The sequence below is a fragment of the Castanea sativa genome, chromosome 8 (genome assembly GCF_040712315.1).
Source record: "Castanea sativa cultivar Marrone di Chiusa Pesio chromosome 8, ASM4071231v1".
NCBI classification, from domain to species: domain Eukaryota; kingdom Viridiplantae; phylum Streptophyta; class Magnoliopsida; order Fagales; family Fagaceae; genus Castanea; species Castanea sativa.
In genome coordinates this window covers 35,503,918-35,576,006 of record NC_134020.1, presented here as the reverse complement: position 1 = coordinate 35,576,006, position 72,089 = coordinate 35,503,918, and the positions used below count along the sequence as shown (strand labels likewise).

Genomic DNA, 72,089 nt, shown 5'->3' with positions numbered 1-72,089 from the left:
TTTGAATCTGAATATTTTTGCTCGAAATACCAAAAAATAATAACTAGTTAAGCTAGAAAACTTAATTTTTACTACCTATTTAGTTTCTTTAGGGACAAAAAATGACCCTTGATCAGTTGTTTTGCAGAAAAACTGAAGATGCTTTCTATTGAAAATAAAATGGGGTTTAAAGAAAATCATTCTTTTAATTGATTTCATTCATAGATTATTGCAATGGTTGGTGGTGCCCGTGGTTCTCGTTAAATCTCCTTGTGATTTACAGAAATAACAATTGCAAGTGGTAGTACTATCGGTTTCCTAAAGAACAGTACATTCATCCTAAAATTAAATAGACGTGTAAGATAATTGCTACCACTTCCAAACACAAAATTGTCAAAAATTGTAGCACCCCTTAACATTAGTTATGTTACTTATGTATGCAAGTACAAAAAAGCAAAGTGAGTGGACAAAACTTAAGTATAATTTTATAGGTTTTGCACATTTAAAATTTTCAACTAAATTTAACAATAAGACCATTTTCCCACACGACAAAAAAAAAAAAAAAACTACGAGACTGTATTAATGATTACAACCGATCTTTTTTGTAAAAGAAATTATATTCAACCAAATGATTTATTGTTTTTTATTTTTGGAGAAACATAAAATATAATACTACCTAAGTTTGATCCCATCAGCTTGATTGAATTTTTTTTTTTTTTTTGCTTAAAGATAGAAGAAGCCAAATGCAGATGACATCAATTCCGTATGACAATAGAAAACCGTCGGCCATCAAAGTTATAACTTTGATTCAAAAGAGTCAATTTTTGAAGGACCACTTGTTAAAAGCAAGGACAAGCCAACAATTAATCCACCATTTAAGACCCTATTCATGGGGTTCTTTGGCTTCGCAATGGGGCGGCAAGGGGGACCTTTTCGTTTTGATTGAAATGCATATATAGTTAGTTTGGACATAGCCTTAAGATAAGAATGGTTAGGAAAACCCTACCTACATATACATTAGATGCTTGGTTGCATTGAATATAATATTGCAGCAGGGACATGTCTGAAATGGCTCCATGTTGTATGTCGGTATCAATGTTGATTCTTAACCAACCAATCTCAATCTTTTCCCTAAGGCTTAGCTTGCAGTATATAAAAGCATGCTTAAGGGGGTCCCTTTCTATTTTCACAATAATGGTAATCTAGCTCTTTGAATTGTCCATTTGGCTTGATGTTGTTTGTCAATGTTGATGAGAGAGGTACGTAGCTTCACCAAAAGCTTCAAGCTTCTCCTTTATGAGCTTGCCCCCCGCAGTTTATAAAGGGTTGGTTCAAGGGCCTCTTTCTTTTTAATTAGCTTGGTAGCTTTAATGGGATTCTCTGAAACTGTCAAATACTTTTTCTTCTATAATGTTGACGCTTGACAGATTGTTATAGACTTATAGTCCCAAATATGCAATGTTTCTAGTTGACTCTATAACTAAAGTTTTTGCTTTCACTTTAAGCCTTGTTAATTCCAAATAGTATGCAGTTGGAAAGTTTCCAGAAATTACAGATGTCATGCATCCATAATTGGAAGCTTTGGAAACTGTGACAGATTTATTTAAACTTTTTTAAGTATTTGACTATACATTTGGAGAAATGATATGTCCACAACAATTTTACAACATTTTTACAACAAATCTTAAGTGGCAGGTTATTACTGGTTGTTATTGTTGGGGCAAAAAAGTAATCTTAGTGTTAAGTTCAAATTTGAACCAATAATAACTAACCACCTATGATTTGTTGTAAAAATGTTGTAAAAATGTTGTGGACGTAGCACCTCTCATACATTTGAGTGTATGTGCTATGTAATTTCTCCGTTTCGCACACATCAAGTTATTATAGAGAGAAATTTCTTAGAAATAACCCTAAGATGCTAGCAAAAGGTTTCAAACGAAAATCGCATGGATATCATGAGACCTTAGAAACCACTAAGTCAATTTCTTAAAGTTGACAAAAGTCTTATTAATAGAGAGACGAATATGAAAAATTGATTGCAATAATTTATTTTCCCCTCCTCTTTTCTTCTTGTTTTTTCCCCCCTTGATTATGCTAATATCTTATATATAAGAGTTGAGTTGTTGTGTAATCAATTACATAAAAAGAATTTCCATTCAAAAAAAAAAACATCAAAGCCCAAATAAATCAATTTTTCTCCTTTATTTTTCTAATATATATTCACTACAAGAAATCTGGGTTTAGGCGACGTTTGTAAAACATCACTAAAAACCCAAAAAACGTCACTATAGACACAAATGGTCTATAGCAACGTTTGTTTTTGCGACGTTCAAAAACGTCGCAATAGAGCAGTCACTATAGGTTTATTGCGACGTTTCAAAAAACGTCGCCATATATTACTCTTTAGTGGCGTTCAAAAACTTTTAGTGACGTTTTCTAAAACGTCACTAAATAATATACCATTTTAGTATGTAATGTAGGAAAATACATTTAGCGACGTTTCAAAAACGTCGCAAAAGCTGCTCATTATTTAAAAAAAAAAATTAAAAATGCTATATTAACCTGCTTAAAATTCAACAATAACTAACACAAGCTTATAATATATCAAATGTACCTACTAATCATCAATATTCCACAATAACACATTAACCATAGATATATATATATATATATATATATATATATATATATATATATATATTTTGTATAATACCAATACATGTATCACTTTAACTAAGTGGGTTGGTTGCCTAAGATTAATTGTAGCTATTAAATTAAGTTTCTTAGTTAGTTAAAAACCCATTAATATATATGTTTGGAACATAGTCTATTTTGCAATCCTATTGTTCATTCCTTGCCATTGCTAGAAAGTATAATATTGAAAAACAAATACTAACACTCTAAAGAAATACTTACAATGATTCAGCCCTTGATCCTCAAGTCCTTTTGCCCAAGAAGTCAAATCTGAATAAGAGAATTTTCTACCAATTTCCAACCAAAATAGAAAAAAGCAAAAATTAGTACAAAACTCCATGACCCATTAAAGAAAAACCAAATCAAAGCAAACCCATAAGCCAAAAAAAAATACTTACACTCTAAAGAAACTTGAACAACAAAAACTTTAAACCAAAACTGAAAAATAGCAAAAATTAGCACAAAAACTCATGACCCATTAAAGAAATACCATATCAAAGCAAACCCATAAGCCAAGAACAAATACTTACACTCTAAAAAAACTTGAACAATAAAAAAGAGGGAAAAAAGTATGGTGGTGGCAGTAGGTCCTAGTGGAGGTTGATGACAGCCACGGTGGCAATGGGTGGAAGAGAAAAGATGTGTGGTGGTTCTAGAGAAAATGTGTCACAAAGAAAAAACTAGGAACAAAGAACAAAGAAAAGAAGGGGACAATCAATAGTGAGCCTAAGAAAGAAAAGAGTGGGACACGGAGTGAATTAATGGAAAGAAAGAAAAAAAAAAGTGTAGGCCAAAAAAAAATAAAGAGGGAAAAAAAGTGTGGGAACCTAAAATCCAAAAGTTTAGAACATATAGCGACGTTTTCGAAACGTCGCTATAGAGTATTTGAAAGTGTTCGCTTTAATTAATATAGCGCGTTTTTTTTTTCCCACCAACAGGTGGAGACCATTTGCTGTAATCACTATAGCGACATTTTCGAAACGTCGCTATAGAGTATTTGAAAGTGTTTCCTTTAATTAGTATAGCGCGTTTTTTTTTTTTCCCCACCAACAGGTGGAGACCATTTGATGTAATCACTATAGTGACGTTTTCGAAACGTCGCTATAGAGTGTTTGAAAGTGTTTGCTTTAATCAATATAGCGCCTTTTTTTTTCACCAACAGGTGGAGACCATTTCTTTTTTAGACACATGCTCAGTACATTTTCTTTAATCACTATAGCGACGTTTTAATAAAACGTTGCTATATACGAGATATGCGCTGCTAAAACTATACTTCTTGCGACGTTTTAAGAAACGTTGGTATTGTTTTGAGCTACAGCGACGTTTTTTAAAAAACGTCGCTAAAAGCTCAATCTTTAGCGGCGTTTTTAGAAAACGTCGCAGTATGCCACTTATAGTGGCGGATTTAAAAACGTCACTAAAAAAAACGCCGCCTAAACCCAGATTTCTTGTAGTGATTGTGTGAAGAAATGAGCTCATAACTTTATCTGTCTTCTATTCTTTCTTCTTCTTCTTTTTTATTATTTTTTTTTATTTAGCTATCTGTCTCATTTAGAGGTTATGGGTTATGACTTATGACTAAATGCTTGTGCTCGAGCAATTTTGACATATTATTTCAAACTAGGAATATTATTTGCTTTGGCATGATCTTTACCGAAAGATGGAATCACATGAAATTAGTAGCACTTTGAAGTACAATTAAGTTAGGGTTAGACATTAGAACATTGATTAAGTGTAATACGTACAAAAACTAGAATGAACCTCATTATTATTATTATTATTATAAAACAAAAGCCTCTGAACCTCTCATAATTTTCTGCATTAACACAATATTTAAATAAAATTATCATTTTATTTAAATAAAATTATTATTTTTTAGTTCAAATTTAATGAGGAGTGAAACTCTATCTTTCTAATAAGTCCAACTTAAAAAAAGACTAACGTTGATTAAAAAAAAAGTCGCGTTGATAATCGTGGGTTTGGTTTTTGGGTTGAAATTTTTACTAATTATTTTTTTTATTGTACACGGCAGATAAAACATCTCTATTTTTTTGAAGAAAAATCAAAGATGCAACCTATCTCTTCCAGCCTAAGGAATGATAAATTTTTATTTGATATATTATATATAAATTTGTTGTATTTGGTTTGGTTCTGAAGTAGAATTTAAGGATTCTATAAATTTTGAAATTTTAAGTCTTGGGGTTTTTAGTATTTGCGTCTCAGTAGGTTGATCTTAATTCTTCACCTTAAATGCTTTTCATTTAGGTTCATGTGATTTTTTGTTTTCTTATTAAAAGTTATATTTTTGGCTGATTAATTATTTATTTAGATTAATTTCAATTAATTAATTATTTTTCAGAATGTCTATTTATTCATTGTTGGATTTTTTTTCTTCAGAATCAATAGTTTTTTAGTCCATTGCACGAGTTAGCGACTAGCTATTATTATTATTATTATTATTATTATTATTATTATTATTATTATTATTATTATTATTATTATTATTATTATTATTATAGGTGACTAAAGATTGGGAAATTAGAAACAAACACATTTTTATTATATTTTATTTTTTTGAGAGAGTGTCCTTATCCATCCTCCAAGAGATGGCAGAAGTGATATCACTATTTTCTATAAGATTGGGAAATTAGAAACAAACACATTTTTATTATATTTTATTTTTTTGAGAGAATGTCCTTATCCATCCTCCAAGAGATGGCAGAAGTGATATCACTATTTTCTTGGGTTCTAGTAGAGACCAAATGTCTTGATACTTTAAATGAGTCAATTAAACTATAACCCCACAATGTTAAACCCTTTTACCACATAGGTATGCACAAAATAGACTCAATTACCTCATGTTTTCTCCGAGTCTTTGTGACCCAACTTCCTTACTAAATAGGCACAAAATTGTTTGTTATTATTAAATTTTTTTTAATTTGATAAGTTACACCAATTAATTTGATCTTGAATCTATTATTAAATGCTTAATCTTACAGTTACAAAAAGAGTTATATGTCTTTTTTTCATTTTTTTTAAGAATCAAAAAGAGTTACCTGTTTGGATAAGTTGTTTCAAAACATGCGTTTTAAAACGTGTGTTTTGAAAACTCCTTTTTAAAAACCACATATAAGTATTTAGTAAAAATGTGAAAATATGCATTTTCTATTTTTAAAGTCATATTAAGCGCTTGGATAAGCTGTTTTTAAAAATAGTTGTTTTGAGTGTAAATTCCAAAAAATGACTTAACTATTTTTTGAAAAATATTAAAAATAACTCATCAAGAAAAAGATATTAAACTGATTAGGAAAATAATTATATTAAAATGTTAATTGCCAACAATATCAAACTAGACAATCCATTATAATAATAATAAAGTTCTTATCCGAAAAATTAAAAACCAAAACACCAAAACAGAAATAATAAAAATATTGTTTACAACCCGCTAATGGATCGAGCTATTTTGTCACAAACAAATTCCATCTCCTCATCTTGTATATTTTTAACATTTGCCTGTCTGCTACTGCCTTCTCCACTACTATTGCTTCTTGGTCTGTCCAAGCCATGTTCATCCCAATTGAATCCCTCATCTTCCCTGTCATGTTTTCTAATAAAATTATGCAAAACACAAGTAGCAACTATAATGTTTCTCTAGTGCTTAATGTCATAAGGTGGCATTTGCTTCAAAATTTTCCATTTATTCTTCCACACTCCAAAAGTTCGTTCAATTGCACTTCTAAGTGATGAGTGAACATAATTAAACCTCTCTTCTATGTGATTCCCTCAACTAGCTCGTCAAAAATCTAAAAGATGATACCTTTGTCCCTTATAAGGTGGCAAATATCCTTTCCTTAATGGCATGTTTGGATGTTTAAAAAAGGAGGGAGAGTAGAGTAGAGGGAAGGGGAGTAATTCAATTACCTTGTTTGGGAGTTTTTTAAGGAAGGAGGGGGAGGGATTTGGAGGGGTTTGGAGGGGTTTCAACTACCTCCAACCCCCTCATTTTTAATTCCCCCAAATTGGAGAGATTTGGAGGGAGAGTAGAGCACATAAAGTTATTTATAAAGTAAATTACCTAATTTACCCTTATTATATTTATAAAATTACAATGTTAAAAACAAGGGGAATGGCTAATTACTCCCTTCTCCCTTACTAATTATAAAAACATCCAAACAAGATGGAGGGTAATCATTCTCCTCTACTCTCCTCCCCACTACTCCCCTCCCCTCTACTCCCCTCTACTCTCCTCCCTCTCTAAACTCCCAAACAGGCCATAAGGGTGTCCAGCATCAACTAAATAATATTTTTCTAGTAAAAGAAAAAAAATGTAAGATGTACATAAATAATATCCTTCATACATATTTAATATATAAAAATTTTATATACCTGGTGGTGGTTTTGGAAAGTAGACAGATTGTCAACGGATAGCATCTAAGAAAATACGTGTATCATGTGCTGCACCCTCCCATCCAGCCATAACAAATGCGAATAGTAAATCAAAATCGCATGCTGTCATCACATTAAAAGACGTCACGCCCTTTCTATTATAATATGAATCTTTCTTGTCGTCCCCAACAACAACTTGGATATGTGTACCATCAATGGCACCAATGCAGTCCTAAAATAGAATATAAAGTTTAGATACTTAGGAAATAATCCTAAAAAATATTAGAAACAAATTAGAATGTATGAAATGAATACGTGAAAGTGTGGCATGTACAATGGATTCTTCTGTATATGTCTTGGAATTACACTAAATGTGGGGTCAGAAGGCTTGAAGATATCTATTGACATTATGTTAAGGTGTTTCAGAATTCTATGAAAATGTCTATGTATAGTCTCACCAGAATGTTGGAATCTTTCTTGAATCATCCTATAACAAGCTCCTTGTCCAAGTATCATTAAACATATACCTACTGACTCTTCAAGCCTGATATGCCTTATGTGCTGAAGCCCATATGTATGTTGTAAAACATTACACAATTGAAGAAAAACATATGGCTTCATTCTAAACATTTCGTAACATTTCGTTTCATTACCCATCAAACAATCCATCAACCAGATATAGACAATTTGTTCAAAATCTCTACAAGGTTATTTATCAATATATTTCATATAATATGTCACTACAACATGACATCAGCAACAGCAAAATCATATAATTTTTCATCATCATATTCATCGTTTTCCATATCATAAGAATGATCTTCATCACTATTATCAATATGATCATTGTAATCCATAGGAATATCACCTAAAATATTATAGCAATAAATTAGATAAATCAAGATAAAGAAAATGAGTAAACATCTAAATGACAGGTACTTTAGTGTGACAGTGTGGATATTTGCATATATTTGTAAAGGTATGCATGGGTGAATATTTGTAGATATTTGTAAATAGACATTGTGGCAATTGTAGGCTTGATATTTGTAGATATTTGTAAGTAGGTGTAAGGGTGTGCACAGGTGGTGCGTATATTGCTGCAAGGGTGTGCGTGTGTAAGTGTGACAGCTATGTGTGTAAGGGTGTGCCAGGGAACGCGCGCGTGTGTGTGCACAAGTGGTGCGTATATTGCTGCGGAGGGGTGCATGTGTGCCTACATGAGGGTGCGTTTGAGTGTGCAATGATTGGGTTGTATTACAGAATGGATTGTACTGCTATTGAAACTTATTTTAAATCACATAACTTATGCACAAATGCCTAACACAACCCCTAGTGGATCCAAAGAATGGATTATTATTATTATTATTATTATTATTATTATTATTATTATTATTATTATTATTATTATTATTATGTTAACTGGCCATCCACACAAATTTGACAGGAGAATGGATTATTGCAAAGTTGCAATTATTAATATGTTAACTGGTTACACCAGAGAAAAAGAAAAAAAGAAAAAAAAGGTTGCACTTTGACCAAAAAGAAGAAGGTTACACCATTTGTGATGAAATTAATCACATTTTTATGTACCCAAAAGGCTCACACATTGATATGACTTTTTTCAAATTGGAATTTCTTGACCATTTTCTCATTTTCATCCATCAAGCAGCCTATCAACTCATGCTAATTACAACTAATTTCACAACCAAACAACAAATTGCAGGTATCATCATCAATGCAAGAAAGTAGGAATTTGTTGTATGGGCCTCTGTTTGAGCTCTCAATCCAAGTAACCACTTATAATAGCTAAGTGATTATTCATTTATTCCTAGGATTAAATAATAAGACTCTCCAATCTATCAATTGATCTTAGAAACTTGAAGATATGTTTCTAGTTGATTTCAACGACAATCGGGCCTCCACAAGAAAAGAGGTGAAGATTAGGAATGATTAAAAGCAAAGAAGCATTACATTTCACATAATCCCCTGCCTTACCTTACAATCTTCTCTTATACCCTCATGTCCATCTCTAACTGACAATTAACTAACTAATTGCCTAACTACCTACTGCCAATGGGTCAGCACATGTTTCCTACAATTATCACATGCTTATTACAATCAAGTACCCTTCCAATCAATCACATGTCTAAATACAATCTCAGCACATGTCAACTATACAACCTGATGCAAACCCGATGCAGCACCTAATGCAAACCAGATGCAACACCTGATGCAGCTAGCTTCTTAACATTAAACCTTGTAATTGGCTACAGTACTCACTAATTACAGCAGTAATGCAGCAATGATTACTTGCAGCAGTAACATGCTTCCTTGCAACAATAATGCAGCAAATTCACTAATTACAGTAGCCACTACACTACTCAATTAGTCCACTGCACTAGTCAATCACTACACAATATGATCCTATCACAACACTGATTTAATTTTTTTTATCAAGAAACCTAACAAACTCAACATTGGTGAAAAAATAAAGTTGATGTATTGGCAGAAAATTGTGAATACAATGAAAAGAGGTCCCAACTCTTGATTTAATAGCTTTCTATTCAAAAATACAGCCAAGCTTCTATCTTTGTATTTCAAACACCCTAACAACCCAACAAGTTAAAACACCCTAACAACCAATTTATTCAAAGGATAAAACAATAAAATATTAAAAACATCTCTTTCTTCCATAAAACATTATTCAAAGGATAAAACATAAAACACCATAAATGCCAAAGTAGTGACCTCCCTAACAGCCACATTATTCAAAAGATAAAACAATAAAACATTAAACATCTCTCTTCCATAAAACATTATTCATAGGATAAAACATAAAACACCCTAAGTGGCAAAGTAGTGCCCTCCTAACAATCTTGCGTCCTCTTGCAGAAACTGAAGTTGTAAATATGGTTCTTCAATCATGACAAACATCTCTCTCTTCTCTCATTTCTGAAAAATACATGCTGCCATGAGGTAGAGTTCGGAACCCTTCTCAATGCCATCTAAGGTGCACACGCGTTCCATGACATTACGAATAGTACTACTTGGCTCCACTGAAAAAGTTGAGTTCCTTAACTCCACAACATCACAGATACGACTAAGTTGTTGTGTGAACTGTAATGTCATTCCTCCTTTCTTCCCTTTGTTCTGTGTGGATGATGGTAAAACTCACTTCTTTCCTTTCCTTTGTGTTGGGTTAGGTGGTTGTGTGAGGTTAGGAGTCTCATCTTCATGAATGTCATCATCATCCTTTGGAGAAGATGAGTCAGCAGAAGTATCACCTAACCCCTCCTTAGGTGTCTCAAGATCATCAGGTAACACACCTAAAGGGGGGGCCCATGCTAAATCTCATGTGGCCGCAATGTCCTTAAACATAATGTCCAATAAGTCAACATTCTCCAAACTTTTCTCTCGAAATTTTGCAGCTTCAGGAACCTTCTACAATTTTGAATATTTTCATTAATAACTCAAATAGCATGATTTATCTACTAATACAAAATATGTACAATGGGTTATACAAAACATACCATTAGTTTCCTCTCCCACCAGTCATCAGTTGCAGCTATTGTTCCTTTGGCTACATCCCATCCTAATCCAGTTTCACTTTCCTTTAACTTATTCCAAAGTACCCAATTTTTCTTCAAACTATCTCATTTATGCTTATACTTCACCCTAGGATATTCCTTTCTAGTTTTCTTTTCAAAAATTTCTATAATATTTGTCCAACCCTTTTTACAAAAATGGGTATTAGGTCGATTACCCTTAAATACCTCATCCACACAAGCTTCACAAAAGATAGTTGTTACTCTTGATAGCCATTGAGCTCTAACATTTGAGCTATTTTTGGGATGGCTTACCCATCTAAAAAAAACATAAGAATCATGCTTATTAGACAAACATGCACTTCATAAAAGAAATTTTGGTTATATAGTCACTTACAATGCGCAAGCTCAATATTAGAAATCACATCAAGTTTTAAGAACAATATTTTGTTCCACAAAATAAATGTTCTTTAAGAGAGACTAGCACAATCTTGATACCTTATATCACTACGGCCACTAAAATTTCAGTGTCCAAGCAGAGTTAAGATCCATGAGCAAAAGACAGCACAAGAATTTTAGTTCATTTTATCTTTTCTAAAAGATTATTCTGAGGCAAACATTCAAAAACTAACAAACCACAGAGGGCAGTGTTCCAACATTTTCTTTTGAGGCAAACATTCATCATACTATGCAATTGCTATTATCTAATGCTAAGCAGATAGAATCCATATCTCCTTTGGACATCAACCAAAAATTTGTCCCTATCTACTAAGATTTTGTAATTGGTGGATCAAAACGACGATAAACAGAGCAGAGCAAAAACAACAACAACAACAAAAAATTTCTGAATTCTAATATTTTGAGTTCAAATAGTGTAAACCAACATGCCAAAAGCCCAAATCTATATCATAAATTCAAAGATGGGTAATGGAGAATATTTACCTAGAATTGCAATGAAGAACGACGATAAACGGAGCAGAGCAAAAACGAAGAAGAAAGCCAATCCTTGTGAAACTGATGAGTTTAGATGCAGAGGACTGAGGATATATATATATATATATATATATAGGGGCATTGGGCCCAGTAATTTACCAAGGATGGCCCAACGAGGTCTTTTGGGCTAGAAACCCTAAACCGAAGACATCAAAATGATCTTGGAGTATCTGAAGGGATCTCATAAAGAAATGTCAAATAAAGATATGATAAACGAATGACCAATTGTGTCCGAAGAGTATATTTGTCCTCGGATTAACAATCCGAGGACATAGGACGAGAGGTTTAGTATCCCCGGGATATGTTATAAAGAATCTTACGGTTACGGGAATACACGGTACACGTGGAGGACAATAGAAAGGGCGGTGGAATATCTAAGGTAAAGCTGCTATCACCGCCCATACATTAAAAGCTATGTAAATTGATATATTGACTGCATGGATGGAAGGATGGGACGTGAGCATGAAGTTTGGAACTTGGTCCCTGACCCCAGCGGGCTTTAGGGAAGGATTGATGGGACAAGTATCCAAAACGAGCATTACAACCATGAGGTGAAGGACGATGAAGAGAAGAAAAATAAGTATAAATGAAGGAGAAGTCCTACGAAGAAAGGAGAGGCTTTTTCAGGAAGAAAAAGAGCTAATAGTATATGATAATCAATATTTGTATCCAAACTTAAGGAAATACTATTATAAACTATCCTCGGATTTCGTCCGAGGAGGAATTCTCAGTCTTACTTTTGCAAACAACTCTTTAATTTGTCCCATTGGGCCCAAAGCCCGTTCTTTCCCTTATTGTCTAAACCATCCTTGAAATCTAGATTACAAACCCATCCTCTACAAATTTATTGTAAAGAAAGGCATTTCAAGCCCATCTCCCTCCAGTCATAGTTTGAGAATTTGAATTATGTCCTTACAATATATATATATATATATATATATATATATATATATATATATATATATATATATATATATATGGTGAAAAGAGCAGACTAAGGATAAGCATGGAGCCAGAGGGTAAACACACGCAAAAATCGCGCAATTTTTTGCAAATCGCGCAATGGAGCTAGAGGGTCAACCAAAAAAAAAATAGCGGTATCATGATTTGCAAATCGCGCGATTTCAAAATCACATCGGGAAACTACCTTTCCTGAAACGCGAAAATCTGCAGATTCAAAAATGCAATCCCACAAACTTCGCCCAGCCAAACATATCAAGATTTTCACGATTTGCTAAACACACGTTTTTGTCTCTCAATATGCCTAAACAAACGGGCTCATAACGTTAATTGACTGTGACTACTTTGCTACTTGCCACTTGTTGTGGCAAATTTTAAACAAAATGAGATCATATAAGTTAAATCTTAGATGTACCCTTTTGTCACAAGCATAACAAGAGTTGCTGAGATGGTGAAACCAATTAGTTGGCAAGTTTAAAAATTTGAAATGAGCTCCATAAGCTATTCTAAAAAAATATATAAAAAAGCTACATAAACATGGATCAAGATCCTTCAAAGATCTTTGGGTAATTTTATTGTGGGTTTTTTTAAATCTTAATCATTCATAGTTGAATGAATGCAAATCGAACTAAAAATTAACATAATAATAAGTGACAAATTTTGAACTATTAATTTAGCCATTAATATCACCACGCACCTTAGGTACAATGGTTACTCCACAAATATAAGTACTTGTTATTATTATGGGGTGTTAGGAGGGTAAGGGTCGGGGTTCAAATCTCCAGGAGGGAGTTTCACAAACATATACACTTAGATCGGGCTACAGTAAAATTTTTATCTTGTATCAAAAGAAAAATTAGCCATTAATTGGCTTTAAGTGATAGTCTACCTCTCCCTCTCCCACTATCTACTTATCAGGAAAAAAAAATATTAATCATTAATTAATAAGAATTTAAGAATTTTACGTCAAATTTACTTAAAAATAATCATAATAAATGAATGACTCATATTTTGCCATATTTGAATGAAAATAAAAAATAAAAAATAAATATATGGCAAAATTTTTAACAATTAACTTAAAATTTGTGGGTTGTAGTTATCTCAATTGGTAAAGTCTCTGATGGTTGTATAAGAGATTTGAGGTTCAATCCCCGCTTACACCAAAAACTGATTAGTGTCTTGGTCTAATGATAATGAGCTATCATAAGGAGCGGACGTTATAAGTTGAAACTCTCAAAAAAAAATTAGAATTTATATATATATATATATATATATATATATATATATATATATATATATATAATATTCAATAGTTACATCAATAAGGATAAGGGATTCGAACTCTCATTTTCCTTATAAAAGAAAACATACAATACCACTAAATTATAAGGTTCTTAGCAACATATATCTTAATCTTAAAGTAACTCTAATAGCTCTTCAAAGGACATTTTTTATTATCCATTTGAAGAATAGACACACAAAACAACACTCCAATAATCTCTCCAAAATGCTGAAATTGCTTTAAAGAATTACAAACTTACAATATCTCTCTTGGTGAGAAAATTCATCGTAGCTATGTAAACGAATTTAAGGGAATAAAAAAAATTCAAGCACTTAATAAAAATTTTAGATTTAATTTGTTGTAGCTCTCTCTCTCTCAAACGTTTCTCCTGCAATCCTTAACCCAACTCCTCAATCTTAACATCTCTAAAATCAAGAGGGAGACACACAATCAACACATAAAGTACAATCATTCTCATAAAATTAATCAAAACAATAAAATAAAAATAAATAAAGAGATAAAGACAGTAGATAGGAGGACCAATATAAGTCATCTAACCTAATATGGGTTGCATGGGACCGAGGCAAAGATATTTGTTAGAGCATCCACAATAGTGGTGCTAAAAAGCTATTTTTAGCACCATTATATACCAAAAGGGTGCTACAATAGTGCTGGTATAGGTAAATTTTTTACCTACATTGCTACACTGCACAATTATATATGACTGTGCACTGTAGCTGAAAGCTAAAAAAAAAATTATTTTTTTATTCTACCTCCGTTTATTGTATTATTTGTTTGTTTCTTCTTTTTTTTTTTTTTTCTATTTCTTTTATCTCACATTTGTCTCAACCAGAGTAGTCGATACCTTACCAGTACTGGCCATACCGGTTGGTATGTATAGTATCGATACATATATTGGTATTGAAACGCCAACGTTTTGTACCGGTTTAAATACTGGCCGTACCAGCTATGTACCGGCCATATCAGCCGATTTCGAGCAATACCAGTCGATACAGAAAAAAGTTTTTTTTTTTTTATAGTTTTGTAATTTTTGAATTTTTGTAAGGATAGAATGGTAACTTACTTGTATTAACTTATTAGTATTATTTGTTTTCTTAGTATGCAATGAACAATTAAGCTTTCTATTTTTTATATTGTGTTTTTTTTTAATTGATGCTAAGGTCTAAAATTATGAATAATTTGTTATGAATTGAGGTAATATTTTATGGTAAACTTTTAAATTTATTATAATACACACACACACACTTGTGTGTGTGTGTGTGTATAAATATAAAAAATAACGGTAAACCCGAAACGGTACACTGGTATTGACCGGTACCGAAATATATCGTTCTACTAGTCAAACTGGTACAGCCTCCAGTACAAGATTAACTCCCTTTTCAACTCTCTCAACTCCATCTCACCGCCGCCAGGCCACCCAAAGCTCAATGTCACCGGCCCACGCCCTTGACCCACTTCGTTGAACCAAGCCGCTGCTGACCCACTCCATTGACCCACGTTGCAGACCCATCTCTAAGTCTCTGCTCTAACCTTGTTGTCACAAACCCACGACAAGAGCTCCTCCTCCTTGCAACTGGTAAGTCTCTCAAACTCTCACTCACTCTACCTCACCTCTTGCTTGCCTTGATTCTGAATCGGAATCATTGTGGGTCTGTGATATTGTTGGAGCATTTTAATATTAATTACTTAAAATGAATAAATATTACAACATAAATGTAAAGATGTGGGAGTGAATATGGAAGATGAGGAGTTAGTGAAAATGTTTAATCCCACATTAAAAATGAGAGAGACTATTTTATTCCTTTTAATTGTGGTGATTAATGGGCTAATATGAATTGACACAGATATTGGGCCAAATAAGTGCGCAAGGGGGAGGTGAAGGGTGGAGGTATCAAAAATGGAAATGAATTAGCCTCTTGGATCCTCCTACTTGACAGCCCATTCAGAATAATTAATTAAAAAGGGAAGGTCTGCACCGGTTACAAAATTTAGCCAACCAAGAGCTTGAATGCCCTTTTTTTTTTTTTTGGTTGGCTGGTTGGGTCTGAGGTATATTGTTGCAATGTTGTATAATTTATATATTTATTGTTCATGAAATTTGTTATTGAATGATATACAATAATATTTGATGTGATTATGGTTGTGTTTTGTATTTTGTTGGCTGATTGGTTGCTTTTTTTTTTGTCCCTGTTGTGGACTGGTGGTGGTTGTGGGTGTGATTGTGGTTGATGGTGGAGGTGGTTATGATTGGTAGATGGAGTTTGTGGTGGATATTTTTATTATTATTCTAATGAGTTATTTGTATTATTTTAATCAAATAGCTAAAAATATAGATCCATTGATGTTGAGTGTGAAGATGTAAAATAGATAAAATGACTTTTGTAGGTGCCAAATAGCTAAATTTTTAGTCTACTATTGTGGATGCTCTTATGGAGAGAAAGAATGTGGTAGAAACAACAACAATTTGACAAATGGATGGCATTGTGGACTTTAAGGTGTTACGTACGAGGTCTCTCTCTCTCTCTCTCTCTCTCTCTCTCTCTCTCTCTCTCTCTCTCTCTCTCTCTCTCTCTCTCTCTCTCTCTCTCAGAGAAAGGGGTGGTGATCTCAAAAAATAAAATTAGAAAGGTTTTTTTTTTAAATTTAAAAATATAGAAATAAGAAAAGGGTGGATTTAATGATTCCCAAAACAAAACAAAAACTACGAAGAATTTTGAATTAATAAGGATAACTAGTTTATAAATTACATAGTTTTGAGAAAATTCTAGAGTATAATATAGATTTGATAAAATGAAGGTTCGGGATTAACCATTGGGATATTTTAAAATTATAACCACTAGTTGTGGAGAAGTAATAAAGAAAGATTATTGAACAAATAAAATTTAAAAGGGATAGGGAAAGAATAAGTACGAGTCTGTTGAAGAATGTGTTCTTTTATGGACACAATCAAATCTTGCTATTTTTCACAATGAATGATTGTGCCAAACCACCTTGTAACGAAGGTACCAAATATTATGAGATTTTGTTGTATCCTAGACTTTTTTGTATAAGAAAAAAAAAGAGTAAGTAGTAAAATCGAAAGATGTTGTTAATGGATGTCTAAAAAACATTCTTTAAGATAATATTTTCAGAAACTTTTTATTTGAAAAGAAAAATATAACTAATTTTTTTTTACTATTTTTATATTTCCCATAAAAATATTATCAAAATTTTTCTAAAATTATTTATTAACAAATATCTTAGGGGCACTTGTAACTAGACCCAAAATAAAAAAGCTACTTTTTTTCTTTATTGGGTGTACAACTACTTTTTATTCTTATTTTTATTTTTTATTTGAGAGTATAGTGGAAATGCTCTCACCTATTGTGCATTTGGCAACTGATTACAAAAGTAATTTTTTTACTAAATTATCTACTATTTGTGAGTCCTATAAAATTTTTTGTCTTAGCTTTAATTTTAAATAATTTCATGGTCGATTTACTTAAAGAAATGCTTAGATCACAACTTTTGACATATTTTTTTTCATACTTAAGGTCTGTTTAAGATCCGCTTATTTTGCTGAAATTGTAATTTTTTTGCTAAAATAATGTAAATAAAGGTAAACGTTAGCTGTGATAATACAATGAGATCTATAAATAGTATCAAAAAGTGCAATACGGCTCATGAATCGTAAAAAATAAGCTGAATAGTAAAATAAGTTGACAAAAAATAAATTATCCAAATAAACACTTACTGTATGATGAGTTATCACGTAAATTCGCCACTTTTTTTTTACCACTCATAACTCTGCAAGTAGTGACAAAGGCTTAGTGAACTTTGGTACGATTCTAGCATTTTTTATTAGATTTTGCTAATGTATACTTTAAAGGCACATAATAATTAATCACTTATGAAAATATTATCTCAAAAATTGAAAAAATATTTTCAAAAATAAATAATTTATAGAGAGTGAGAAATGATATGTCCACAATATTTTTACAACAAATCTTAAGTGGCAAGTTGTTACTGGTTGTTATTGTTAGGACAAAAAAGTAATCTTAGTGTTAGATTCAAATTTGAACCTATAACAACTAATCACCTATAATTTGTTGTAAAATTATTCTAAAAATGTTGTGGATGTAACACCTCTCATAGACAGTGGACCCTTTTTCATTTACTCAAAAACCGAGAATCTAATAGAATCTCAAATCCACTAAATCTTGAGGACATCATGCTAGGGTAGTTACTAGTTATCCCAAGGATTAGAGGGCTAGAGCCTAAGAGCCTAAGCTCTCGCAGTAAAAAGTCACAAGAGACACCACTCCCACTTTAAGCAACAACAAGTCCACGTCACCACTACATCATAGTCGTACCTTCCCTCCTCGCCAACCCGACCAAAAAGATCGCCGACCCCTCCTCCTCCTCCAGACACATCCCCCACGCTCCTCAATACGCGTACCCCCACGCTCCAGCCACGCTTACCCATTAAATTGCACGCGCCATTAACATTTATCAAGCAACGTCATGTAAACTAGTTGTGTAGTTAACTTAACCCATATCCGATATTTTTTTTTTAAAAAAAAACATTAAAAAAACAAAAAGAATTAACCAGGGTTAGTTTGTCCACTAGTAATGTGGTAATGGGGTTTTGCTCTGATTTCAGAGCAGTACTTATTATTATAGTGATGAGTGTTCCGTGCTCTCGCTTTGTTTTTTGATTTGCATGAAAAAAATCGTGATAATTCATCGTATTTATTCTATTCGTACCCCGATATTTATATATATGATGGTGCTGACTGAGGACCATGTTTTTATTTTTCAACACAGCAATTATATTAGTATGTTCCAAAAATTTATTCATTCATTATTGTTTTGTTGATTTAAGATTTTCTTTGTTTTGTTTTGTTTTGTTTCTGTTCCAGAGAGAGAGAGAGAGAGAGAAAGAGTCTATCTTTGAGATCTGAAAGAAAAGAAAAAAAAAAGAAAATATATTAAGATAACAACAAAAAGCAGGCAAGAGAGAGAGAGTGTGAAAGAAATGTTTTGTTTAAGACTTTAAGCATTTGTTTTGTTTTTTCTTTTTTTTTGGGATGAGAAAAAAGGCAGAGCCTAAAAGAGTGATATAAATCCGTGTGCCCGTGCTGCTTTTTATTTACTGAATAGTAGCTGTTGCTACAGTCTCTCATTTTCTCTCTCTTTCTCTGTCTGTCTCTCTCTGCATGAAAACTCTTTTGAATCAAATTCTGCAGATTTTTTTTTTTTTTTGAGTTGTGACTGACTGTAATCTGGGGTTAGAGTTGAAGATCTAGCTGGGGTTGTTCTCAAAGTTGTTTCTTTTCCTGGTGGGTCTTCTGAATCCGAACCACTTTCAAGCTCTTGAATCTGCATTTTTGATTAGTACTGTAAAAAAAAAAGTAAAACTTTGGTTCTGTGATTGTTTAGCAGCTATAAGGTGAAATTGATCTGAAAAACGAAGAAAGAAATGTACGGAACTCGATCTGTAAAAACTCTCCAGAATCTTCAAAAAGGCTATTTTGGATTTAGGGGACAAAACTAGTAATTTTTTACTTTTCCACTACTTTGGGGGCTGCAGAAAGTGCGAAGTGAGAAGATTCTCTGAGCCCAAGCATATCTTTGATTTTAATGCAAAGAAAGAAAAGGTAAGAGATTTTAATTTCTTCTCTATCCCTCACTCTATTATGTTGTGAATTTAATGAACTGATACACTTTATTCACTTCTTAACACATTTATAACTTGTTTTGGAATCAACTTTTATCCTTTTTGTTGTTGTTTTGTTGTTGTTGTTGTTGCTCACAGCATTTACTGAAGCTTCTTCAAGAGCTATGAAGTAGAAGTAGAACCCTTTATTGGTTTCAAAAAGAAGTAATTAAAAATAAATAAAAAACACTGTTTGATCAGTGATTTTGGTTGTGGGTTTTATTTCTTGTATACTAAAAATGAAGGAGGCAGAGAAGAGCTTGGATCCTCAGCTATGGCATGCCTGCGCTGGAGGCATGGTACAGATGCCTCAGGTTAACTCCAAGGTCTTCTATTTCCCTCAGGGCCACGCAGAGCACGCTCAGGTTCACGTAGATTTCAGCTCTTTACCCAGAATTCCTGCTCTCATTCCTTGCAGAGTTGGGGCTGTGAAGTTCTTAGCTGACCCTGAAACTGATGAGGTTTTCTCAAAGATCAGATTGGTTCCACTTGGAAACAGAAACATTGGTGAGCTTGATTTTGAGGATGATGGGGTTGTGGGGGCTAATGGGTCTGAAAATCCAGAGAAACCGGCCTCGTTTGCTAAGACATTGACTCAGTCTGATGCGAACAACGGTGGGGGTTTCTCGGTTCCGAGGTACTGCGCTGAGACGATCTTTCCACGGTTGGATTACACGGCGGATCCGCCTGTTCAAACTGTGATTGCCAAGGATGTTCATGGCGAGGTTTGGAAATTCAGGCATATTTATAGAGGTACACCACGGCGGCATTTGTTGACAACTGGGTGGAGCACATTTGTGAACCAGAAGAAGCTGGTTGCAGGGGATTCAATTGTGTTCCTCAGAGCTGAAAATGGCGATCTTTGTGTTGGTATTCGACGTGCCAAGCGTGGAATTGGTGGTGCACTTGAATCTCCATCTGGATGGAACCCTGGTCCAGGAAATTCTGTTTCATCTTACGGTGGATTTTCCATGTTTTTGAGGGAGCAGGAGAACAAAGTAATGAGAAATTCAGGCCCAGCTGGTGGCAATTTGAGTGGAAAGGGAAAGGTGATGCCTGAATCAGTTATTGAAGCTGCGGCTCTTGCTGCTAGTGGGCAGCCATTTGAGGTTGTTTATTATCCGAGGGCCAGCACGCCGGAGTTTTGTGTCAAGGCCTCAGCTGTGAAGGCGACTATGAGGACGCAATGGTGCTCCGGGATGAGGTTTAAGATGGCATTTGAAACTGAGGATTCTTCCAGGATAAGCTGGTTCATGGGAACCATTGCATCTGTTCAGGTTGCTGACCCTCTTCGTTGGCCTAATTCCCCATGGCGGCTTCTTCAGGTATCATGTTCCTCTGTAATTTGTATACCCTTGTGCAAGAATTTGGACTCTGTTGGTTGCTTAATATGTATTTTATTAAATATTTTGTTAAATTTTCAGAGGTAGTGTTTTCTCACTGAGATTCTGGTCATGTATTTTAGTAGGGGTAGTCGCATTTATCTTCTGGGATTTTCTCTGATGGCATGCTTTATACTATTTGCACTGTATCTAGCATTTGAGGTCTTTTGATATTTATTCCAGAGTTTTTAGATAGATTAAGGAGAGTACATGTCAGCTTTCTACACTTTTTTTTTTTTTTTGTCGACACTGCATCAGATTCATAATATTCCCATATGTTTTCTCTGCTTAACAGAAACCACAGATTTGTCTTATGGTTGTAATGTAAACAACTGAACAATGCTTTAAAATAATTTATGACACTGCATATACAGTAAATATTGTACCAATTATGAAGTTAGATGGTTATGTTATCATTTATGTGACCCAAAATTCAACATAGAGCTTAGTTGAGGAGTACATCCACAATTATGGTGCTGTTTTAAGCTGAATTGTAATTTAAGATGGTCGAATTTTCATACATACATCAAACTTTTCAGATATTATTTATGAATTGGTATAAATACTTGTCTCCATACTGTATGAAACATGTTATGCAAAGCCTATCCTCAATGAACCCAGCTTCTCATCAGTTTCACATTAAATCTACTTACAAACAACATTTCAGGTGACTTGGGATGAGCCAGATTTGCTACAAAATGTGAAGCGCGTAAGCCCATGGTTGGTTGAGTTGGTATCAAATATGCCTGTTATTCACATCTCGCCCTTCTCACCACCAAGAAAGAAGTTACGGTTTCCACAACACCCAGACTTTTCACATGACGGCCAATTTCCAATGCCGTCATTTTCAGGCAACCCCCTTGGGTCCAGCAGCCCCTTGTGTTTTCTATCTGATAACACTCCTGCAGGCATACAGGGAGCCAGGCATGCTCAATTTGGTATATCTTTATCAGATCTCCACTTTAACAACAAACTGCAGCCAGGGCTGTTTCCATCCAATTTTCAGCGATACAATATGAATCCTAGAACTTCCAATAGCATTATGACGAGCAATACAAACAGCAATGAAAATATATCTTGCTTGCTAACAATAGGAAATTCTAGTCAGAATTTGGAGAAATCTGATAACGTGAAGAGACACCAGTTTTTACTCTTTGGTCAACCAATAATCACCGAGCAGCAGATATCTAGAAGCTGTTCTAGTGACACAGTCTCACAAGTTCTTACAGGGAAAAGTTCATCAGATGAGAATCAAGACAAAGTAAAGTTTCTTTCTGATGGATCAGGATCCACTCTTGATCAGCAAGTTTCACCAGAAAAGTCATCAAGTACTGGATTTTCATGGCACCAGGGTTTCCAAACCACTGAACTTGGCCTGGATACGGGTCACTGCAAGGTATTTATGGAGTCAGAGGATGTGGGACGCACACTTGACCTTTCGGTTCTTGGCTCTTATGAAGAGCTGCACAGGAGGCTGGCCAACATGTTTGGAATAGAAAGATCAGACATGCTGAACCATGTCGTCTACCGGGATGCAACAGGTGCTGTCAAGCAAACTGGAGATGAACCATTCAGGTATGTTGCCACACCCCCCCCCCCCCTTTAATTTTCTTTTGTTTATTTATATCATCTTAATACCTTTTTGGATGTATTAGTTTTGCCTTAGACAAACATTCATGAAGTCTTAATATGCTGTTTTTAGAGCATTTCTATTTGTCAGTGTATGATTGATGGATTTTCTCTTTTATCCTCTGTTGGAATTGCAGTGATTTTATGAAAACAGCAAAAAGACTCACTATCTTTAATGTTTCGAGCAGCAACAATATTGGAAGGTAAGAGAGGAAAATAGATTTTTGCGTTATGTTGTGTAGATCTTCATTTCTAATCAATCCCTTTCTCATTTTCAAGTTACAGGAATAAGTATATTGCGGCATTTAAGATTAACTTCCTGATTAAGTATATAAATTTCATACTGCAAATTTTTTCGTATATCATTCTTCAATCTTCATTGTTGTTTTATTGAATGTTTTGCAGGACATGGATTACAGGGATGAGGAATGCTGAAAATGGACTAGATGCATCTACCAAGACAGGTCCCTTGAGCATATTTGCCTAATAATGTGGAACTTGACGCTTGATGTTGAAAAAACTGAATGAATGTTGAAGGCTGCTTTATTGTTAAAGTAAATTTTAGTTCGGAGAAACGGGAAATGAAACTCCATCTTCTAATTATGCTGATGCCTTGATATGTTTCTTGGTTAAAGTGACTGTATTGGCTGAAAATCGATCTCAACATTATGGTGGATTTTTCTTGTCTATGTTGATGCTTAATGTTATTGTGAATTTCATGTCTATGTTTTCCATGAATCCATCTTTGAAAGTGGGTTTTCTTATTTTCCAAGACACTAATGCGTCTCCAAATTGAGTGCATATGGCTATGGCAAGAAATTTTATTTCAAGCGCATCGATAGTGTCACTGGGTGTGTTGAGAACCAGTGCCAATCAATATATGAACATTCCCATTTCTTCAGCTCTTTTCACTTATTTTCCCATGAGAATTTAGAGAAGGTTGAATGTTGAATTTGAGAAAGAGTGTCCAAAGTCGATGGCCATTTCAAGCTTCTTATCGTAAGCACAGTTGAAAAGTTACATATTTATAACAAATTAGGCAGACTTGAGTAAAATGTGAGAAATGTGTTGGTATTATAATTCTACCATGAATATCACTTCAAACCACCTGCAAACTTTAAAAAAATCGGTTGCTCCGACTATATATGTATGTGTGTGTATATTTGAGCGCGCGCACCGTTACGGTTGTTTCATCTCTTGTTAGGATGACAAACATTTTCTAATCTTTGTCATGAAACTGGCTTATACTAAGTGACAAGTACTACGCCTAGTTCAGCTCTAAAAATATCAAATGCTTTCTTGTTATGTTGAATGAAGCTGAGTTTCAAGTCGATTGAAGATTTCAATAATGTTTTTGACTTCACTAATGGGACAGCAGTTAAGGGCCTGAGATTAAATTACATAAGATGAGAGTACAGGATTATGATGTGTGTAGTAATCTACGTTTTAATTGAATTAAATACAAACCTCAATGTGAATTGATATAGGTACAGCTATTGGACTAATATGTTTACCAAAAAAACAAAAAAAGCTATTGGACTAATATCATTTTTTAATCCTAGAGAGTATAGACTATATAGCTCTATTTGAAAAAAAAAAAATTGATGTGACACTACTTTATTTTATTGAATGGTATAGATGGGGGGGTTTAAGACCTAATCCTTAGAAAAAAAATTTATCTCCAGGTAATTTCTTACCAGCACAGTAATATTCCATCAAAAAAAAAAAACACGGTAATATCACACGTTGAAAAGGTAGCTTTTGGCTTTCTGAATTGGCCCTCACTCTTTGACTTTGTTGAGTTGGCCTTTGCTGATGTTTGATGTCAATGTTCTACCAAACCCTTATGGTTTTTTATTTTCAGTGTCCTGACTCCAAATCTTTATGCCTCCTATCAAATTTATAAAACAAAAATAAAAAAATAGAAAGACTATTGTTTCTTTATCTTGTACTTTAATAAAAGTGGAATTATATGAAAACGAAAGTGAAAAGTCATGCAGAACGGTTTGTGTTTGGAGCAACTTTTATCATCTCCACACCAAGGAATATCTGAACGTCATCTATCATATATTCATAATCCACCAAACCTTAAACTTGACTTTGGTTATAAAATTTTTTTACAAATTAACCCCACAAAGCTTAGAAAGGGAATTTTGGTTATATTATGAAGGGTCCGGTCCTAAGCCATTCATTTTTATGAATATTTTATGCAAAATTGAAAAAATTGTAAAACTTTTTCAATTCCTGATAAAAAAATTTTCAAAAATAGTATACTATTGTGTACCCTTAATAAAATCCTATTATGAAAAACAGTATATACAAAATATATATATATATATATTAATATTGGAAAGTCATATTGATGTAGCAATTCAACCAATTTGGTTGTGTTCTCTAAGTGTCATTCCAATTAGTCAGTTTTTTTAAGCTCCCCATTTGCTCCAAATCGAAGTTTTTGTAGAAAATATTAATAGATGTCCTTGGGGTAATAATTAACAATTTATTTAAAAAAAGTTTTTATAAAAAAAAAATTAGCGTTTTTATAATTTTTTTTATTTTTCATAAAAATTATGTCAAAATTTTTTTAAAATAAATCGTTAATAATTGTCTATTTCCAAACTTATATATCCTTCTGGATACCAAAACCCCATTGGCTCAAAGTGACAAATCAATAAGTCTTATTTGGTGATTACTTAGAAAGCGAGAGACAGCTTTGAAAACCCAAAAAAGGGAAAATTATATATATATATATATATATATATATATTATTTATGTCATGGATAGGTCACTGTATAGTGATCCTTTTCAATAATTCTATGGACCAGACCATGAGAGAGGGTTCAGCTCTTCAGGACTTTGGGATCTTAAAAAATGCCAGAAAACATGAGCTGGGTCCCTGTGGGGGACTTGACTGTTCCGGCAGTTTGACAGCCAAAGCTGGAACTGGTCTGGTCCCTCCCTGGTCCAGGTTTGAATTTTTAAGACACTAGACCACATTTTTTTTATAATCCCCATAGGGTCATTAAAAAATTGTTCATTCCAAAGTAACATGCACGTGTGAGTGGGACCAATTGTCAATTTCTTTGATTTTTAATTTTTTCTGATAACCCAATTATGAATTTTTTTTTTTGGGGTTGGAGGTAGCAAATTATGGTCAAAATTTCATGTTAACGTGTGCTCTCCCAATTGCATCGCCGTTTTGGTGGCCGGGCCTTTCGTTCGTTGATGGGATTTGACTCCACTCCATTATATACTTAGTATCTTTTTATGGTTAAAACTTGCAATTATTCATGATTCATTTTTCTATTTTTTTTCTTTATTATTCCATAGATTTTTTGTTTTTTTTATGGGATATTCCATAGTATTTTGTATATGCATTTATATCTCAATATATGTGATTCTTTACCTATGGTTTTGTTGTTTGTAGGTCCGGATGAGCATGGTTATCCCTTATAATTATTCCCTTCGTCCCAGTTTATTTGTCATCTATTCTATTTTAGGATGTCTTAAAATATTGTTCTATTTCTAAAAATAAAATTCATTAATTTACTAATATTTTTATTATACCTCTATCTTATTTTCAAAACTATTTGAAAAGAAAACTAACAAATATTTTTTATAAATCAATCTAATTGGGGTACCTTTTTAGTTGCCTCATTGATAAATTTGTTTAAAGGTAGTTTTGTAAACTTATACATTTTTATAAGGTAAACAAGACAATAAATAATGTTTCCTTAAAAAGTTTGACTTTTCAATCTTCTGTCCCACTTTTCTTGCTCCACTCTATACTCCACCAATAAAAATTTGTCATGTGTTCACCTAATTAATTAAATACTACCATTATTGACTTATTAATTCTACCGTTATTAATTAATAGTAGTATTTAGTTAATTAGGTGAATACGTGGCAAATTTTTATTTGTGGAGTATAGAGTGGAGCAGAAAAAGTGGGACAGAAGATTTGGACTCAACAAACAGAACAAATAAATTGAAACGGATGGAGTATTAAAGTTGCCATCCAATATAAAAAGCTAAGAATTTCATTGAAAGTGACAGAAATTACATACAAATTGTGATGGACACGAGTTTTAAATTTTAATATATAAATAATTTAGTTTTAAATGGACAAAATTAACGAGTTATCATGCCATACATGTTAAACAATTACATTCATGAAAGATTTGATTTATAATACAAATTTGATACTCAATACAATCGCTAGATATTACACATGATATCATATCATTCCATAATCTATATAATTAAGTGGTAAAAGAAATTTACGATAAAATATTAAAATTTGTAATCACGAAACATTACTTATTTAAAATCACAAGGAGGTTTTCTTATTGTAATACAGTAATACTATTGAAAAGGATGAACAAAAAAAAAATCATTAACCTTAGAGAGAGAGAGTTATAATTGAAATAGTCAAATGGTTGAGTCCGATAATTTGAGGAGAGAGATTAGAGTGCAGAAATGCATAGACAAATACATCTTTCAATGCATTTATTTCTCCAACTTCCCCCATTTTCAGTTCCAACCCATTTGCCACGGGATCTGGTTTCTTTGCTTTGGGATAGAGAGGTATCTTTTATGGGAAATGTTAAGCGATGTTAAGAACACTCTAATTCAATTATTCTAACACCATTCATTTTGTCACAATTTTCTACAACTTCATGATATGATCAATAATGATGAGTGAATAATCATTATATAAATTTGCAATTTGATGTATCAATTTTTAAACATAGCACAAAAGTGTAGCCATTAAGAAATGTTTAGATGTTTTTTTTGGGTCTTGTTAACGGACTTCCTTAGGGTAATTGTTAATTAATTATTTTAGAAAAATTTTGACACAACTTTCATAAAAAATATAAAAAGCTATCAAAAAAATTTTTTTTTTTCCGTAAAAATGTTTCCAAAAATATTTCCCAAACTAGTGCCCTTAAGACGTACTTTAACTTTTCCCATATTGTTTATGTTATATTAGTTACAAATCATCATGTGGATTTACTTGTGATATATACATAGATTCTCAAAAAAAAAATTGAAAATTCTATGCAATAAAATAAGTAAATCCACCTATAGTGTTTCAGTCTCCAAGTCTCCGGTTGCAGTTGCCACAATTAATTTTAACATTTCAACAACGAACTCATCAATGCATTTAATGTTTCTCTAATTATAGAAGTACAAAATTTTAGGCCAAAAATACTGGTCCTTGACATTTGCCTACTAAGCACAATTGGCGAGTTTTCAAGGGAGCATTATTGGCCCCTAAAACTTAAAAAAATTGAGCAAATTTGATCCTTTTATTAATCTCAATACCTACGAGGCTAATAAAACAATAACATGACAAATCTTGTGTGAGGTGGCATCAAATTTAATTTTAAAAAATTAAAACTCATTGCTTACTCATTAAAAATCCTATGACCCGTTACAAATCACCCATTCCATTTTGTGATCTAGCAGTAAGAATGCACATTATTTGGTCTATAACCGGAAATTAAAATTAAAAAAAAAAAGGTAAAATTAAGGACATTTCAAATTATACAGTATAAATTTTATAAATTGAAATGTCACTAATTATAAAAGGTAATTCATAATGTATTTCGTATATTATTGAAGTAACACTAAACATATTCATTATTACGTCAATTTGTAAACATTTTATATTATCTTCTTTTTATCTTTCAAAAAGATAGTCATTGTTAATCCAAGAAAAAGTAAAGGAGAAGAATAATCACCATTAAGTTTAACTTTTTTTTTTCTTATAAGAAATTAAGTTTAATGATTTTGGTTAAAGAAATTAAAAATATAAAGTAGTTGAATTTTCAAAAAGATAATCATCATTAATCCAAGAAAATGTAAAGGATAAGAATAATCACCGTTAAGTTTAACTTTTTTTATAAGAAATTAAGTTTATAATGATTTTGGAGAAAGAAATTAAAAACATAAAGTAGTTGGATTTTTCTGACAGTATAATCTTTATCTAAGATTTGGATCCATACAATAATTAAGAATATTATACAATATAATTACCACTTAGTTATGAAATGTAAAAATTAAAACGGTAAAAAAAAAAAGTAGATAATTAAAGGATAAAATGTTAAGTTTTACACGCAGTAATTGCATGCACTTCAACCAGTGTGATTTGATTTGTGGAAGTTTGTCGTTTTGGTGGCAAAATAGTCTTTTAAGCACAATCGACAGAGATTTTGGTGACGTGGCCAGAACGCCCAGCTCGTGCGGTGGATCCCATAGGGTATTCTCTTGCGTCTCCATCAAAAATTAACCAACGAATTACGTGTACGGCTCAGATTTCTTTGCTTTGGGTTTGTTAGGTGGTCGGGGATTCTTATTGGAGATTTGGACTCTAATAAGAAGAGTCCAATAAGAAGATTTGGACTCTTCTTATTGCTGGTTCTTTACAATATGTGAATTTCACTTCTTGCGAGAAATTACAATCTCGACACTTTTTGTTACTTTAAAATTTGTAAAATTTGTTCTTTGCTCCCCTTGTTTACTTTTTTTTACTTAAAATATTAGAAAAATATTAGCCAATGACTTAAGAGCATTGATTTAGTAACTAATTTTAGAAACATTTTTATTAAAAAATAAATAAATAAATATTGTTGACAACTTTTTATATTTTCTATGAAAGTGGTATCAAAATTTTTCTTTTATAGTTTATTAATAATTACTTTGCGAACATCCGTTAACATGATCCAAAAAATTAAACTAAATTTCATCAATTAACCTGACAATAAATAAGATCATATTCACTACAACAATATAATATTAAAAAATCTACCTTTTACCTCAAAAAAAATGTTGAACCATTATTTTATAAATAATGACATATCAGTTTGTACCATTTGTAATATAAGTATTTTTTTTCCTATGACCATGACATTTCTTTTTTCTAAGTGTTTAAATATCCTATTGTAAGTACAGCACGTTCACTTGTACAATTGATGAAATTGAGAAAAAAAATTACATTATTTAAATTGAATTAAACTAGAAAAACATCATGAGATTATTTACATTTTTTTCCCAAGTAATATTCTCTCTCATTGATTCATAATATATAAATAATCTCATGCTGTTAAATTGTTTTTCTTAATTTTTCAAATTTAATAATGGAATCACTCTTTTCCTTAATTTTCATGCTTACCAAATTTTCAAAATCCCTAATTTGTCTTCATGTTCAGGAGGGAGAAATAAATTTTAATTTTAATATTTATTAAAAAAGAAGAAGGAAGAGTTAACAATCATTAAACAATAAACGCTAGGGTTGATCCTCCTTTTGATGGTGGAAACTTACTTTTACTTAGGTTATTTTTGTGGTAATCCACTCCTATATTCCCATGAACAAAGAGTAATACGATAAGAGAGTGCATATCAAAGTTTAGCTGAAAATCAAGTTAGAGACACAAAGTTTCAATGCACCCATTTTTGAGTGTTGATCGGCACTTTGACACAAGTTTTCATATTTTCACTATTTTCAATTGTACTTGATTTTCTAATATTTTTAGAATGTTTATGAGTTTTAGGAATGATTCTCAGCCACTTTAAGGTCAGATAATGCTGAGGGAGATTTAGAAAATTTCAATTTCAATTAATCATCTTATTTTTCAAGATAAATAGTAAATTATCTAAAAATACTTATAAATTAGTATTATGCGTCTTTATTATGCATGGTCAGCCAATAATACCCTACTCAAATAAAACTTATACATCAGAGAGAATGAGATGGGGACATAACAATTCTAATCTAACCTTGTCCCACCCCATTATCATCCTATTAATAGTACATCTCCAATCAATCACTTATATATACTAAATACTAACCAAGTATTTTGTTTGTATCATTTTGGGTGGTTTGAACGTGACATATTTTAAGTCATAAAAGGTTATTTATTTATCATAAACATGTTAGCTAGGCATATTTTTTTATTTAATTTTCTAAAGAAGGTTGGTTAGGCATTTAATGGGGGAAAAAATAAAGTCTAAATTATTGGTGGGACAAAATGATATTTGTATTTAATAAATTGATAAACACAGATGCCACATTTTTTTTTTTAATATGGATGATATAGCGTTGGCGAACCGAAACCTCAAACCGTGAAACTGCATGCAATGGCATGTTTGGCTGTGAGACAAGTGGCACAAAAGTGATGTGACCATACGCACTTGGAGAAATTATCCAACTAGAACGACATAATCAATGTTTACTGGAGCAAGTCATATGTAAATGTCCATGGCCCATTATTAAATTTTATAAGAAATTTTTTGGTACTCTGTCTTTCAGTTTTCACAACCTTTTGGGCCCATCTGTTAACAAATAAACTTGTTAACTGATAACATTCCCAGCCGATCCTGATTCTATGTAAGGTATGTTTAAATACTACTTATTTTATTAAAATTAAAATATTATTGTTTAAAGTATTGAAAATAAAAATAAAAATTAGTTAAAATAGTATAATGGGCCTATGAATTGTACTAAAAAGTGCAGTGAAGCCCATTAATAGTAGCAAAAATGAGTTATATAGTAAAATAATTTTCATTTTTCATCTCTACCCAAACGCACACTTAGAGTGACTTTAGACCTATTAAAACTTTCAATACCTTCTTTCCCAAAAAAAAAGAAAAAACTTCAATAACTCATTAAAGAACTAGCATTGAGAATGTAAAAAAGTGTCTATTGTGTATCATTAAACACCATTTTATCTATGTTACTAAACTATTTCACAACTAACTCTAAATCTTAATTTTTATTTTTACATACAACCCCATAAATTAATATAACCTAATTAATAAAATAATAAAAAATAATTCTCTCTTTCTTTCCTCTGGTCTCTTGTTCTCTTCACCCACAACTACAAACACCACACCCTAACCACAAATATAGCCAACTACCACACCCACCCTCCACCACAACCAAAACCAACCTCTAGTGCCACCACAATCACAATGAGTATCCATCCAAAAATCAATCCCATAGTAAAGCTACCATAGCACAGTAGCCACCACCACCTAAAATCCAACAACACCACCACCACTATTCCCAAATCCATACCCACAAACCCAAATAAAAAACGAAACTAAAATCAAATCAGAACCACAACCCACAACCACCACCCACAAAAAAATACAGCAACCACCACCGCCAAATCCACCACCGCAATCTACCACCAAACAAACCAGACTCCACCACCTAATGATCCACCAAAACCCAAACCCACACAACCCACATCTCACAACCCACGCTCACCAAGACCCACCACGGTCCCATGCCCACCACGACTCACCACTACCCCACGGCCCTCACGCCCACCATAACCCACCACGGCAACTAGCAACCCACAACCCAACATTGCCAAGGCCAGTCCAAAGCCCACCCACCCAAACCGATTTGAAGCCACCCCAAACAACCAACCAAAATCTTGAGTGAGAGAGGCAAGTGTCACCATGAGAGGAAGAGAGGAGAAAAGAAAGAAGATAGGGGAGTCTGAAAGCCAGAGGAAGAGAGAGAGTGTGTGTGAGTGATGAGAGATGTGAAACATGATGAGAGAGAGAGAGAGAGAGAGAGAATAGTCTGAGTAGATATTTGGGAATAAAATAATTTTTTTTTTACGTCCTATGAACAGTTGGGGCTTTTATGAGAACCAACTGTTCATAGGATGTAAAAAAATTTACATCCACACCCTTGTATGTGGGGCTTTTCTTTTATTAGTTGCAAAAATAGCAACTAGGTGTTTACACCCAATGCTAATGCTCTTACAAAAGACTAGAGATAGTATAAAAATAGAGTACATTAAACTTATAAACTAATATTATCAATTATGAAAAGGTAATTCAAATATTCAGTTATAGGGTGATTAAAGTTCACTTATCATATTTATCGTCACATTAATTTAGAAGTTTTAAGTAGTAAAATTTATAGTACCTTTAGCATTTTTCATAAAAATAAAAAGGAAAAATTAACTTTAAAAAAATTATTTTATTAATTTATAATTTTATACAATGTATGATACAATATTTAAATAAGGGAGAATGTTTAAATGTATGATACAATTGAGTTTAAGAATCTTGCTCAGGTGAAATGGCCTAGTACATTACCCCAAAATTGTGTACATTTGATTAAATTAGATTATATGAGTATATAAATGATTATAAAAAGTTTCGATAGTAAGTTTGAAGGAATAAAGGGCCCAAAAGTGTATATTGGGCCGTGAGCCTTGTTCGAGAATGTCTATTAGTCCGAGGACCAAAAGATAACAGGGAAGAAGTGGGAATCAAAACGCCACGGACAAACTTTTAATGTAAAGGCTTGGGGAGGTAGTCCAAGGAAGAGTGCCTCCTCGGCTAAGCAGGGCAGAGGTCAGAGGGATTGATCTGCCCTTAAGGGCAACACTTCGAGAAGTTCTACTGGTAAGGATAAGCATCAGGGAAACATAGGACAGAACGAAGCTAAGAAATATCTAAGGGAAAGTTGCTACCACCGCATTGAATGCTCTGCAGCTAACCCTCTGACTGCATTAATGTGAGGGCGACGCCTGAATAGTGGTAAGCAACCTTACAGCTACTTCCAAAGACTTTAGGAAGGTGCTGATGGAACAAGGATCAAAGCTAACAGCTTGACCTACACGTGGATGGTGGAGATGAAGAAAAGAATGATATATAATGGAGAGGGACCCCTTACAGAGGGAATATTTGAAAATAGAGAGAGAAACATTGTAGCACCAAGAACTAGACTTGTAACCAAATTCAAAAGATAAATATATAAGATCTAGTCCCCTCGGACTGTGCCGAGGACGATTTACTTTGAGCAAAACCTTTTTATTCTCGTTTTCTTTTTGTCTGGGCTCACTACAATTGTTATCTAATTCATTAGAGCCTAGTTTTTCAACCCACTCTCTACAAATTTATTGTAATGGACTCTTTGGGCCTAGATCATTTTCCCTTTAAGCTGAGGCACCAAACTAGGTCCTTACGATTAGCGCCGTCTGTGGGAAATTGCTTGGGCTTTAGTGAAACCAACACTCAATTATGGTAGGCTCAGGGCCAAACCGAGAGGAATCTGTTGGGTCCCAGCGTCAAGATGAGCAGGGAAGGGACCGGGAGGTTAGTGTACATACCACACATACCAGTAGAAGCCAATCCAGAAGTGGGAGCCACATCTCTCATGAGGCAACTACTAGAAGCATGCAATTAGAAATTGATCTTTTGAGAAGAAAGTTGCGCTGAGAGCAACGTAGAGGAACTCCTTCAAGTTCTAACCATTCTTCTAATGGTGATAATGATCATAGCTACTGGCCCAAGTCAAGGACTCCTTCTAGCAAGTCTTTTTCATGCGACGAGGAGCATCGTGATATATGGGGGAGGAGAAGTCCGTCACATAAAGGCTTGGGCAACGATGCCAAGAGTAAAGCTCTAAATTAGATCTCCAAGTCACCATTTACCCGAAGAATTGAGGGAGGAAGGCTTCCCCGGCGGTTTACTCAGCCAATGTTTACCATGTACAATGGTAAAACGGACCCTGTAGAGCACGTGAGCCATTTCAACCAAATAATGACTGTTCACTTTAAGAACGAGACTTTGATGTGCAAGGTGTTTCCATCCAGTTTAGGGCCTGTGGCGATAAGGTGGTTTGATGGCCTGAAGGAAGGTTCTATTAAATCCTTTAAGGAGCTTACAAGGGCCTTTGGTTCTTAGTTTGTAACTTGTAGTAGGGTTCCTCGGCCTTTGGACTCCTAAACCCTACTATCCATAGCTATGCGAGAGGGAGAAACCTTAAAGACGTACTCTGACCGATACTAGGAGATGTTTAATGAAATTGATGGGGATTTTGATGGCGTAGCTATATGAACATTTAAGGTTAGCTTGTCTGCCGAGCACGATTTGAGGAAATCATTGATAGGGAAGCCAATTAGTGATGTGCGTCAGCTCATGGACCGCATTGATAAGTATAAGCGGGTCGAGGATGACCAACAACTAGGTAAAGGCAAGGCTAAAGTGGTCCCTCAGGATAGAAGGGACTTCAGGTCGGACAAATACAATAATAATCGTCCTCGACGGGATTTTTCTGGGCAATCTGGGGATGCTGTCATTTAAGTGGTTAACACGGTATTTCGAGAACCAGTGCATCAAATCTTAGAAAAAAATTAAGAATAAACCATATTTTCAATGGCTAAACAAGATGGGAGGGGATCCCACGAGGCGCAACCAAAGTCTTCATTGCTAGAACCACCAGGAGCGAGGGCATACTACGGAGGACTGTAGAACTTTGTGGAATCACCTGGAGCAGCTAATCTGAGGTGGTAAGTTAAAACAATTTTTATATCACCCCAATGGACAGAGAGGCCAAGTAGGGTTAGCATCTTAGAGAGATGCTTCTTCAAAGCCACCTCTGGGTACAATCAGCGTTATTCTTGCTGCCCCAAGAAAGACTGGTTCTCACCCCACTAGGGTACTGTCTATATCTCAGCCACCTGCAGAGGACTCCTCTACTGAGCCGAAGAGAAGTAGGATGGAAGTCCGACCAGCGCTGAGTTTCTCTAATGAGGACAAGGTTGGTACCTTGTAGCCACATGATGATGCATTGGTGGTTACCCTTAAGATAGGGGGTGTGATGTGAAGCGAGTGTTGGTCGACCAAGGCAGTGGGGCAGAGATTATGTACCATGATTTGTATAAGGGGTTAAAGCTGAAACTAGAAGATTTGACTGGTTATGATTCACCCTTGGTAGGTTTTGATGGGAATGTGGTTATAACAAAGGGTCAGATCAGACTACCAATACAAGCAGGGTCAGAGGTGGTAGAGGTGGACTTTATTGTAGTGGATGCTTACTCACCTTACACTGCCATCGTGGCAAGACCCTAGCTATATGCCAATGGGGGCTGTCTCTTCCACCTTACACTTGAAGGTGAAATATCCATCCGGTGACCAGGTTGAAGAATTGGTTGGGAGCCAATCTATGGCTAGGCAATGTTTAGTTTCTACTATCAGGCATCAGGTTGAAGGTGAACCCTTAGCCTCTACTGAGCGAGGCTTATAGCAATCAAGGAAGCCAGTATTATTTATAGATATGGTACAAGGGGTTAAGTGTGAGGACTTAGAAAAGGTTGTTATAGGTGATGATGTGGAGAAGTTCTTCCAAGTCGAAGCTCAGCTGCCTCTTCGGGAGAAGGAAGAGCTGATAGTATTTCTTAGAGAGAATATTGATGTGTTTGCATGGAATGCTTACAAGGCTCCTAGGGTGGACCCGAACTTCATTTTCCACCATTTAAATGTCAACCCGGCGGTCATCCCCAGAAAGCAACCACCTCGGCGCTCATCTAAAGAGCATTCCGATACTGCCAAGGACGAGGTGATCAAGCTTAAGCAGGCTGGGGCTATTAAGGAGGTTTTTTACCCCAATTGGCTGGCCGACATAGTGGTAGTGAACGAGAAAAATGGAAAATGGCGAGTATGTGTTGATTTCATAGATTTGAACAAGGCTTGCCCCAAGGACCCCTTTCCCATGATAGATCAATTGGTAGATGCCACTGTAGGCCATCCTCGAATGAGCTTTTTAGATACTTTCCAAGGGTACTATCAAATACCTTTAGCTTTAGATGATCAAGAGAAAACAATTTTTGTTACTCCTACTAGAAATTACCATTACAAGGTGATGCCCTTTGGTTTGAAGAACGAGGGATCCACCTATCAGAGGGTGATGACCAAGATGTTTGAGCCACAACTAGGAAAAAACATTGAGATTTATATAAATGATACAATGGTGAAGAACAAGTTAGAATCCAAGCACATAAGTGACCTCGAAAACATCTTTGGAACATTAAGAAAACACAAGCTGCACCTTAATGCTTCTAAATGCTCTTTTGGTGTTGGTTTAGGGAAGTTTTTAGGATGCATGGCCACTTATCATGGAATTGAAGTCAACCCTGATCAGATAAGGGCAATTAACAGTTTACAGCCTCTTCGGAACCACAAGGAGGTCTAGAGATTAATGGGGATGACTGCTGCCTTGAACTGATTTATCTCTCGATCAGCAGACAAGTGCAAACCTTTCTTCTAGTTGTTGAATAAGTGGAAAGGGTTTGAGTGGATCGAGGAGTGCGCCCTAGCCTTCCAGCAATTGAAGGAGTATCTTTTTCGGCCACCCATCATGTCTAGGCTCGAGAAGGATGAGGTCCTGTTTGCTTACATTGCTGTGGCTCTCCATGCAGTTAGCTTGGCTTTGATACAGGTTGATGATAGGGTGCAGAGGCCAGTCTACTATGTGAGCAAATCCTTACATGAAGTAGAGGTTCAGTACCTACCATTAGAGTAGGCCATATTAGCAGTAGTGCATGCAACACATAAGCTCCCCCATTACTTCTAAGCTCACACAGTGGTGGTGTTGACTCAACTTCCTCTTCAATCCCTACTTCAAAAACTGATTACACGGGAAGGATTGCCAAATGGGGTACAATTCTAGGGGCTTTTGATATCAAGTATATGCCTCGCACCTCTATTAAGGGTCGGGTCCTTGCGGATCTGGTGGCCGAGTTTGCTGAACCCCCTGAAAAGAAGAAGAAAGGGAAAAACAAAACATGGATGAAAAATTAGTTGAAACGGTCTCCTTACAAGAACCTTTGTCTTGGAAGGTATATATGGATGGTGCTGCTAATCAGAGGGGCTCCAGGGTAGGGCTAATCATGGTATCTCTTGAAGAGATTATCATTGAGAAATCCTTGAGGTTGGGCTTCCCGGCCACAAACAACAAGGCGGAGTATGAAGCCTTATTGTTAGGGATGACTATGGTTCAGAAAATGGGAGGAAGGGTGGTAGAATTATTTTCAGATTCCAGGCTGGTTGTTAGGCAGGTGGGAAGAGAATTGGAAGCTAAGGATCTAAGAATGCAAGAATACTTAAGTCAGGTAAGACATTTACAACCTCTTCGACAAATCCCTAGAAGGAGAAATACTCATGCAAATTCTCTTGCCACACTCGCAACCTCTTCGGCCTAGAGTTTACCTTGGGTCATCCTTGTTGAAGATTTGTGTAAACCTGCCGAGGCAAAGAAAGAGGGGGTGCAGATTCATCAGATTAGGGTGGGACCTAGTTGGATAGACCCCATTATTATGTTCCTTAAGGATGACATCTTGGAGAAAAGAGAGGCTGATAAACTGCAAAGAAAAGCTCCTCGTTTTTGGTTGTCCGAGGACCAAAAATTGTAGGTATGCAAAAGGGAGCACAAGAATATGTAAGGAAATGTGACCAATACCAGAGGTTTGCCCCAAACATTCATCAGCCTAGGAGCTTTCCTAATCCTCTCTCTAGTCCCTGGCCTTTTACTCAACAGGGCTTGGACATTGTGAGACCTTTCCCTAAAGTATCAGGAAACAGGAGATGACTTTTAGTTGGCACTGATTACTTCATCAAATGGGTTGAAATTGAGCCCCTGGCGAACATCAGAGATATGGATGCTAAAAGATTTATGTTGAAAAATTTTGTCACTCGGTTTGAAATTCCTCACACCCTCATCTAGGATAATGGGTTTCAATTTGATAGCAAGACTTTCAGAAGGTATTGTTGCGAAATGGGCATTAAGAAAAAATATTCAACTCCAGCGTATCCCAAGGGAAATGGGTAGGCCGAGGTTATGAACAAAGTTATAGTTAATGGGCTCAAAAAGAGGTTGGATGATGCTAAGGGCAAGTGGATGGAAAAGCTGCTCCATGTCCTTTGGACATATAGAACTACCCCTCGTAGGTCCACAGGGGAAACTCCCTTCTCTCTGACTTATGGGGCTGAGGCTATAATCCCTCTCGAAACTGGATTCCCAACACTGAGAACAAGCTTGTTTACTCCGGATAGCAATGATGGGTTATTAGAGAAGAGCTTGGATTTGATTGAAGAGCAGAGAGAACATGCCATGGTCCAGTTAGCGTATTATCAGCAAAAGCTTAAGCAAGGGTACAACTAAAATGTGAAGTTAAGACCATTAGCTCCCGAAGACTTAGTATTGCAGAAGGTTTTGGGCATTTCAAAGAACTCGGCATGGGGGAAGTTAGGGCCCAATTAGGAAGGGTCGTACCGTATCATCTCAATAGCTAGTACAGGAGCGTATTTTCTAGAAGACCTAGATGAAAAAGTTGTATCACGCCCTTGAAATGTAAATAACCTACGAAGGTATTACTATTAATGAAAGGCAATTCTGCCATGTTTTACTTATGACATTATTTGTTGCATTTATCACTTGTCTAAGTAATAAACATAACATTGTCATGTCTAACTCCTTGGACCGCATACCTTGGGTAAATTAATACTTCTTATCACTTGTCTAAGTATTAAACAGAATATTGGTCATGCCTGATGTTGAGGTCTAAAAAATCATGATAAAAGGCCTAAACAAAATGGCACATTAGGCCAACCCATGGGGAGCAAAATAATTGAGGAAAGAAAATTGGGCTTACAAATGAAAGAAGGATGATGGGCCTAGGGCCCTGGATCCGTGAAGAGGCAAGACTTAGAGCCCATAAAACAAAGGTAAAAAGAATTCAGCCCGATTAAAAAAAAAAAGAAGGAACCAAAGAAAGACAAAAAAGAAAAAAAAAAAGAAGCTGGGCTAGGACGTTAGAAGATGCCTGGGATCTCTAAGTGTGCAGCACAGCTAAAAGGAGATTAAGACAGACTCAAAGAGGGATCAAAAGGCACCAGGAACGAGAAACAGATGAGCCCTTCTCAAAGCACCCAGCGATGCAGCACAGAGCCTGAGGACTTGGAAAGTAACGACTCAAAAGCAAGAAGCCGGTGTCTCGAGGAACCCAGAAAAAGAGATCCACGAAAGGAAATGGCTGGAAAAACCTTCAGATTGGCAGAAGAAGACTTTACTTACTGGGAAAAATGACAAAAGGGGAAGGACGGCTAAAAGGAGGCAAGCCCGAAAAGAGAAGACAGAGAAAGAAAGGATTGGAGAAAGAGCAAAGTTAAAGGTTCGGCTCCCCCAAAGGCACCTCAAAATAGAAGGTCAGCAAGACACTTTCAAGAAAAAAAGCACCAAAAGAGGGGAACTATGGAAAATAAGGAAATGATCAGTTGTCTGAAAGGCTAAGACAAACAGGGGGTTCTAGTACCTAGGGGGCCAAGGAAGAAGAATCAACGGTACCCCAAAACCCTAATGTGACACTATAAAAGGGAGAAGCAGCCAACGTTAAGGGGGCATTCATGAAGAAAGAAATCGTATAGAATCATTAAGAAAAGGCTCTGTAAAGCTAAGAGAAAACAAAGATATATCTCCCTGGTATCCCAGAAACAGTCACTATAGCACATGCTTGGATTTAGAAGAATTCAAATTTTACAAGTCTTAGAGGCCTAAAGAGCCATCTAAGTCTGTAATTTTTGAACTTATTTGAACATTTATTAAGTCTTAGTGAGCTCATTGTAATCAACAACTAACTAATGAAATATTTTCTACTGATTTGAGGATCCCGAGCAATTATTTTCTGTTTTCTTTATTACATTTTTCTGCCTTTACTGTTGGAAAGAGCAATTATAGTTGTAAAAAAAAAAATCCAATTAGTGAATTTACCAGGGCGAGGTCTCTCTTTAGATTGAGAAACACCTCATGTTTTCTTAATGACCTCAGATCGGCCATATCGCCAGGCAGCAACAAAGCCTACTTCACGGCATTGGCCACGTAGCTAACCCTCCCTTCCTGGAAGTCCCTAATAGAGGCATCAGCCGGCATAGGGGCTCTGTCCAGCACTATGGCAGGTTTCCAGTCTAGAACCCCAACCTGGAGATCGCCTTTTTTATCCACCACAATCTGTGTCACCCTAGCTTATTTGGCCCCCTTCTAAGGCTTAACATCCTTAGAAGGGTGGCTTTTTCCTCCTTCCACCACCTCTTAGCCTTTATGTTCCCTTTTCCGCTTATGATCAGTGGTTCAGGTCGTTGACCTTAGGTAGATAGAAGGGTGGGAGGTTTGTTTAGGGCAGCCTTATCTAGCACATTGCCACCTGCCTAGGACTCTATTAAATCCCGAAGACTTGTTCTGGTCCTGCGCTAGATCGCCATAGCATCCGGGATGGAAGGATCTTCTTGTGTGTGGCTTACTTAGGCAGAAGGAAGATGACTAAAGTCCTCGACGGGAGCTTCTGGAGACTGGCGGCAGTTGAAGACTTCAAATTTGTCTTTTTGGACTCGGAGATTTCAACCACTTTCTCCTTCTCCTTAATGACTGGTAGGGATGGTGTGGCTACTTCCTCAACAGCATGTTGGAGTGGTAGTTCTACCTATTGTACGCCTTCTAGAATAGGGCCGGTGGTGAGGACACCCAGAGCAGCAACGCTTATCTAATGCAAGCATGGATCTTTCGCTTTGATCACGTTCCTCGGTGCTTGAAAACTGGATGAAAGAGAGTTGTAGTCGAGGATGAGGTGGGTCGCTCTTAATTGATCGTCACTGTGAACGAAGACCTCAGCTATAAGTATCTTGTCTAGATATGGCTGCTTGACAAGATTTAAGTTGGGAATGGCAACATGCTCATCTGCAAAGCCATTAAAAAAATTATCAAAAAAATGGCATAACTCAAAGAAATATTCAATTGCAAGCACAAGCAAAAAGAAACAAGTGCAAAGAATGTAAGAGAGAAAAGGGGGTGACTTCAGAGTAATAAACCTAGACCTAACAACCCCACCTGGTATCCCGTCTCTCCCCGGGCAGTGGAGATCATTGTGCCACTCCCCTGAGATGATTAGAAAATATTTGTTCATGCCTTTATTGGAATCAAGGAGGCATGAGTTTAGCCTAACCTCAGGAACCCTAGTCTTTAGGTAATACCCCTGCCCTTTTAAGAGGAGAAGGTTGTAAATCCAATTGGCGTCGTGGTGGGTGAGGTTCAAGCCCATCCTCTCATTGAGGGCGTCTACACTACCTAGGATCCTAAACATATTTGGGGCACACTGGGTGGGGGAGAGACGGTGAGCTATTAAGTAATCCTTAGTGACTCTACCCATGGGGATTCTCATCCCCCCCTCTATAAAGGCAATCATAGGGATTACTACTTCCCCCTCCTGCCTCATGGCGTGTCACTCCCCTTGTTTACAGTACCTAATGGAAACCCCTGGGGAAATTCGATATTGGGTTCTAAAGTCTTCTATACCCTCTGGGTGTTTACCAGGTAAGCGAATCTCCTCATATATGTAGAAGAATTGAAGGGATTAGGTGGCCGAGGTGAAATTGTAAGGGCCGAGGAAAGGAAAAGGATTTAACTACAAAGAATGAAATAAGGGACTAGGAAAAAGAAAGAAAGAAGAAATCGCTAGAGACTACTTACGGAAACGAATAAAGGCTCCTCGGACTAGCTCTTAAGTTCAGAAACTGCAAAAGCGAAGTATGTGAAGTTTTTGGATAGTATATATATGAGATAAAAAAGCCAATAGGAGAATTCCCGCCCAAGTTCCAACGAAATCCTTAGCCGTTGGATCTTCATCACGTTGTAGAACGTGGGAGACATGGAGCCGCAGAAGTTTAATGCAAACGTGCCCCAAATGCCAAAGCGTCAGGGACGTGCGTTGGGCACTGGAAAAGGCATTTGTGCAAGCAGAAGATGACGTGTGACAAGAAGAGGATAATGATGATAATATCAAAATCCCTTTCTTTTCCGAGGAGCAAAAGAAGGGAATTGTGAAGGGCTATTATAGAGATAAAGGGCCCATAAGTGTATATTGGGCTGTGGGCCTTGTCCGAGGACGTCTATTAGTCCGAGGACTAAAAGATAACAAGGAAGAAGTGCGAATCAAAGCGCCACAGACAAACTTTTGATGTAAAGGCTTGGGGAGGTAGTCTAAGGAGAAGTACCTCCTCAGCTAAGCAAGGTAGAGGTCAGAGGGATTAGTCTGCCCTTAAGGGTAACACTTCGAGAAGTTCTATTGGTAAGGATAAGCATCATGGAAACAAAGGACTGAAGAAAGCTAAGAAATATTTAAGAGAAAGCTGCTACCACCGCATTGAATACTCTGCAGCTAACCCTCTGACCGCATTAATGTGGAGGTGATGCCTAAACAGTGGTAAGCAGTCTTAAAATTACTCCCTAAGACTTCAGGAAGGTGCTAATGGGACAATGATCAAAGCCAACAGTTTGACCTACGCATAGGTGGTGGAGAAGAAGAAAAGAAGGACATATAATGGAAAGGGACTCCCCTTACAGAAGGGGTATCTGAAAATAGAGAAAGAAACATTGTCGCACCAAGAACTAGACTTGTAACCAAATTCAAAAGATAAATATATAAGATCTAGTCTCCTCGGACAGTGCCAAGGATAATTTACTTTGAGCAAAACCTTTTTATTCTTGTTATCTTTTCGTCTGGGCTCACTACAATTGTTATCTGATTCATTAGAGCCTAGTTTTCCAACCCATGCTCTACAAATTTATTGTATTGAATTTTTTGGGCCTGGATCCTTTTCCCTTTAGGCTGAGGCACCAAACTAGGTCCTTACAAAGTTGATTAATCATTTTAAAAGATTTATCCTAACAAAAGTGATTTTTCAAATATGTATTTTTGTTGTTTATAAATTGATGGGTAACCAGAAAAAATCAACCATCGTCTAAAGAGAATGAAGGAGCATCATCCAAAGACAAGATTCGGTCGTCTAAAGAAAGATAAACACTTAGCAAATTTCAAGAACTTCCACCAACTAAAAAGTCAGTTACACCACGATTAACTATTCCGAGACTTGGGGTAAATTGCTTGAAATTTGCTCCTCTCTCTCCACTAAGTCCACCCATCTCCCAAGATGGTAGTTGCACCTAATAAGTAGACCTACTCCAAGTTCTCCATATAAAGGACCAAACCTCACCAAGCAAAGGTATGCACAACTAAGAGCCTATCACCTTCTATACTTGAGTCCTTGTGAAAATTTCTGACTTAACCGTCGAAAGGTCCTTAGCTGACACCATACTGGTGCACTCCAATAGTCCCTTTTTCTCTTTTCATATCGTTGATTCACCATCAAGTTTAAAGCATACAGCCTACTGATATCACGCATCATCATAAATAAACATCCACATTCAGTTTTTTTCCTTTTTTTTTTTTTTTAATGCACACCATAAAGAGAAATTAACAAGATTCTCTAACTCATTAGCAAACACATTCATGTGAGGGCAAATATCATGATAAAGGAAGGAAAGAAAGAAAGAAAGGGAAAAAAGAAAAAGAAAAAGAAAACTGTTTTTTCGGGCCTCTCATCCTCTTTGTTCATTTTCTATTTCTATTATTTTCCTCTAAATTTTCTAACGTGAAGGACAAATTAAACCAGTGAAAAGAAAATGAACTCTTTATTTATTTATGTCTGAATGAAAGACAAAAAATCAAGCACAAGAAGAAAAAAGCAAGTTATCTCCCTAACTCATTTATCTTTTACAGAATGAAATATAGGAAAAACAAATAATTGAAACGAAACAAGAAGACAAGCATATTCACGGGGCATTACCCAATCTAAGAGCATCCACACCAATTTGTTTAAAATTTTCTGCCTATTTTACACTAAAAACCTAATTTTTCTATTTTACTCCATCACTTTTACAAAATACTCACATTAGTTTATCTATTATACACACTTATTCAATAAAATATTCATTCTTTTACAATTTTTTATTATTCCCTCCCTCACTGCCCCTCTCTCTCATAGAGCCACAGTCCATCACTACCAACGATCACTCCACACCCAGCCACCATCATCACCACCCAACCAGCATCATCAAGGAAAACCAACCCATTCAATCCCAAACCCATTAATCACCCACCCAACCCAAAACTCAGTCAAGCCAAATCATCACCCACCCAATCGGCGGCAAGATCATCAAAACCCACCAATGAACCAGAAAAAACAAGCCGATCAAGATCAAAACCCATTGACCCACACCCACAATCAACCAAAAAACCAGGAAAAAAAAAAAAACCAGCAACGGTGAGATCGGAGCTTATGTGATCGAAGCTTTTGAAGGGATTCTACATGATCGAAGCTTTTGTGATCAAAGCTTATGTGATCGGACTGAGGTGAGATCGGAGTTTTTGTGATCGGACTGAGGTGAGATCGGTGGACTGATCGGGCTGAGGTGAGATCGGAGCTTTTGAAGGGATTTGACGTGATTGGAGCTTATGTGATCAAACTGAGATGAGATCGGAGCTTTTGTGATCAGACTAAGGTGAGATCGGTGGACTGATCGGACTGAGGTGAGATCGGTGAGACTGAGAGAAAGATAAAACGAGAGAGAGGTGAGAGAAAAGCTGAGAGAGTGAGGTGAAGGAGAGAGAAACAACTATTAAAATAATAGATAAACGAGCTACAGTAACGGTGTAAATATACACGGTTACTGTAACTCGTGGATAAATTTGCACAAATTTACATATTTTTACAGCCACTAATGTTGATATTTTTTTACTCAAAATATATAAAATTTATAATTTTTATTTTATTTTAAAAGAATTTAAAGGAACTCGTGTCGTGTGGATACTATGAGTAAGAAAGCAAAATTGTTAAATCAAAATCAGAACGCAAGCAAGCAACTTTCCTTATTTTCTTGCTAGCGGCCCCAGCTCTCTCTTAGAAGTGGAAAATGATTACGTGATACTACCATTAATTGTGTCTAAAAAGAAGGCAAACACCATTATTCTAGACTGGACGCTAGTTGTTGCTCATTCTATCGAATGTCTAATCAACTCTCGAGAAAAAGAGAAATCCTAGTTGGAAAGAGGATTTTCGGTCTCAGCTACACTGAGTATGGACACTAGTTGTTGCTCATTCGATCGAATGTCTAATCAACTCTTAGAAAAAGAGAAATCCTAGTTGGAAAGAGGATTTTCGGTCTCAGCTACACTGAGTTGCATCATGAAAACAACATAATTGGAGAGAAGAAAAGACTCGAGTGAAAAAAAAACAAATGGGGAGATAGAGATCGATCAAGGATTTCAAGGATATTTCACAATCTAGATATAAATCGAAATATGAAGATTCTCTTGCCTACGAAATTCAATATTCATATGCAACATCATTAGAGAGACATGAAATGTTGGTGTTTTGATGTTGAACAGTCCCAACTCCCAAGACTAAAAAGGACGTTTCCACAAAATGTAGAACAATGGACACAAGAGTCACCTTTCCACGTCGATATTGATTTTCGGGTCTTTCTTAAAATAAAATAAAAAAGTTTTTTGAATTTTCTTAGTACGCATTAACACAACCCATATTCAATTACGAGTTATAATTTACGAAATGGGTAATTCCTGTTGCACGTGTACGTATACACTGTATGCAACAATCAGTACCGAAGAAACTAGCATATATCTTTGTTGCAAGTGGTGGAGTATAGCTCGATTAGTTCATATATAGACTCCTTGAACCCGTATCAACTTTTTGTCCTCGTGTGCTTGCATCACCCAGCTTTTGGGCAAAAGCTAATCGGTGTTGGCCAACAGATACTGATACTATGGGCTGTTTTGAGGGATTTGGATAGAGGAATTCGGGATAGGCAATACTATGGATCCCCTAGATTTCATGCTATGGAGCTTCCCCCACTTACCACTGTCTCACAACATCAGCTTGGGATTAGCATTCATGACTCTATGTCATAGATCAATATTTTTCTTAGCCTTTGTTGGCATTCATGACCTATAATCTATTCGTATGTTCCTTTCTACCTCATTCATTCATGTTGTAGTTAGAGAAAGTGTGAAACCATTCATTCTTTATACAGTTGTGGTTTTGTTGTCACCAGTACTGCTTGTTTTGGAGGTAGTCTGACATTTATATATTGTGTATATAACATGATTCATCAAGCCACTAACATTAAGCCTCCCTTTTTAAGAATCAAGGGTAGTTGGCATAAAAAGTTAAAAACATGTGGGATTTGCATGTAGATGAGTGACCTTGAAGAATAGGATGGTGGTATCCTAGGTGCAAGGCTATTACATTGTACAATTCTTTCTATCATCTCTCGTTATTTGGAAAAGCTTTTGTCCAGTGCTTCAATGCATTGGACACAACACGATACATACACATGTTCAAATTGTGTCAAATCCAATGCTATTGCCATACCCCCCATTATGAGGGATGCTGGGAGCAAAGCTAGTACCCAGGACTAGCAATTCAACAATTTAGATGTCTACAACCCATCCCTTCCCTAAGGGATGTAAGCAAGCTAACCCTTGAGAATTTTTCAATGGCAAACATGGAGAAAAGAATGGCGATTATCAAGACTTAGCGGGATGTAAAGGCCTCTTAAGATTGAGTTTGTGGATCGTATTCCACACTTTTGCTTAGTTTAAGGAGTAGCACTTAGCTCTCGTTTGTGATTCTATACCACATGCCCCCATTTTGTGTGCCTTGAAGGCCAAGAGTTAGAGAAATTCCCCATTTTGTATGCCTTTAGGCCAAAAGTTAGCTAAGTTACTTCTTGAGGTATGGAAAGGAACCATAAAAAAGACACTGAAGCTCTTCACAAGCAAGTAGACAATGTCATTACTTAGCATGACGAGGTAAGAGTTGAGGTTAAGGGCGTACGGGCTAACCTAAGGACAGGGGCGGTGGGCCGGCGGCACTTGAAAGCCAGGGTGGTCACAGGTCACTTGACTTGAAATTTTTTTTATATAAATAATTTAAAATTTTATATTTGTCTACTCTTCAAAAAAAATTTGAGAACACTCTCAGTTTTGTTATGCCAATAAAATTAAATTTTACTCCATAATTTGTTCTACTTATCAATATATTGGGACTTTCAAGCAAAAAGAAGCCCAAAAAAAACAATTGAACTAAAATCTGAAAAAATATATATAACATAGCAAGCCCAAATGCCCAATAGACTTCAGGAAAAAAGCCCATGATTAATCTCTTTTATTAAATTATGTAATTTATGCCTCTTAAAGAACACCCTGAGAAAAATTCCTAAAATTGCCACTGCCTAAGGACACATGACTCAATCGAGCGCAAGCTAGATGGTTGAAGATTGAGCTTAGACAAATGCGGCAAGAAGCTTTAGACGTAGAAGAGGTAGAGGTGTGCATGAGCAGACAACTCCATATCCATGAGTTAGAATTGCCTCAATGGACTTTATGAGCAGATTGATTCTCTTAGCTCTCTTGTTGTTACTTGTTAGGCTGAGGTAGAAAGGGTTGCCAAACTCAGTAGGGAGATTACATTCAGGCTGAGTGAGGGGTAAAATGCAGGATTTGTTAGTCCGTGGAAGAAATAAGAGATCTACACGCCAAGCTTGACTTAACTTAAGAAAGGTTCCGAGACAAAGCTTTCCAAAGCTATCGATGCTTCACTATTCCACATTATTCACATTGCTCATGCTTTGAGAGATGAGGTAGCTAGGGCCATCAATGATCTCAAGCCCGATGATTCAATTCTTACCTCTGCAATAGGCAAGATGTCCTAGGGTGGTTGCTAGCTTGGGAGACATCCTTAATTTTATTATGGTTGTCTTTTTCCACGTCAAATCCCAATCCAGCTATGTAAAAAGAGATTCAAATTTTGGAAAGAAGGAATCACAAATTTTTATGATTAAGAATTTTACCATATACACATCAACAAAATCTGATTCCAATTATCCAGTTTTATTATCCATTTACAAAAAGTTTAAGACCACACATTGTGACACAACTTAGACACTAGGTAAGTTACTTATCACTTTACATCCGTTTGTTTCGTTGTAAAATAGTTTCAGGAAAATATTTTCATTTTTTACAATGTTTGTTTTACAGTAAAATATCTAGTCAAAAGTAAAATATTTTCAATCAATCAAATCAACTAGGCAAATTTGTGTAAAATATTTTACACTAGAAATTTCGGTAAAATATTTTACATTAACATTCCATGTGTAAATGATATAATTCAATCACATATTAACAAATGTGCAAATTGTGTGAGCAATTGTGTCCATAGAAGAACTAATCTTTTTATTTCTTCATGAAGTTAGGCGCAAAATAGGGTGACAAACCTCACACTTAGCTTGTTAAGCCAACAACATCATCACCCATTTCTGAACCAATTCACGACAAACCATGCAGCCAAACTCCAACCCACATATTTCCACACAAGCACCCTATGTGCAACATCAGGCGCCTGTGGCCATGCTTGGACAAAGCTTCCACGATAATCAACCATACATGCTACCCATAGCGCACACATTTAAGCCTGAAACTCGTCGCAATAAGTGCAAGACCAATGACATAACACTCAATAGTAAATGCTACCCACAGCATCCATGCTACCCACAGCATCCAAGCCCGTATGGGTGGCACAGTCTGTTGCCACCACAAACATCAACTCAAGTGACATACTTGTTGCATACATGCGGAAATTATGATTGTCTAACTAACATGCTTATGCGCATGAATGTCTAACATGCTTGTTGCATACATGCGGAAATTATGATTTTTAAGCTACATCAACCACAAGTCTAACACAAAAATCAAAATTGTTGAGAAGTTTGATGACCCAACTAAATCATTCTCTACTTAAGAATAGAAAAACAAATTTTCTCAGATTCTTGGGGCTGCCAAATTTAAACCCTACATATCATAGCAGACCTTAACAATAACAGCAACCCAGCAATGAGATAGAAATTATCAAATTCTCAACCAATCTATATATATATATATATATATATATATATATATATATATATATATCAGCCAATCCAGTAACCCAGGTTTTTAAGATTTTCACACAATACATCTAGCCATTAATTCCACAAGAATCAAAAACAATTTTTCCAGTTAAATTTTGGCCAGAGAATATGTAGAAGTGTTGTTTTAAAGCGATATAACATTATCAGTACTCAACAAGCAGTTTTTTTCTTTCTTTTTTTTAGAGAAGAAAAAAGAAGTTAAGAAAAAAGGAATGTGAGAAGTTCAGTAAGCAGATTAATTGACAGAGATCAAAGAGATCTCACAACAACCGGCCAGTTAACTTCTCTGAGCCATTTGATTTAGCTACAGCCAGTTTGGCAAATTCAAGATCAAGGGTATTGATCAAAGTTTCTCACCCTTCCCTTGGTACATGTAGCGGCCTCACCCAATAAATCAATATCGCACATTGAACAAATAAATAAATAAAAGATTGAATGGAGTTAAAAGAGTTACATAAGTTATAACTAAAGGTACTTAACAAGCAGATTTGAAATACACATAAAGCTAAACAAAGTTCAGCAGACAGGGAGTATAAATAACATACAGAAGGGAAGTGGGCTCCAAAACCAAAAAAGCAATTGCCATATGGCAGTTAAATCCATGGATGATATGGTATATATAGTAAAGCATCAAACATACATCGCTTAACAAGTAAATGTTCAGATATCTAGTTTACATATCTGCCCATTAAGATATTACATGACAGGACACATCAGTACTTTGCAACTTCATTGTCTCTTACATAACACGAGATATATATATCCCTACTGACCTACAGATCAACGATATTTCCAATTGCAATGCATTTTTTGATATGAATGCCAAGTTGCCAACCCTGTGAACAGAAAAAACACACCACATCAGAATTTGGCCCAAGAAAACCAAGCTAATGATGGAAGTAGGTCTATTGCATTGAGTTGCAAATATTGCATAACTATTTAGTAGGCAACTTATATTCAAATAAGAAGAGAAATTTTAACACACAAGCCAATCGTACACAATAAGGTAAGACTACCACTCACAAGCTTATATTGGTACTTCAGTAATAGTATCACACCTTTCATATCAAGCAGGGCAAGTAAAAAACACCCACTCCCCATTGTGAAGATAAAACTGTGAAGATAGCCAAAAAAGAATGGTTCTAATTTTCAAAGAAAAGAAAATGTAACTAATCCAACGTCACAAAACTCACAACAGCCTTAATCTGAAAGTTATAGGAGCATGCAAATAATGGATCTAATTTTCAGAATATTTATAGTTACAATGGTCTTAAACTGGGAGTTACAAGAGCCTGCAAACAATCTCTAATTAGACTAGAGACATAATTAGTCAAGCTAGAAAAAACTTTAGCTCCAAACTTCCTCCCCTTCCACCAAATAAGTCTCACAAAAGCTAGGTTCAGTCATTTTAAACACAACTTTCTATAGATGCAAGCAGATTGCGGCTAGCAGTATTTAGTCATCAACTCAATTCTTTTTTTGACATAGGAGAACTTCACTTAGATTAGTTGCACGGCTAGCAGTATTTAGTCATCAACTCAATTCTTTTTTTGACATAGGAGAACTTCACTTAGATTAGTTGCACGTAGCAAAGCATACTACAACAATTATCACTCTTAATCAAAACTCCTACAGAAAACTGACCCCACCCACCAGAATTAGTTACCGGGTAATCGAAGGGCTTTTCATCCATGACGGGCTTAAGCAATTTATCCTCATGCCCAAGAGGAGTCATCAATTCAAATTCTAAAAGACTAATACAACCAGATCATCTTGTGCAGGTAAATAATTAGAATAGAGAAGGTATAAAGTTAAAGAAGTTGATGGCAATGGATTATGGATATTCTCATATGCATGAGAGAATCTATAAACAAACAAACATAGATCTAGTTTGATTTCTACTGAATGCTACATCATGTCAAGTTTCTCAAAGCCAGCAGTAATGTCAACCTGGCAGGATACCTATCAATGTAGGAGAATTTAAACCCAAAGGAAAAAAAAAAAAAAAACCATTAATTCATTTTCTTTAAGCTCTCTATGTTATGCTAAATTTATTATAATGTCTTTAGCATTTTAAAAGGTCATATGATTAGCAGGGTTCAAGGGATTCCCCATTGGTTTCAGCACCTCCGTCCTTCACTACACCAAAACTCCAACTTCTCTACTTAATCAACACTGAAATCAGAGTACACTATTACTATCATAGTTACCATATTACTTAATAAACACTGAAATCAGGGAGCTTTCTTTCAAAACTAAAATCGGCAGGAGGAAACAGCTAAAACAGGGAAAGAGAGACGACAAAACAAGATGGAAGGGGTTGTCTGTGAGGAATCAGAATACTAGCCTGCATGTATCTCTATCGTTAACAAAGAGTTGGGACTAACACACACTATCCGCATAGACGTTGAGTTCATAGACCACAAGAAAGCTGAATAATTACTAACACAAACACACTATCAGTTGTAAGTGTCAATATGATTATTTAAGAATTGACCAATAGGCTTTAGACACTTGTCAAGGCTGCCAACAAGCAATTTTTGAAAAATTATAACACGATACAGCAGATGGGACAAGCACCCAAATGAAGTGTCCGTGCTTCCTAGGCCGCCAATACCAAAAAAAACTAGTATAAGTATCAGAATGTAAGCAATTTAGAGCTTTTCTTGAAAAACTTTGGGTTCTTTCATTCTTTGTAGAGGTGCCTAAACACTATCAATTTGTTCCAAGCAAATTATGTTTTGGGTTTAAAATGAGCCTTTGTAAAATAAGCCATGAGGAGTTGTAGTTGCAAAACGGAGTTTTGGGTCTTCAAAACGCGCTTTCAAGCCCGCAAAACGCCTAACCCTAGTAACTAACTAAAACTATCAGCATCAAATAAACTAAACCATGCAATCACAATCACAATCACATAAACATAGTAAAAATTATCACAATTAATCACAAAGAAGGAAACCAAAAAAAAAAAAACCCTAATAATTGAATTACAGGGTGAAGCAATTAAATAAGGAATCATAAAATCACGAAAATTAACAAATAAGAACTGACAAAAACCAAAACAAATCAGAATTACCAAATGATTTAGTCATAGTAAAGCTCGAGGCCCATGCCGTCGTGGATTTCATAGTCCTTAAGGGTGATATGGTTCTTGTAGATGTTGTACCACTTCTGGATCCGGATCTTCTCGGCCCGGGTACCCGTCTGGGCCGCCACGAGTTTCTTCAGGTCTCCGATGGTGTCGTCCTCGTTGCACTTCACTCTCACCTTCTTCCCTAGCCGATCGTTCAGCACCACCTCAATCATCTTCGCTACCCTCAACCTCCGATTTCCAAACCCTAATTATTCTCTCTCACACGCTTTCACTAATTTCCTCAGAAACCCTCTGTTTTTTGACTGAAAACAAAACCCACCCAAAATTTCTCAATTTATATTGATTTTTCCTTATCCGCCACGGAACTTCACCAGCTGAATTTCCATTTATGCCCATGAATAGTACGATACCCTCTGTTCCTTCTGAGGGTACTTTAGTCATTTGGTTGTGCAAAGTCGGTTGAAAAATAAAAGGTTCATGTTGGGCATGCAATACGCAATTACGCATGGAGTCTTATAATTAATATTTTTTTGACTGAAATGTGCGTAAATATAATTTTATTACTGATGATTTTATATTTATATCTACAAAATTATAACATGAAAATCTTTTGAATCCAAAAGTCTTCATAAATTTTGTTTTTCATTTTTTAGATATATGGTTGAATTTTTATTTTATAACATAAATGAAATCTTCTTCAAATTTTAGAAATATGGTCTACTTTTTGGATTCTAATTGTTATAAAATGATAAAACTGAAAATTTTGAGTGAAATACTATTTTGGTTTTTAAACTTTACTAAGAGTTTTTTTTTATCCCTAAATTTTAAAAAGTTTATTTTTCATCATTAAACTATTAAAAAGTTCGTCTTTTGTCCATAAATTATTGAAAATATTTTACTTTCTATCCTTAAAATATATCATTTTTTTTGTCCCTAAATTATTGAAAAAATAAAATCTTAACCCTTATTTTTGTCTCTAAACTATTAAAAAAATATTTTATAAAAGATGAACTTTTTAAAGATTAGAACCAAAAAAAGCAAACTTTTGGTGAAATTTAATGACCAAAATAATATTTTACCCTCAAATTTTCAATGTCTCCCAAATTGATTTTTTTAGACATTTTTCATGTGAAAGAAAACTATGTCACTTCTAGTATTATAATATTATTATAAAATAATTAAAGCAATTAGTTTTTTAAAAATTTTATTTATTTTTTCTCAATACAGTTTGAGGGTCTAAAGCAACAACTATAAATGATTCTTTTTATATTTAAATATCATTTAGATAATATTTAATATAAATTTTATTTGAATTTCTATTAATACATAATGTTTTGGATTTTCTAATGAGGGAGTAAAAAGTATAAATTCATATATGTCTATTTAAATAAATAAATAAAAATCATTTATTCCCTCATACTTGGGCCTTTCTCTAGTACGGGCCCTAGGCTATGATTACGTGACCAAAAGCCTAGGGCCGACTCCATCATGTCGCAATTGCTATTATCAACATGATAAGAGATTGATAATGACCAAAACCTAGTTACAAATAGGGACAAAAAACTCACTTTGCATGTTAACTCAAACTACGAAATATTAGCCAAAGTCTTGTAACTGAATTGACATATTCTCATATACAAAGTGTTTAGATGTCTAAGGGGAAAGGATTCGAGCTGCGGGATTAGCAACATGTTGTAATTATCTCTCAAAAAAAATTATGAAACATTATTGCTAAGTCTGGGTCTCTGTCTTTATGCCTCTGTCACAGGGACATAAAACCGATTTTGTATGTTAAACAACAAATTATTTTTGCTAAAACAATAAAACCGGCCACTGGCCCATTATGAAATATAATATGTGGTTTTTCCATAAAACACAAAACCTTCTTTTTTTAGAGAAAACACAGAACCTTCTTGAGTGTATCACTTAACTCCCTATAATATTATTTTATTTATAAATGGTTAATTGTTCCTAGTGTTTTTGTAAATAACACAAGATACAGCTCTAAATATAGATACGTCCTCACATTTGCAACTCATGATTTATCTTTAATGATGTTTTGTAATTTGCACATAAAACAACACCATAAGAGAGTTGCGTTACTCTCAATACTTCGAAGGCTCCGAATTATACACCAACCGAGTTGTGTACTTTTCCCACCTTTTCTTTATTTGCTGCAAATACGCGCATCAACTATAATAGATTACATTATATTAAGAAGTCCTAAGAACATCATTCCCATCTACTTATGGCTTATTGACTGCTGCATAATAACAATTGTGTCAATAATAAATCAATGCTGTTCCAATCACAACAAGTCCTGTCAACAGTGCTCAATGTTGTGTCTAGCCTTACTCTACTATTATCTCCATATATAACGATCATATTACAAATTGAGCTACAGTAGTAGCCAAGAATGACAGGCATAAACAGGAAACAAAAGAAAAATAGTAACTCCCCGGGCTCAAAAGGAAAAACGCAAAGCAGACCAATATCGATTATTGAACCGATCTGTCTTCTAATAAGTGAGGTGATTTACAAGGTGAGAAAGTCTATATATATTGGATGCATGAGAAGGAGGCTATATATATTGGAAGCATAAAATAATTATTGCTAAAAAGGAAACAAGAGCAAAGAGCGAATTGATGCGTAGATCATCTCGCTAAGGGCCCGTCTGTTTGGAGTAAAAATAGGAAGGATGGAAAATATAGGGAAGAAAACAGGGATGATGGACAACTCGGGAAAAAATTTTCTCTCTTGGACCCACAATTATTTTCCTCCCAAATTGGAAGGAAAACATGGGAGAGAAAAGTGACTCTGATTGACTTTTGCACTTTTACAAAAAAAACCCCATCCCACTAACCATTCATGACCACTTTATTACCCTCCCACCTACCCACCTAATGCTTCTCATCTCCTTCACAATACAATACAAAAAAGTGCTTCTCATCTCCTTCACCAACAGGTCCGGCCAAGTTCTCCTCTCTTTTTTTTTTTTTTTTTTTCAACGTGACCTGAGTAAGCTTAGGTTATTCTTTTTTTTTGGATAAGTCATCTACATATCTATGTTGTTGTACTTGTATGAGTTTTCTCATGAAGCTTAATGAACTGATCAAAATGGTTAAAAATATTGGAGATGAAGTAGTTACTGTGATTTAAAAAGAGTTAGGTTATTGTTTTACTCCATCAGACTTTCCCTTCTAGCTTGAAATAATAGAAAGAAGGTCCAACCGTCCAAGTTGGGAAGCCTTTATATATTAGATTTCAAAAAAACAAAAAAAAGGACTCAATTGTCTCTTTGAGGTGTGTAGCATGCTGACCACGTTGACAAAATTGTTACAAAATCTTTTGCCATAAAAGTTTGCCAAATTCCTCTTTGCTGACCACGTTTTTGTGGGCTGAATGTAGTGTAAATTTACTAATTACCTTTTTGCTAGTTACAAAATCATTTGTCCAATTAAATTTATATGTACACTATTATAATTTTTACATTATAATAATAAAAATAATAATATAAATTTATATATATGATGTGGTAAATTTTATATTATTTTTAATGAGTACAAATAAATCTACTTCTTACATATTCTGTAACAAGAGTATAATAGTCAATTTATATAAATTACATTTTTCATCCTTCCATTTTTCTCTCTAAACGAACAAAAGAGTTTTTCACCTTCTCACTTTTCCACCCCTCCAACCGAACACACAAGAGGGAAAATTAAAATATTTTTCATCCTCCCACTTTTCCATCCTCCCACAATTTTTCATCCTCCCACTTTTTCACTCGTCCAACCAAATGAACCCTAAAGAAGGTTGCACCCTTATAGGGAATTTTGTTGTTTTAGACTCCTGTTTCAGAAGAATTATGTATTATCTTACTCTAATGCTTCTAGTTTGTATTCCTTAAGGCTTTCAGCCAGAAATTCGTCTTTTATGGCTATTTAATTAATGCACATCATCCAATTTAACCACCAAAAAAAAAAAAAAATCAAATCAAATCAAATCAAATTACCCAATGATAAATATGCTCCGAACATCCCAAACTGCCCCTAAAGGAGAATGGGTAAATAAAAGTCCAACTGATATAAAAATAACGAGAACAATTTTAGCAAGAATAAATATGATTATTTCTACTATTATCTCCATATATACAATTTTAGCCTTACTCTACTATTATCTCCATATATAACGATCATCTTAGAAATTGAGCTACAGTAGTAGCCAAGAATGACAGGCATAACCAGGAAACAAAAGAAAAACAATAACTCCCCGGGCTCAAAAGGAAAAACGCAAAGCAGACCAATATCGATTATTGAACTGGTCTGTCTTCTAATAAGTGAGGTTATTTACAAGGTGAGAAAGTCTATATATATTGGATGCATGAGAAGGAGGCTATATATATTGGAAGCATAAAATAATTATTGCTAATAAGGAAACAAGAGCAAAGAGAGAATAAATGCACGGATCATCTCGCTAAAGAAGGCTGCACCCTTATAGGGAATTTTGTTGTTTTAGACTCCTAGTTCGGAAGAGTTATGTATTATCTTAGACTCTGATGCTTCTGGTTTGTATTCTTAAGACTTTCAGCCAGTACTTCGCATTTTATGGCTATTTAATTAATGCAGACCATCCATTTTAACCCCCAAAATAAAAAATCAAATTACCCAATGATAAAATATGCTCCGAACATCCCAAACTGCCCCTAAAGGAGAATGGGTAAATAAAAGTCCAACTGATATAAAAATAACAAGAACAATTTTAGCAAGAATAAATATGATTATGATGGATCTGGGAAACCCCATAAATCAGTAACAAAGAGGAAACAAAACCTTGAATGATAAACAACAACAAAGTATAACAAATAACTAATAAGATCAATAACCATGACACAGACTACTATCAAGTCCACTTAAGGAAACAAAATTATACTGTACATACATCTGCTGCATAGGACCTTGCCAACCAAAAATGGGGTCCATTGCTGTCGGATCCTATTTTAAGGTTGAAACATGGCAGCGTCCACCCAGTCACTCTAAAACAGCAACCTCTTGATCGACCCTCCAATAATTTGCGTCATTGAACTCCTTCATTCCAGGTCCACCCTCATCGGAACTCTCCTTCTCTGGCACCTTTTGTATAATGTTTCTCTTCAATGGCCCTGCTTCTCCAACTATCCCTTCCTTAAGAGCCTGTTCCATAGCCTTCTCAGTACCTTCTAATTCAACACCTACAAACTCAACATCCTCTTCAAACAATGAGGGCACAGCAGCAGATCTCTGACTTGAATCACTACCTACTGAACCATCACCACTAGAAGCTGTAGTGGTTGAAGAGCCATTTGGAAGTATGGATTCTCCACTTGAAGGGGAACTAGCATCAGAAGTCACTAACTGATCTTGACTAGAAGGATTTACATCAGAGTTATCATGATCCACAAATGGATTCACGCTTGAACCACCCACTTGCAGATCAGATGAATCGCCCCATCCCACCCAATCAGGTAAAGGCCTATCTCCAAACAACTCCTCATTGTCAGATGTCTCAAACCTGAAGAATCCTAAATCATTGGAACCACTTGCCTTCTCATTTTCCTTGTTCAAAATCCCACCATTCACGGAACCACTCCCAGTAAACCCATTCAGGAAGTTCGAATTTGAACTAGATGTGCCATTGACAGAATCTTTGCTTTCAGCCAACTCCTCATCCTCTCCAACCACCACTTCATCATCACTACTGCTGCTACCACCATTTGCAGTTCCATTTAAGTTTATGTCATCCATCATCTCTGATGTACTCACAGGTGCATGACCAATTCTTTCGTCTTGGAATGCAAACCAGTTGGAATTCGTGAACAGACTACTGTTTTAAAGGAGAGAAAAATATTAACTTTCATCTTCATCTTAACATGATTTAGTTACACAAAAGAACAAATTATAATAATACACAATGCTGGACAATACGAAGTTCTTACACTACTAAATACAATCATGTAATTTTATATATATAAGTAACGAAGTTTTATTGAAATTCAAATATACTTTACGTTCACGATGATAAACAAAGGGTCAAAAAGTACAGAATACAATCATGTAATCTTTAATGACAGACAATGAGTTGCAGTCAAAAGACTCAAAACTTCATAATGCAACCTGGAACATTGACATTTGTTTATTGGTAAGTTATATACACACCCAGTGGATTTTGAACCCTTGATCTCATCCTTTATCTGACCAATTATTATGGGAAGAGGAAATAACATTTCTTTCTTTCTTTCTTTTTTTCTTCTTTTTTTTTATAAAAAGTTTCTGCCCCAAGGGTCAGTTCTTGGTTCCTTCTTAGAATTTTGTTCTCTGACACTCTCTTTTTCCACTAATACCAAATTCAGTAGCACAATCAATGATTGCATTTAGAGCACCAAAAATCAAAATCAGGAAGAGGTTGGACCAGCAAATAAGGAGCATTGTAGTGATACCATTTGGTATGTTCCCTTTTGAACCACATATGCCAGTAAAGAATCCTAAAATAAGTTCAATAGTACAAAATGCTATGCAAAGCTATTACGAGTCATCCTTGCTTGCAAACAATATATTCCCAGTCAAAAAATCATTAGCACGTCCCAAGTTCTTCCTTGATATACTTTAAACAAAATCATTTACAAACATACCTTCCTTGGTCATCGCCTAGCCTCAAGGATGATATCACAACCTCAGCAGATTCATCATCAAAGTAGACATCCTGCATATTGGTCAGCAAAGGAAGATATTTCAATATAAAATTCAATAGCAACATATAAGTTCAAACTTCCTCTTTGCTTTGTTATTATTGTCTCACAACCCATGCATTCTAGATTTTTTTTTTTTTTGGATAACCTATGCATTGTAGATCCTTTTTTACTTTTCCAAAAGTGATTCAAGCTGAATAAAACATAATCACACATCAATGTTTAACAATCAAATCTGGAAAAGAATTCTAGTTATTCAGGAGTTCCCAAACAATTACCTCATCATCACGATCAAGGGTTCCATGGTCCTGAAACCATGATGATACAAAAGATTAAACTGAAAAGTAAATTCAAACCCACTCACCCCCCAGGGGGAAAAGGGAAAAATATGACAGAAAAGGATGGAATGGCTATGATTAGAAAGCGTCTAACTAATTACCTCTTCGGCATCTTCATTCCCATAGATTTTGTAGCGGAAGGCCTGGCTCAAATTATTTGCTAGAGCTGCTACATCATAATCTCTATCATGAAGGTCATCATCATCACTATCCCTTGTCCTATCTTGCAATGCAGTTGGACGGCTGAAATAGTGAAAGAAAATAAAAAGGATCAAAGGTGTTGAAAAGAGATCAAGAACATGGTGACATAGAGATCCAATCAAAAGGGAAAATATAAGTGATTAAATAGAAGTGACCTTTTTGGTTTAAGAGCAATGAATACAATTGCACCGTGGCACAATGATCTAAAACCTCACTAATCCCAATATTGTTGTGAAAGGAAAAAATGAACAAACAATTTATCATACATTTTGTCAGATCCCTCATATATTAGAACAATTCAAATCTCACTTTTTAGCAAGGATATCCTGTAAAACACAACTCCATTTATAACTTACATTATCTCCCCATAAGTTGTCAACTAAAAATCTCCAATTCTCATATTTGCCACAAAAAAAATACACCTAGTTAGGCCAAAGGCTTGAAGAGAAAGAATAAGAATTTTTAATGATTCCAATCACACTTCTCATTCCAAAACATGCATGGCATGGCATATAAATGAGGCAAAATCATACCCACAAGCCCATCGGTATACGTTTTCAACTGCGTTGCGCTCCTGCAGAACAGTAGCTTGCCACTCATTCCATTCACTATTTTCCTATGAAGAACACAAGGAAATATCAAATATAAAACATTAGCCACTTAAGCATTCACAACAGTGGAGCTAAAGTTTTTAGCTTTCAGCATCTCAAAAACCCACTTTATCTATTTTAACACACTACTTTATAATACACCCAACACCAATGGTTCCATTTTTTTTAGCACTTCATTTAAATGTTCTTTCTTTATTTTTTTTATTCTTCATCTCTCTCTCTCTCTCTCTCTCTCTCTCTCTCTCTTTGTTGAAGCAAACGAGCAAGAACAACAATTGCGCTCCCACCGCCAGCAACAAAAGTGTCTATGGAAACAGAAGTTTCAAAGCTACCGACAAGAGGACAGCGAGACTTTACACAATTAGATAAGCACCATCAAAGGCAAAGGAGATAGGTCTAGCAAGGGTTATTTTGATGGTTCCAAATAAAGAGATACAAAATCTGCTACAAAAAAGAAGATACTGGCTTGGAGAATCTACCTTATATAAGACATTCTAGAGTTAGGGGATCTGATTTGGGAAAAGAGGATGCTGGCCGTGCAGCCCTTGGTTGACAAACAAAGAGGGACGAGAGAGAGTGAGAATTCTGAGATGAGAGAGAGAGAGAGAGAGAGAGATAGAGAGAGTCGGTCTGGCCTGAAATGGAGAGGGTGAGGAACGAGAAAGAGCGGAGCTGAATGATAGAAAAAGAATAAAAAAAATATTAAAAGCAAGTTGTCAAATTTTTTTAAATATGACCCCATCAACGTAGCACAGATTTTGTAGTTTGTGGTGCTAAAAATGCATTTTAGCAATTCAACACCATCATTGTGAGTACCCTAAAAGATGTCACAAAAACATCCTTAAATGTACTCACAGTTTCCGTTATTTTATTTTATCAATGATAGATACCAACAATCCACCAAATACCTCATACAGAACCAGTAAGAGAAAATACTGATATTTTTATATGAATTGGAAAAAAAAAATAGGGGAAATTTTTGGAGATTGTGCAACTTTTTTCAGGAGCAATAATCAAGTGGTCTAAAGATAAGTAAAACTAATAATCTTGTCAGTATTGAATACAAAAGATACACCAAATATCCAGGCTGTAAAGTGAAAGAAGTTATTTTTCAAAACTCATCTAGTATTAGTCAGAGCACCCAAAAAATTATCTTATGAAAATTACACACTCTTACTTTCTGGACAAACGATAGCTCACAGTGGAATTGCTTTATGAAAAAGGAAAATGTATTATCCACCTGTAGATATGCCTGAATGTGGCTTTGGCTGTTTCCAAATTGAATAAGCTTGTTAGAAATACGAGTGATGTGTCCAAGGTTTCCTGCCCGAGGTGCCCGTTTTCCAGCAGCAGGTATTGTTGGCTACAAAGTCAGGAAAATTTTATAATAATCAGACTTATAAGAACCATCAACAGCTAGGAGAATATAAATGACTATCTACGTAACTACATGCTATTACAAAAATCGAAGCCCTAAGTACATTTCTCCCTAACTACGTGCTATTACACAACGCTATGTATTCCTTTTTTATTGGTTTGATCATTATGGTTTTTTTTTATGTTGCTTTGGCACTTTTGATTCAGCAGAGCATTTATAGATGTACTATTATGGTATTTGAAAATCATAAAAGCCAGTCACCTTATCATTGTCACCAGAAAGAATTGGATGTTTATCTGTTTGGAGAAACCTTCCAATCAAATTGCAATCTTGAAGTAGATGATTAACAATAGTATCACTCTTGCTTTCCAAACATGACAATATGATACTCTCTACATGATGATGTAATGAGTTATTGTATGGGTACCTGCATTAGTTAAAAGCACAGATAACAAACTAAAAACCACGTATCTTCAGCCAAACTAAAATAAAAAGGCAACACATCTTGCAAGCACAATCATGCTTTCTCTAGACACCAATAAAATTGCCTATCATGCATTCAAAACCACAAAATGAAAGCTTACTCAAAGAAAAGATCAATGACTCGTTGAATGGTTCCCGAGCTGACCAATTCATTCTCTGCAGCATCATTGCCCGTTCTCAATAGTACTGCAAGGAACTCCACAGTCTGGAACAAAGAGCAAAGTATTTTAAAAAAATAAAATTAGATGTCCAAAAGACATCAATATGATCAGTCTCGCACAAACAAGAGTTTTTTAAACTGAATTCTGAATGCTATACAGGCTTAGAATAGATGACAGCCAACTCTGTTCTTTTACTCTGCTCAAGTTCAAATTTGTGATTAGGCTCAAATTGTCTCTTGCATATCGAGTTCATAATAAATAATTAAGCCAACCTTTAAACGATGCTTCCCAAGTGGAGGCCTCAATTCTCCATATGTTGTAGGCAGTATCTTCTCATCAGAAGACACATTTAGAAGTGTAAGCAAGTCACCTGCAAAACAAGAGTGGTATAATTGACAGTTTGGCAGGCATAAAGACACCACTATTAGTGAGGCTATTAGGTTGTGTTTAATATGGCACATATGGAATTATAGTAATAGATGCAAGTTTGTAACTTTCAGTTCAAAATTGTAGTAGTTTTTTTTTTTGCTCTAGCTCTTTGAATGGGAGGCACTTTTTTGTATTTACTCCTCTCATTTCCTAGGACTTTCTAGATATTCAACGTTTGAGATTATTTTCATTAAGGGACTTCTGTAGTATTTACCAGTACACCAACTCGCTAATGTTGTTCCTCTTCCAATCAAGTTTAAGGCCCATTTGGTAGCAAAAATTGAAGACTGTTTCAAGTGATTTAAATGCTCAAACACACAGACCCCACTTTTAAGTTGTGTTTTGTAAGAGTACTCCCATAAATACTGGTATTTAGATAATTGTTCTCACTTTAGGAGATTTAAGGCGTGTATTTAGATTTAAAGAGGTGTTTTCAGAACTCAAGTAACAATTTTGAGTGGCATTGCTGTGAAAATCATGGGCCCCACACAAATCTGACGTGACAAAGACAGCACCTAACAGTGCATTTTTTCTCTCTTTCACAAGCTCTTCAACTCTCTCTCTTTCGGCCATCATTCCTTGGTCTGCTGCCAGTGGTCTTAGCAACTGGTCCTCGCTTCATTTTACTCTCCTCTCTTCATCATTGCCGTTGCTACGCAGCACATCTCTAACCAACCATCACACCCCAGTTTTGTACTCTCTCTCAGGGTTTTTGTGGAGTAAACTTTGTGAATCTGATTTTTCTTGGGTGGATCTGATTTCGCGGCATTGGTTTCTCACTCTTTTGTCGGTTGTAGATGGTGATCTTCTTCTGCATATTTGTGATCGTTTTTTTTATTTTTGGCTGGGAGTTCTTTGTGGCTGGGTAAAATTTAACAAAGTTCCTCCCAACAATTAACCAGACCATGAGATCTGGTAAAATTTGTGGCTGGGATTCCTTGGTAAAGTTTGAACAATTAACCATGCCGATAAAATTTACACTTGTGGCTGGGATTCTTTGTAAAATTTGTGGGTCTTGTAGAGGATCATAAGAACTTTGAGCACCCACTTTAATAATTTGTAGGTAGTTATGGGATCTGGTCCAACACGACATTAATATAGGCATTTGTATAAAATGAGAATCATAAGAACTTTGAGCCAAGTTGATCATGGGGTAGAGCTTGGCCTGAAGGTAAAGCAGAAGAGAGGGAGATAGGAAGAAAAGAGAGACTGCAGAAGAGGGGGATTTCTGTTGGTGTGTTGCGGGAATTTCTCTCTTCACTGAAATTTCTTACTTTTTATCAGTCTTTTTCATAAAGACTGATACTCATACCAAGCATCCAATTGTGTGTTTACAGTTTTTAAAAAATGTCATAGAAACATGTTACCAAAAACATGTTTACAGTTTAGACCAAAAACATTGTTTGAAAACCAAAATCCCAATACTGCTAACAAACGGGCCCTATTGTTCACCTAAAAGAGCTGGTTTCCAAAGCAGAAAACACCACCAGTTACACTACGCATGTCATTAAATTCTAGGCTAGAATACACTCATAAATTTAAAAATCTCAAGATAGAAGGTGGCAATATCAATATGTGGGTTCTTTCATCAAAGATGGACGTGGATCCTATACTAGAGCAACAAATAATTATCATGTCCATGAAGCATGCTACTTATCCAGCAAGCTTTCTGACTTGTTTTACCGTGTCCAGAATGTCTCACCAATTACAAACTTATAAAAAGTTACAGATGTACCCAAATGGTAGGAAGTATTCATCTTTTCCTCCTGATGGCAACAAGTGCTAATTAAGAAATCTGTTTTATATGCACTTCTTCGCTAGTCCAAGAATCTTAAGGGATTGCAATTTATCGAACAAGAAGACTCACCTCTGCTTGTATATTACATCTCCTAAATTAAAACATTTTTCAGAAGGCAAGGAGACAGTATGTATGATGCATCACCAAATCAAAAATTGTAGAATGAATGAATTTAAACAGAGCATATTAAAGATAAACCCAACACCAGATACTTGGAGAAATAGGCCTTTTCAGCTTCATTCACACCATTAATAACATAAATAAACAACAAAAGAGAAATTGTTTGAATGCAATATCAACTTTAACATGTCAAATGATCAATTTTGTAATCTACAGATCTAGGTTTGACAAACAATTTGTTAGTGTGACCCTTTATTTTAAGCCATCAGGAAAGGTAATCAAACAACGAAAATAGGAGCTCACTTGTTGACCTCAACTGACCAATCGTAGACTAACCAACAATTAAGTAGCACTAAATTGGGAAAGTCTAAAACATGAAACCCATAAAGAAACCTATGTAGCCATCAAACCAAACACAACTTTCATTGCAACAAATCAATGCAAAATTAAAATACCAATTTTTACCACACAAGCTTGTCTAGATTTACTAATACCACCGTAAAGAAAAATTAACGCCAAATAAGGCTAAAATAATTGTTTTTATGCCTAACATCCATCAAGTGAGTATGCATGCCGATTTGCTATTGCTGTATGAAATAGAACTATAGAGCTTTAGAAGAAGAGCTTTAACTGAAAAGTCAGTGTTTTGAGTGTTTGGCAAATTAAAATTAATAGTGCTTTAAAGGTCCAGATTTACAAAGCATGAGCAAAGAATTGTTCCCTAAAAGTTCTAAATTTGAGCTTTAATCTCACAGTTGTTTTAGCTTAAGGACACCTTTAAAGCTCTTTAGGAAGCTAAAAGAGCTTTAACCCCCTTAAAGCACTTTTCAACCCCTCAAGAGAAAACAAATAAGCCCATGCACATCTCTCATGTCAAATTTTCAAAACTACAAAATTAAGTACAGGCAATCTTCTCTTCTTGTATAAGGCAGACAAAATCATTTATTAAAACAAAGTATAGGAAACATAACTTGAATGAAAGAATTTCCTGGTTACTGTAACACAATTATAAAACAAGGAAATATGCACTTGACACCCTCTAAGTTTGGGGTCACTTCTAAATTGGTCCCCTCACTTTCAAAACCTGAAATTTATACCCATGACTATTATAACGATCCCAAAATCATAATAGAAGGGGCACATTGACATTTTTGTAATAACAAGGGTGAAAATTGCAAATTTTCATAGTCAAGGGACCAATTTAGACGCAACCCCATGTAAATAGTATTTTAACCTTAAAACTGACTTGAATATAATTTTATATTGAGAAGAGTAAATTCTGAATTGAATGAACCTCTCTTCTTGCAAAAAAAAAAACTCTAGCAAGTAGCAAAACGAATAGTGACATGTAATAAGCTTCTAACATATGCATATGTAACTTAAACGGGAGTACATCAAACAGCACATTTTGCATGAAAAAAAACACTAACGTTTTAAACTCATATCATAAAAAACCAAAGCAGATGATATTCACAAACTCACCAAGTTTGGGGAGCATTGCACCAATTGTCTCAGGGTTAATGGTGATTGGAGGCTCATACATATGTTGAGTTCGAAAAGAATGAAACATGGGAGAAGCTGCTACTGATCTTTTAGGATCTAGCAAAGAAATACAGACAGAGAGCGAGTGGACTAGGCCAGATTTTGAATGTGAATCTTCCAATGCATGACCAAATATCCTTGCAACAAAACTGATATTGACAAAAAGCTTTAAGTCTCTCTATAAAGTACATACAAGTACATAACATGTGTTCAATAAACAAAACTGCTCTAAATACAAACCTTGGACTAGAAAGTTTAATGGCTAGGGCTGACGAGGCATTTCGAGTTATAGCACATAGCGTTTCAGCTGCATTAGCATGAACCTCAGGAGTACTCTGGTCCAAGTAAAATCAGATATTAGATAAATCATTACAGAACACACCAGACCAGATTATAAGGGGTAAGGGAATATTTTCTTAAAAAAATACTCATTACAAACTTAGAATAGACTTTTTAAGCTCCATTATAAGCTTTTCTGTTCCATTTTGATCCTTAAATTTTAAAAAATTCCAATACCATCCCCAAAAAGTTTTAATCTTTGAACAAATTCAGTACTGTCAATTAGACAAATGACGTCATCATGGAAATTGATGAAGAAGAACATATCAATGGTTTCAATGCCATCAATTTTTGTGACAGTATCATCCTCAATATGTTTAGAAGGATTACATCGCTCAAAATAAAAATTTACAGAGATGAAATTGTAACTTCTTAAAATCCGAGGACCAAATTGAGACCTTCCCTATGTATATTACACATTCAGTGGGTTTTGAACCCACAAACTAACCCCCCATGACCCATGCATTTTTGTGCAAGAAGTGCCATTTAAGCTAGAGCTCATTGGCAACCAACCCAAATTTTAGGGACCAAAATATACTTTAGCTACAATTATAAAGCATTTCAATTTCAAAAAAGTTAAAAGCTTAGAGTGATAGCAATAAAACGAGGCAGCATGACCTTATCCACATTCTACATCATAGCTAAGACAGTAGAACCAAATATATATATATATATAAAGCAGCTCTTTCAGAATTCCATAAGTGGGCCAATCAGGGACACAATCAACCACAACCGACCAGTATTAGAAAGAGAGTGAGAAAGACAACAAATACAAACACACAAAAATTAAATTTGGCTTCTAAATCTGTAAACTATGGCCTTGTTTAAGCCGGATTTCTAAACCTTTGCCAAAGATTGGTACACTTATAAAAAAAATAAAAAATAAAAATCATTTCTCAACAAAACAAATCAAATATCTCTCCAGCCACCCAGACTCTAGCTTCCAATTAGTGCCAAATACAAGGAAGCCATGATTTCATATAATGCTAAAAACACACATTACATGAATTTTCAAAGGTGGGACATGCAGAGAATACATGAAAATTAAAAGTTAAATCATCCTTAATGGGTTAACTGGTCAACAAGTATAAAAATGAATATTAAAACATACAAAAATACAACATAGCAGAGTGATGAAATTGTAACTTGACACAAAATTCCTATGGCTTCTAAATGAAGTGGAAACTCAACCAGTATGTACATCCCTTACTATAAATGCAGTAAAAAAAGCCTCAGCTGATCCTAAATTAGAAGTGCATTGTATCACTTACTGATGGACTCAGTTTATCCACTATCATTTCTAGCAGATTGCTCTCAGCCAACCATTGCATCACATCTATAAAATTAGGATACACATGGTCATCAGCGCCTACAAGTCGAACCAAAACCTGCATAACAAGCTCACCTCAGATCAACATTCAAACTAAAATATGAAATGCAATTCTTTCAACTTAAGAATCAGAAATGAAATAGAAAGTCGTAGTTACGTACCTCCATGATAGATGTAATTCCTATCAAATCGACCAGCTGGCGAAAAACATCCTGATGAGCCTGTAAAGATCAACCAATCAAATATAGTTTTACAAGGACATAAAAGTAGATATAGACAGAAACTTCTATAGATTATAGACAGTATAGACAACTACCATGCCTGTTTCCTGCAGGAAATAGGTAACTGGCTTCAAAGACATTTGTCCTCAAGGAACCAAGCCTAGAGGAGAGATCTGTTTTTTCCTTTTCTTGATAAATAATGAAATTTTATTGAACCCAAAAAGAGAAACGTGTCACCCAAGTATGCAGGATGTATACAACTGGGGACCAATATAATCAAACACGCAAATTACAAGCATCCATCAAAGGAAAAACAGTAGAAATAGAATGACTGCCTACAACTGACATCCAATCCAGTAACATTTTTAAGAAAAAGTTAGGCAATACACTAACCATCAATCCAGAAAAAAGTTTTACATCCTGTCAAGATTCAAAAGACTAAATAGATATGTAACTTTCAAAATGACAGACGCAACAAAATCACTCTGATCAGGATTTCATGGTTATATTATCCAAGGATCGGAATTTTCAAACACAAAGTTTGCACCCAAAAAAATGCATTGATAGCTTCAAAGATTTCACTAGACAGGCATAAGAAAGCAAAGGGGAAGCGTTGAGTGTTACCAAAAAGACAACACTCAACAAAGTCAGTCCAGTCAGGATTTCATGGTTATGTTATCCAAGATGCTATTAACACTAGAACAGCAGAATTTTGGCATAAAGGGGCCAACATGAGAATACAAAACCCCGACAAGTTGCTTAATATTAGCAAAGAACTTGAACCCTGCACTATGAGTGCACACAAACATCCTGGGGGGAATTAACATAGAAGCCATTTAGGGCATAACTTCATGTACATGAGCAACAATCCCAAGTTATTCTGAGGGTGCAGTTGAGCCACAACACAAAGCTTACATTAATTTCGGGCACATATAGTTTATGCTGACCATGAGCAAGAAGCAATAGATTCAATTTTGTGCACATTGTTGTTTTCTCAACATTGCAACGGCTCAAATAAGAAGTAAAACTCGAGTTATATAGACAATGCAAAAGTCAAGCAAATCACTTACTTGAACATAATTCATAAGCGGGACCGTCTTCCGTATCATAAGGCATACAACAACCTAAAACAATACAAAAGTAGAAAATCATCAAGTGGTGTGACCGAAGCAAGAGTAGTAGGACAAACATTGCCCAAGAAATTTCAAACAAACCAAGTTTCTTGAATATCAGGATACCTTGCTAAAATACCCAGCCAACAAGGTACTATGAGGACGAGTTGGTTCCAAGAACGAGAAGAGTATGTTCATCAGCTGCAATCACAAGAGAAGAAAACGAAATCATAATCAAAATTATCATATCAACTTCCATCTTCAAAGATGACATGCAATCTTAAATAACCCCAAGCCTGTACCTCCTCTTCTTCGACCAAAGTCTTCAAAATAACATCAATTTCACATGTGAAAACCTCACAGGCAATGAACGGAAACCTAATTCATGAAACAGGTTTTACAAATAACAATCAGTACCAAGGAAGAAAATGAAAAAACAGTAGGAACTTTGGAAATTGGAAATTTCCTCCAAAAAAAAAAAATTCCTTTATCAAGTCAGAGAACCATACTTGAAGGCTCGTTTGCTTTCAGATTCCTCTGGGGGTTCTTCAACAATATAACGCAATAACTGCTCCACCTGAGTTCTATCTCGTAGACTGTAAACATAAATATCAAATAGTTAATTTCATGGATCAACTTCTATGTCATCCAATAAACAGTCTAGAGTTCATATCAATTACATTTACTCCCAAGCAACCCAAACATGAAATATGTACAAATAGGTGGCAAAAATTAGGTAACAAATAGTAGAACAGAGAAGAAACATTACAAGTTAATAAGACGACTGTTTAATCCCTTGCATTCTTGAATTATTTCTTCTTCATCTAGCAGCTCTTCCAAAGTAAAATTCTCCTTGTCTAATATTGACTCCACCTGCATAAAAGGACAACACCCAACAAACTTTAATAGGTTAGAGAGTAAAAGAGATATGGGGTAAAGGACAAAGTTTTTTTTTTTTTTTTGATAAGTAACTTTATTAATGGGAAAGAAACCCAAGTACACAAGGGGTACACAACCCAAGCAGTAATAGGTTACTATACTAAAAAATTCTTTATAACTAACTACCACTCAAACAGTCACACATCTTTACTGGTTCACTCTGAAAAAATCACTGATAGAGTGATCATGTTCCGAATTCAAACTCGCAAGATTAACAACTTTTCATTGTCATCCTTCCCTCCATATCCTCCACAGGTAAATAGGGTTTGTAAAGCAAAATTCGAATTCTACCGCTTAAAACTAAATTCATATTAATTAAAGACCAAACCAATAAAGCAAATTAAAAACCCAGAAAAATTAGAGCCAAAAATGTAAGCATATATAACATCAATTCAGCAACCAAAACTACTAAACCACAGGTTGAATAGTCCAAAGCAAATTCAAACGAAAAAAATTGAGTACTATGCTTAAACCCCCAAAAAATAACAAATTAAAAAACACAACAATTAATTGCCATTATATGAACAAAGAGGAAATCTGGTGCAGAAAATTCAAAATAAACAGCCTCAACCATGCTACTCTATTTCATTGAATTGCAGTGGCAGTGATTTAGCATTTTAAAGACTGAGCAAAAAAAAATCACATACAGGTGAAGAGGCAGAGAGAGATGTGAGCTTCCAAAACATGTCGAAGAAAGAGCGAGATTTGGCAGAGGTCGAAGCAAGAGCTGTGCAGATCTGTAAACCCTAGAACCGCGAGGAAATCTAGGTCACGGAAAGGGGCGCGGAGAGCTCGAGATTCGAGGGAGCTGTGAGAGAGAGAGTAAGGGTTATTGGAGCTGAAAACCCTAATTTTCGTGAGAGAGATCGAAAAGTGGCCAGGGCCGTGAAGATCGAGATGTAGAGAGAGATAGAGACAGAGAGAGAGAGAGAGGGCAGGCCAAAAAAATCGCAGCTGACCAGTGGGTATTGCTGATGGACGAGAGGGGCAAAAAGTACAAAATGTGGTACTCCGGAATTCTCACAAAAACAGTTTATTTTATTTTTTATTATTGTGGACCTATATATGTGCATGTATGTATCTATGCTATGCATGTATGGTTGATATTCATAAAAATTAAAAATAAATAAGAAAAATAAGAAGAAATATATCTCATATATCTTTTTGATGGTCTAGTTTGCAAGGACTGTAGGTCACTTGTGATGGTTAGAAAAATTATTCAGTGCTATTGAAGCAATGCTCCCAGAGGAGGCCAGAGGCCGGAGGCTAGAGCAATGCTCCCTACTTTCAAATGAATGGCGCGCAGGTCTTATTATATAAGTTCAATTAATGGTATGTACTGTTGTGTTAGATAAGATAACATTGATCCCGAATTATTGGATAATCACTCATTGTAGTAATAAATTATGTTATTATAAGTTCAATTAATTGAATGTGTTGTTATGTTAGATAAGATAATTTTGCTCCCGAATTATTGAGTAAGTCGTTACAAATCTATCTATAGTATTGTCAGTCCAATTTCCTTTCTTCTTTTTTTCCTTCTTCTTCTTTTACTTTCATCATCTCTTTTACCTTTTTTTTTTATTTCTTTCATTGTGTGACTCCCCCCCCCCCCCACCCCACCCCACCCCACCCCACAAGGTACATCTCACGCCTATGGGCCACTATAACTATCCAAGAAGACCACTCGAAAGTGGAAGGACAAATAAACACACCCGGTGGAATGCCAAGTTACAAGTCCCATGACATAGGAGCAGGATTCTCTAAAAAGCCAAGGCTGTGGGTGGCCAAGAAGACCCATTTGGAGAGTTGGGTTCTCAACAAGAAATGTGAAGGTTGTTTAAAGTCAGCCAATAGGTGAAAGAGAATCCACTAGTTTTCTTCTGATCCGAGTAGGGTTATAATAACGAATACTTAAACCCTCGGAATCGGAGCCAGACCATCCTTTGTTTGTAGTCGACATTTTGGCAGCAAACCTTTGAATTCCGTTTCATTTTGGTTGTTTTTACCACAATTTG

General features: G+C 35.3%; 3 protein-coding genes, 1 non-coding gene and 2 pseudogenes across 6 annotated transcripts; 1 reads left to right on the top strand and 5 right to left on the bottom strand.

The window, feature by feature from the left end:
* Positions 1–6,108: 6,108 nt before the first annotated feature.
* LOC142607099 (uncharacterized) lies at positions 6,109–7,916 on the bottom strand (annotated as a pseudogene).
* Positions 7,917–9,903: 1,987 nt separating this feature from the next.
* Positions 9,904–10,923, bottom strand: LOC142607363 (L10-interacting MYB domain-containing protein-like; annotated as a pseudogene).
* An 8,129-nt stretch (positions 10,924–19,052) lies between these two features.
* Positions 19,053–23,309, top strand: LOC142607834 (auxin response factor 18). Of its 2 annotated transcripts, none has more exons than XM_075779477.1 (6): positions 19,053–19,181; positions 19,285–19,499; positions 19,658–20,883; positions 21,608–22,515; positions 22,707–22,772; positions 22,975–23,309. In XM_075779477.1, exons 3-6 carry the CDS (start codon positions 19,798–19,800, stop codon positions 23,054–23,056), a joined length of 2,142 nt encoding a protein of 713 aa, XP_075635592.1. In that variant the 5' UTR covers positions 19,053–19,181; positions 19,285–19,499; positions 19,658–19,797; the 3' UTR covers positions 23,057–23,309. The 2 variants fall into 2 exon arrangements, with proteins under 2 accessions (XP_075635592.1, XP_075635593.1); XM_075779478.1 differs by having other exon boundaries at positions 19,066–19,181; positions 19,282–19,499.
* A 26,155-nt stretch (positions 23,310–49,464) lies between these two features.
* LOC142608503 (small nucleolar RNA snoR109) lies at positions 49,465–49,567 on the bottom strand. The gene has a single exon (XR_012839532.1). It is a non-coding gene; the product is annotated as a small nucleolar RNA snoR109 (small nucleolar RNA).
* Positions 49,568–49,841: 274 nt separating this feature from the next.
* On the bottom strand, positions 49,842–52,659 carry LOC142607434 (ubiquitin-like protein 5). Its single transcript, XM_075778927.1, has 2 exons — positions 52,328–52,659; positions 49,842–50,090 (listed from the first exon to the last, which is right to left on the bottom strand). Exon 1 carries the CDS (start codon positions 52,555–52,557, stop codon positions 52,336–52,338), a length of 222 nt encoding a protein of 73 aa, XP_075635042.1. The 5' UTR covers positions 52,558–52,659; the 3' UTR covers positions 49,842–50,090; positions 52,328–52,335.
* Positions 52,660–57,104: 4,445 nt separating this feature from the next.
* On the bottom strand, positions 57,105–71,084 carry LOC142606917 (uncharacterized). 2 transcript variants are annotated; one of them, XM_075778288.1, is made up of 19 exons: positions 70,719–71,084; positions 69,902–70,005; positions 69,642–69,728; positions 69,435–69,510; positions 69,259–69,333; positions 69,091–69,144; positions 67,961–68,020; positions 67,741–67,857; positions 66,371–66,465; positions 66,071–66,279; positions 62,514–62,611; positions 62,182–62,285; positions 61,859–62,024; positions 61,460–61,582; positions 60,142–60,224; positions 59,509–59,650; positions 59,348–59,377; positions 59,013–59,083; positions 57,105–58,204 (listed from the first exon to the last, which is right to left on the bottom strand). In XM_075778288.1, exons 1-19 carry the CDS (start codon positions 70,755–70,757, stop codon positions 57,376–57,378), a joined length of 2,562 nt encoding a protein of 853 aa, XP_075634403.1. In that variant the 5' UTR covers positions 70,758–71,084; the 3' UTR covers positions 57,105–57,375. The 2 variants fall into 2 exon arrangements, with proteins under 2 accessions (XP_075634403.1, XP_075634402.1); XM_075778287.1 differs by having other exon boundaries at positions 57,105–58,207; positions 70,719–71,044.
* Positions 71,085–72,089: the final 1,005 nt, after the last annotated feature.

Excerpts from the sequence above, each read along its gene's own strand:
- LOC142607834 (XM_075779477.1), top strand. The coding sequence starts at position 19,798 with ATGAAGGAGGCAGAGAAGAGCTTGGATCCTCAGCTATGGCATGCCTGC. Across the intron at positions 20,884-21,607 it reads CCCCATGGCGGCTTCTTCAG|GTGACTTGGGATGAGCCAGA; the intron begins GTATCATGTTCC and ends ACAACATTTCAG. Across the intron at positions 22,516-22,706 it reads ACTGGAGATGAACCATTCAG|TGATTTTATGAAAACAGCAA; the intron begins GTATGTTGCCAC and ends TTGGAATTGCAG.
- LOC142606917 (XM_075778287.1), bottom strand. The coding sequence starts at position 70,757 with ATGTTTTGGAAGCTCACATCTCTCTCTGCCTCTTCACCT. Across the intron at positions 60,225-61,459 it reads ACATTCAGGCATATCTACAG|GAAAATAGTGAATGGAATGA; the intron begins GTGGATAATACA and ends TGTTCTTCATAG. Across the intron at positions 59,084-59,347 it reads CCCTTGATCGTGATGATGAG|GATGTCTACTTTGATGATGA; the intron begins GTAATTGTTTGG and ends ACCAATATGCAG.
- LOC142607434 (XM_075778927.1), bottom strand. The coding sequence starts at position 52,557 with ATGATTGAGGTGGTGCTGAACGATCGGCTAGGGAAGAAGGTGAGAGTG.